Source organism: Oryx dammah, unplaced genomic scaffold (genome assembly GCF_014754425.2).
Source record: "Oryx dammah isolate SB20612 unplaced genomic scaffold, SCBI_Odam_1.1 HiC_scaffold_3, whole genome shotgun sequence".
NCBI lineage: Eukaryota > Metazoa > Chordata > Mammalia > Artiodactyla > Bovidae > Oryx > Oryx dammah.
In genome coordinates, this window is record NW_024070187.1 from 20,346,684 (window position 1) to 20,418,772 (window position 72,089).

General features: G+C 38.4%; 1 protein-coding gene across 1 annotated transcript; it reads left to right on the forward strand.

The window, feature by feature from the left end:
- Positions 1-5,705: 5,705 nt before the first annotated feature.
- On the forward strand, positions 5,706-30,358 carry CXXC4 (CXXC finger protein 4). The gene is made up of 2 exons (XM_040238362.1): positions 5,706-6,849; positions 26,244-30,358. Exons 1-2 carry the CDS (start codon positions 5,776-5,778, stop codon positions 26,286-26,288), a joined length of 1,119 nt encoding a protein of 372 aa, XP_040094296.1. The 5' UTR covers positions 5,706-5,775; the 3' UTR covers positions 26,289-30,358.
- The last annotated feature ends 41,731 nt before the right edge of the window (positions 30,359-72,089 follow it).

Consider the following 72,089-nt stretch of genomic DNA (forward strand, 5'->3'; position numbering starts at 1 on the left):
GGGTACCAATTTCAGCCTTGTTGTTGTTGTTCAGTCACTAAGTCGTGTCCAACTCTTAGTGACTGCATGGACATACTAACCTTTTGACCTGAGTTATCTGATATCTACAGGCTTATTATTTCCACTGAAAATAATAATAACTACCTCATAGGGTTATTTCAAGGACAAAGTAAACTGCAAATTGCTCCCTACAGTGTCTGACACAGATGGGTCATTAATAGTCACTTTTACTAATGATTAAAGCTAAGCGTTCTGAGTTTTCCCATTATAGTCTAGAAAGTAAAATTCTTTGGAATTTAGACCTTATTTTCTCTCATTTGTTTTCATTTTGAAAGAGAGCTTGAAGCATTCTGGAAAGGAAAGCAAGTTTGGCATAAGAAAGCATGATATCTTTATTTGATTTTTTATTTTTAATTTTTATAATGTTGTGTTGGTTTCTGCCATACAGCAATGGAATCAGCCATAATTATACATATATCCCCTGCCTCTGGAGCCTCCCTCCCCACCCCATATCTCTCCAGGTCATCACAGAGCACCAGACGGGGCTCCCTGTACTATACAGCAACTTCTCACCAGGTACCCATCTTAAACACGTGACACTGTATGTATATTGACGCTACTTTCTCCATTCATCCCACTCTCCCACTGTGTCCAAAAGTCCACTCTTTGTATCTTGTCTCCATTCCTTCCCTGCAAATAGGTTCATCAATACCATTGTTCTAGATTCCATATACATGCAAATATAGGATATTAGTGCATATATATGGAATCTTTGATTTTAAAAATTGTTTATTTACAAACTTCAAAACATCGATATTTTAAATATTTTGAAAAGATGTTTAAGAATCTATCATCTTTCCAGTAAAATGAGTATAGGCACTCATTAAAAAGGGCCTACATTTTGCTGATATACTTACCATGATGTTGAATTTAAAAAAAAAAAAAAGCAAAAGCAAAATTCTCTTCTTTGCTTTCACAAATCATCAATAAAAGTATAAAAATGTCAATGAACTTAAATAATAATTACCAATAACCATCTAGTTATTTTGTCTATAAATACCAAGTCACTGGTTTGATTGATTTTATAGCCAAATTTATTCTATCTTTTTAAATTACAAAACATACTTGTCAATGAGTCAGAAAACAAGCTGCCCCCTACTTCAATAGTTGTCCATTCTTGGTACAGCACTTTTATTTATGTACACCACAGTTGTTAACAACTTATCAATAATCAGTTTTCCAGAGTTGGCAGAATCTTTATATGGTCAAGGTCAATCTTGAAAATTCAAACACAAAGTGCTTTAAAATATCTTTTCAGCATTTTGTTATTATAGAAGAAACAGTTCATTATCATACGTTTCATCTTTCTCTGAAACTATATTATTGTATTCTAGAATACAGTTTTAACAGAGAACTTTATAAGATCAATTTAAATAATCTTTTTTCTTTCTTACTTTTGTGGCTTATTATTAACCATTTTTCTTTAAAACTATCCAAAAGATTCATATTTTATATGTTTCATATAAATATGAACATACTTCAATACTGGGATAGCATGTAGCCAGGGATATCTCATGTGCTTTAAGGCAGCAGTGAAAAAGTTAATTCATAGCTGCATTTATGAGTGAGTTTTATTTATTTTTGACCTATGGTAAAAAGATTTATCTTTCAATTACTAAACTATTTTTCCCAAGTGTCAAGAAGTCATACTAGTATAAAATAGATTAATGTAGCTATAAAAGTAGTTTTTGTTTAAGTTTGGAATTACAAATAGGGTAAGTTACAAATCAGATTTAATCATTGGAACAGTCAGATGGAACAGTAAAAGAATGTAAGGGGATGAGGAGAGAGAGACTGATTTTGAGCTCGGTCAAGCTCACTTTTTTTTTTTTTTTTAACATTCTAGAAGAGCTGGACAACCTGAACACCAATCCGTTTTCCCTTAAAGATTTAAATGATCATTTTTAAAGTCGTCTTGGGTACATCAGTAGTATTTAAAAGCCATGCGGCAGAGTGTGAAATAAGAGTATTTTTCAAACAAACACGACCTTTTCTGTTTCTTGTACTGCTTTCTCTACCCAGCCAGAAAACCCAGACAAGTTTATTTACACACACACCCGCACATGCACACACACACACACACCCACACACACGCAGAGTGAGAGAGTGGCGGAAACGCCCTCTTTCCATTCCTTCCAAACAATTATCTCCGAGAGTAAAAGAAAATAATCAACAGCCCTCTGTGCTGGGCGGCTGAGCCGGAGAGCCAGGCGCGAGGAGGAAGGGCGAGCAGCAGGCGAGCCGGGAAACGTGGCTCCTCCGGCGAGGAGAGGATTTGTGAAGGGGAGCGCCGGCCCGCGTGCGCCTCTTGTTCCCCGTGTAATTTGCAGCCAATCATCAGTAGGTGTCCGCGTCCCTGCGTCCTCCTCACCTCGGCGCCGACCACCCCCCGCCCCCGCCCCCGCCCCCGCCCCCAGCCTCCCACCTCCTCCCTCGCCTTTCTCTCCCGCTCCCCTCCCCCAGCAGCCGCACACAGGCACACACACAAACAGAGAGGGAGAGAAGGGGGGGCAGACGGAGAGAGGAGAGAGAAGAGACTGAGAGGAGAGAGAGAGAGGGGAGAGAGAGGGAGAGAGAGGGGGAGAGAGAGGAGAGACTCCCCGGCTCCCTCCCTCCCTCGCACACAGCGACTGGAGACGGACGGAGAGCAACGCGCTGGGAGAGGAGAGACCACCGAGAACAGCCCCGCGCTCTCACACATACACTCACACTCGGCTCTTTCCTCCCCCCCCACCTCCTCCTCCTTCCACCCCCACCACTAACACCATCTCCTCCTCCTTCTCTCTTCAACAAGAAAAAAAAAAGCCATTTACAGGTATATATTTTTTTTGATCCGCATATTTATTTATCCCCCCCTCCCCAACAGTTTGTTTACAAGTATTAAAGTTGTAATTGGGAGCTGCCAAGACACATCTGGATTTGTGTTTCTTTGTGTTAGGGGGTGATGTGCAACTAATTAAAGGCAGACTGGCAGCGTCTGCAAATTCTAAGGCTCCCCAAATAAAAAGAGACTGGTAAGTGATTGTTCTTTCTCTTTCTCTGGCTTTTTGCTCTTAAATGTTTGCTGTCCGTTGGGATTGTAAAAGTAGATTATTAATGCTGGACTCCAGCGATGAAAGGCGTCGCTGTATTAATTTATTAATTAATCTGCACCCGCCCCTCCTCCTGAATGTTAAATATGACCTTTGATCTCTGTGTCTCTGGTAGACCAGACATACAATATTAGGCATGTACAGTCACATTGTTTAAAGGCAAAACAGGATCATGAAGTATGATGTCTAATTTAGCTTTGGAATACGACTGTAGTTATTTGTGTGTGTTTTATTTTGTTTTTTAAAGAAAATCCAAACAATAGCTGTGGCTTAGATACCTTTTTCATGCTCCAGAGATGCATTGATTAAACAATAATGACCTGGATACTGGGCACAATCATTTTCTACAGTTTCTGGTGGCATTAAACCTTGAGGGAGAAGGGGGAGGTGATGGTAATAAGGAAAGCTTCTGTTTGGAGACACCACTCTAATACTCTGAAAAAGGGACATTAAATTATTTCTTTATTTGGAACAAGGTCAAAAGACTAAAATGTTGAAATTTTTCCCTCCACTCAATGCGCTGGTAGCTAATGCATGGTTGGCATAACTAGTTTTTACTGAGTAGCAGTTATTATGGTCTTGCAGTTACAATGTGATTCGCAGAAACTGAAGCTATATGCATATTCTTGCTGTGTCTTCCCCCATCGCCTTCCCAGCATCAAGAATATTTAGCCAGGAGCATTTTGGGGGCACCCTTTGTATTGCCTTCAGACCTCTGAAGGGAGCAGTTTTCCCTAATGCGAAACCACAGAGGTGGCTCCTGAGTGATTAGGGACTTGCTGTGATTGAAAGATGCCTGCTAGCTTCTAATCCAGCCTGGGGTGAGGTTCCTTATCTTGATTTACTTTGCCTAATAGGGATTTGTTTACATAAACCTCTCTTTTTTTTAGGGCGCCTTCTCATCAGGACTTGAAGTTTTTGCACTTGGAGTTTGGGCATAAATGGCTCATTAATCTAATTATAAGCATAATTGCTATAATTGATATCCATTTTGAACTGAATATTTGAGACTGAGACGGCTGGGCCCCCATTTGAAATTCCCTGAACTCCACATTCTAGACCAGTATGTGGGTTTCAGAAGATGTCACAAAAAGATATCTGTCCCCCCCCCAAAAAAAATCTGGAAACAAAGAAACTGGTTTTTTAGGTTAATATACACTTTACATTTTTGCTTTACTTCTTAAAAGGCTCTGATGCACCTCTCCCCCTGTAATAAACAACTAAAATACCTCTGCCTAAGCATAATAATGCCCTGTAAGCAAAGAGATAAATGCAAATACCCAGTTAATATTAAACTTTGCTCTTAAAGAGAGCTAAAGAAAAAAATCATCTTAATGACTATTTGTTCATGGAACACCTTAAATGATGTCCCCCTACTTTTACTCAATGTAAAAATCAGTGACTGGAGAAAGCCTCAAAGTCCATGCTTTCCTCTTGTCTTGGGAAGAGGCTGGAGACTCCATTAGGAATTATTGGGAATATTCTTAAAGTGACTACAGGCACTTGGTTTGAAAGCTATGACACGGTTTGCATTATTAAAAAAATGTTTTTTAAAAATCTCTAGTCCATCTTTCTTTTCTTTCTTTCTTTTAAACAAGTAGAACACCACCCTCTTACCCCCTCCAAGCCCCACCACCAAATGGCTTGTACAATTGAGACCTGTCCTTGGTCCATTGAATTAAGACCCTAACAGAGCCAGCTGTGCTGGGATTCAAACTAATGACCGCAGACACAGAAGGACACTGTGGCAGCTGGTAGTTCTTTTTTCCCTGCCTCTTTAGTTCAGATTGTATGTGGGCAGTCTCTTAGCTCTCAGTTGTATTGTGTTTGCTTACAGTTTATACTCGGATGTATTGTAGACTTTCTCAGTACTTCATTTGCTAATTTCCTGTTCATTTTCCTCATAGGGCCATAGCTGTTTTCTACTTTAGAGCATTTGCATGCCCAGGCAGCACTTGTTCACACATTTCATAGTGTTTAAATGCCCTCTGCTTATAGGTAGTATCGCCCTCCCACCCCTGATTTGCATGTCTTTAGCACTCCAATTGCCCTTTTCCCTCGGCATTTGTCACCCCCGTCTTTCCTCTACCCTGGGTATCCTGGCTATTAATACATTTTCTCAGGAGGGTTATAAGAATAGGGGGGAGGAGCCGTGGTGTGCTCTGGGGAGGGAGGGATCGGGGTTGGGAGCGTGGGGGAAGGATGGGAATGAGGGGGGGGGGTGTCACGTCTTGATGATTGTTATGCAAACGACCTGACGAAGACTGTGGGAGCTTTCTGTGTCTGCGGTGGGGTAGTGAGGGAGGCTGTTTATTTTTTCATCTTTTTCCTCGTGCATCTCGTTGGAATGACTTTCTTTATTTTAGTTGTAACAGTTGGAGGATAATGCAAAGGAAGACGCTGCCTGGGAATTCACCGTCTGTGGAAATGCGCCCCAGAGAGGAATAAAGCAGTCCTCACCTTGCTGTCCCCACCCGGACCCACTTTCCCCTCCCGCCTCGGCCCCCACCCCAACATCACCATCACCCCCTTCCCTCCCCCCCACCTCCCCCCCTTCCCCACCCAGGTGTCGGACCAAACGGTCCCCACTTCCACCCTGCACCCCTTCTTTCCCCCTTGCACCATGAACACCAATGTCTGCGTGGAGCCCGGGCCGAGCCCGGAGGCCCCGGGCTTGCCCAAGGAAAGCCACCTGCCCGAGGGGTCCCTGAACAGCCTTGTGGATTACAACTCGGAGATGGAGCGCTACCGCTCCTTTGCCACCTCCTTCTACAAGACCAACGGGGGCGCCTTCCCGCAGGCCGCCAAGATCGCGCGCATCACCACCCCCATCTTCCCCAGCAGCGCCGCCGCCGCCGCGGCCGCCGCGCGCATCGGCATGTCCCCCTGGAACTGCGACAACGCGGCCACCGCCGCCGCCGCCACCGCCATGCTCTGGGGCAGCGGCGGGGGCGGGGGCGGCGGCGGGGGAGGCGGCGGCGGCGGTGGGGGCGGCGGCGGGGGCGGTGGGGGCGGCAGGAAATCCTCCTCCGCCGCCGCCTCCTCCTCCGCCTCCTCCTCGGCGATCCTCCCCGCCGGCGGTGGCGGTGGTGGCGGCGGCGGTGGCGGCGGCGGCGGCGGCGGCGGTGGCGGCGGCAGGACCAGCATGCACCACCGAAACGACTCCCAGAGGCTGGGGAAAGCTGGCTGCCCGCCAGAGCCATCGTTGCAAATGGCAAATACTAATTTCCTCTCCACCTTATCCCCTGAACACTGCAGACCTTTGGCGGGGGAATGCATGAACAAGCTCAAATGCGGCGCTGCTGAAGCAGAGATAATGAATCTCCCCGAGCGCGTGGGGACTTTTTCCGCTATCCCGGCTTTAGGGGGCATCTCATTACCTCCAGGGGTCATCGTCATGACAGCCCTTCACTCCCCCGCAGCAGCCTCAGCAGCCGTCACAGACAGTGCGTTTCAAATTGCCAACCTGGCAGACTGCCCGCAGAACCATTCCTCCTCCTCCTCGTCCTCCTCAGGGGGAGCTGGCGGAGCTAACCCGGCCAAGAAGAAGAGGAAAAGGTGTGGGGTCTGCGTGCCCTGCAAGAGGCTCATCAACTGTGGCGTCTGCAGCAGTTGCAGGAACCGCAAAACGGGACACCAGATCTGCAAATTTAGGAAATGTGAAGAGCTAAAGAAAAAACCTGGCACTTCGCTAGAGGTCAGAGGAGATGATTTCTTGTTTCCCAGTCTACCCCCTTCCCTCCTCACTCCCCTCTCCTCTCCCCTCCAGGGCTTCTTGTCTGGCTTCAAGATGCAGTCCCCTTTTCCTGAAGCTTCATTCAGGTTGTAAGATACAGTTGGTGGTGGTTTGCGGAGGGCATGGCCTCTCCTCGTCCCCTCCCCACCTGCACTTCGCCTGGAACCGCCCTCCTGATGGGAGGGCGCCCCTCCTTTTTTTTTTTTTTTTTTAGCTCTAGGAGGAAAACTAATGTAATTGGTTTGAAAAATCAGAAGTTTCACATTCAGTATGGTCAAAAAATTCCCTAGGTGGTTTAAAATGACCTCTTCCCTCTTATTATTTTTAAAAGCATCTCTGCCCAAACGGTGGGATACATCACATTCTATATACTTATACTGGGCAAGAGAGACCTATTACTGACCCAGTTGTAACTGTGAGGACACAGTTTGTGGCACACAAGCCTACATTCCCTTTTACACACACACACACACACACACACACACACACACATACAGAGTGATCATTGAAACTAACATGCATGGATTCAAAAGGGGATATTCTAAACTCTAATTTTTTTTTCCTTACCATGACAAAATTTTTCTGTTTTCCATTTTATTTTCTGCATAGTTGGTATTTTTTCAGAAAGGGGAAATCGTAGAGAAAACTGAACACCACTTGCAGTTTTTTTAAGGAGAGATGACAATTTGTAGCAGGGGAGATGGTAATTTTATTTAAGAATTATTTTATTTATATAGTTTAGAAACTAAGGGTTCCTAAAACTCAGTTACAAAAAATATAAACTTGGGGTTCTGTGTTTAACAAAGTAACCACTATGTGGTCACAAAATCGTTCTATACATCAAGCACTGTTTTGGTTGATACACTATATGGTCAATGACAGTTTCTTTTCCTATGTGTGCTTAAAACAGTGTACAGATTATCACTAAAGTACTTGTTAAATTAGGCTTTCGGTTATGTTAAACAAAAAGATTGATGTGTTTGGTGGAAATTTCATACAGTGACCTGATCACAACAAAAGGGGGAAAATGGAAAATCAGAAGTAAATGCCTTTGGTGATATACTTAGTAATGAAATATGGACAGATAATCATATTTAGCCTCTTGATATAATGTACAGAGTAGATGGCTAAATGATCATATATAGGTGATAGATTTAGCATTAGGGAATATTCTATGGGCTGGACTGTAGGCTGAGAGTGGTTCTCACAAGTTCTCATCAGAGGGAAACCTGCATAGGAGTTTTCTCCAACGACTGGCCTTTGAAAGAAGAGTTAAAAATCTTTGCAGGTTTGGACGTAAATAAGATACAGATTTTTTTAAGTTTTATTAATATAAATCAAAGCAAATAGCACTTTGTAATTCTCCTCAAACAAATATTATGTTGATATCATCATTGATTATGATCAATTCCATAAAAATATTGCATTTATTCCTCCTTATAAGAGAACCCATGTCTGCTGAAAGTTTGACTTTATTCTAGAGTGGTTTATTACATTCCCTTTGGCAACTCTCCTTAAGCAAAGATAATAGCAATCATAAAGGCATGGATCATGTGTTTTCTTAGGTGGAAAAAATTTGTTTTTAGCTTTGAAATATCTTCTCTGGATTAATTTATTATAACTTCTTAAGGTCTCTAAGGCCCATGGGAAATTAAAATTCAGTTCATACTTAAATCTTCTGTTAATGCTTAGTCGATGAGCACTACCTGGCTTTAATTATTTTACCCTTGAACTATAGCATCTAGAATTAGAGAACCTAGAATTATAGATTTGCTGTGGTTAAGTGGACTTCATCTTTAGCTAGACCTATGTACTGCCTGCATTCCAATTTATTGTATGTAGTAGGTAGGACCACTGAATAATTCTGATTTATCTAGTAAACAACCTCTCTGAACAAGTTTAATGTGAATACCAGTAGGTTTTCTGCACAAGTTTCTATGCTGGTTTATTAGTCTAAACAAACTTCATAAGTTTCTTTTTTCTTCCTTTTGATAGTTTTCCCAACTTCTTGTGATCTTTACGTTCCTTAGCTTTTTTTTTTAAATCACAAAATTCTATAGTATTACCTTTTCTTCTTTTTAAAAATTCACATGCAAAAAGTTCTGTTGATCTTCGGAAAGTGGGATGTAGATGAGAGGGGAAACATATTTCTCTCTTTGTAGAGCTCTCTGAAGATGTTCTCCTAACTATATACCCTTTCCTACCAGAGGGCTGTTCTTGGTTCAAGGCTAAGATTATTAGTGGAATGCAATTTGGCAGAAAGAAAGAAAAAAAAATTAATTGGCTAAGATTCTATCTAGGTCACTTTTAAAGGAAAGGCAGCATGATTGCCTTAAGCACATGTGTAACCACACAGTTATGGTTGTAGGAAACCAGCTGGATGCATGTCAGAGTGACAGGGTTTACAGGACTGAACCAGAGCTGAAACAGTGGTTGCAGAATGGTGCAAAGTCCCCCTGCTGACCTGCCTCGCGCTCTAATTTGGTTTCTGTAACTTATCATCATCTGTGGAGATGTTTTAGATGTCAGATAGACTCCGGAGCTGAGGATAGTAATTTGGAGATTCATTATGGATATTACTTGTGGATTTCAGGTGTAAGTTCAGTAGCTAATATTTATTGGCTTTAAGTTAATATCTGGACTATAGTCATTGCTGATACTAGTATTTATCACTTCAAGTCCCACGTGCTCTTCTTTCCTTTGACTTATTCTCATGCCAAGGACTGGAGGCATAATCAGATTTTCAGGGTGAGTAAACTGAAATTAAGACAGACTCACATGGGTGTGTTGGGCCTCTTGCCCACATTTTTTAAAGCCTCCCCTCTGGCATTCCTTTTAAAATTGCTTTACTTATTTCCACATTTTCCTGATAAGTCTCATGTGAAGGGCATCTTAATTCCTTAAAAATTTATTTACAAAATCACCACTTAATAGTATTTCATATGATAAAAATGCACATAAAATAAATTTAGCTTTTTGGTGTTATTCTGTACTATATAGTTGCATATAACACTATTCGTTCAATCAATCGCTGTACTAAAAAATTATCACTGATTAGTCAAAGCAGTCATGCTGTATGCCCTGTGTGACAAAACTTACCTTAAAAACTTGTATCCTAAATGGTTACTATTAAGTTCTCAGATATTTTAAAAAACTTATCATATATCATAAGTTCTATGATAGACCTTTGTCTCATACAAAAGTAATCTCATACAAAGGTATTCCTTTAGTTTTCATATTCACAGCAGTTACATTTCTTATACCAAGATCTAACTTTTAAAAATCTCTCAACCTAATCTTACTCAAGGGAGAGTCGTCCCATGGGCCACGCCAGCCTCTCTTAGTCCCTGAACACTGTTCAGGTGACATGATTGATCTCTGTGGGACAGCATTAGAGACCACACAGATCTGGTTTCTCTCCCATTAGCTGATTTATGGAATTACATTAGTCAGCAGTGCCTCAGGAGTGTTCCCTGCCCCCACTCCTGGCTCTCTGCTGCTGGGTACACAACGCCACCGCCACCGATGCTTCCCCTGAGCTGGACAAGGGACTTAGGAGAGGCATGTGAGAGTGGAGAGGCTGAGAAACTGGAAAGTCAGGAGAAAGACAGTCTTTTTTCCCCTCTCTTTTCTTTTCTCTATTTTCAATTATCTGCTGAATGTACAGGCCCTAAATTATTTCCCACAAGTTAGGTCAAGCTCCCAAGGGGTCTGGTGGAAAACATCCAGGTATTGTCCTGCACTTGATAACTGGATTTAGAAGAGTATTTTAAAGGGGGATGTTAAGTTCTCAGAGCCCCAACCACACAAATGGCAGTTGTAAGAGTCTGGACAGAGCGGTGACTGCAGTTTGTGCAGGAAGGTGACACATGCTACCCAAAGAAATGCATTTGTTTATTTCAGTTCAGTTCAGTCACTCAGTCGTGTCCGACTCTTTGCGACCCCATGAACCGCAACACACCAGGCCTGTAGACACACACACAAAATAGTTGTGTCACTCAGATTCAGAATCTGTATGGTTAAATAGTGAAACTGGTCACCAGTTAAACATGTCATATAAGTTCTTGAAGTTGATGACCAAAAAAAACCTAGAGGTAAAATATGAACATTTCATATCTTAAATTGTGATACATAGTGGTTTATCTTTTTACATAGTAATTCAAAAATGGGTTTTCAGATTGAAGAGTCAGAACCGTGCCCGTATAAAAACAAAAATATTTTTGATTGGAAAATGTAAATATATAACTATTAAAAGGAAAGAGGAAATTTTTCAATAAATTCAAACAAAATGATAATATCTTAACACTGGAATGTAGTATAGAAACAACATAGAGAAAAGTTGTAGAATTTCATAAATGTTAAGAAAAAAGCACAGAAAAGTTCAGCTTTGGCTGAAGTCAGAAAATAGCCAAGGCAGCAAAGTATTATACAAGTCCAGTGAGATTCTCTTTCCATCACTAGGTTTAGTACAAGGTAGTCAAAGTTATTTTGAAAGAATCACACATTTAAAAATAATTCCTAAATGAAAATAATTTCCTTTCCTATCCAAACATCACGTAAATTCTAAGCAATCTTTTGGATGGCAATTAGGAATAGTAAAATGAAAAAAATTAAAAGCATTTGTAAATTATTTTATAAGAATGTTTGAAATTCAGTCAGCACCAAGGAAAATTTTTTAAAACAAATCAGAAGCCAATAAGAACAAAAACAAACTTTAGACTTTAATCATATAAAAATATATGGATATTTTAAACAAGAATGGAAAGTGTATCCAGTGATGAAGTAGATAAAAATTACTTGATTTTTAAACTTTTTAATTAATTGATTACTGAAGCATTGTTGCATATTTTTGTTAGTCAGCTGTTTTTGGGTGAATAGTTAAGATTTTGGCACAGTTCAGACTTACAGATTAACAAATACAGGACAATTTATAAAAGTAGCCTGTAAGACTGAAAATTGAAAGGTATATCAAAAGTGATGGGTGTTTCATCCGTATTTGTTCTAGAGTACATAGTTGGAGATTGAAGATCTATGTCGGGGTGACTGTGAAGACGCTGGTAGAATATTCCTTCTGGATATAAACATAAACATTATTGGAGTTTTCCCCAGGAATAGGTTTTAGTGTGTCTTTTAAAAATCTCTTCTGAAGTAGTTGGTGCTCCTAGAACTTACTGTTCAATCTGAGTTGGTCAGATTGGTCTTGTATTCGTTTACTTTTACTAGAAAACAATTCAGTTTTGATTTTTGCTTTGGAAAAACATAACAAAATGTCCTGCTATCCAAACATTTCACAAGCATGGATATGCTCAATTTCTTATGTTTATTTTTATTCAAATTATACAAAATGTTTAACATAAATTCATTCATCATATATAAAAATCACTACTTAAATCAATAGGTTAAATTCAAGATTTATTGAAAGGCCCATGTAAATATGCAAGTTGGAGAAAGGACTACTTCTCTTTTAGTTTTCCTCTTATTTTTAGACTAGTTTTTAAAAAGTAATAATGAACCCAAAGTAATGGTAAATTCATTTTATAAGTGTGATTTGTTTAGTCACTGATTAGAATATCAGATGATCTTGGTTGGGGAAGCAGAGCACTCTAGAAAAAGTTTTTTTTTTTGTTTTTTTTTTTTACAAAACTTGTTTTTAAGAAAGTACTTGTACTTTTCTGGTGGGATTGGTATAAGTTGTGAGGATTTTTGTGCATATATAATTTAATTTCTTTATTTGTCCTGCAGTGCTTCTGTTCATTCTTAATATACTTTTTTCATTGAGCATTTATGCTGTTATCCTTAGCAGTTTCAAATAATTGGAGGAGGGGCACACGGGTGGTTTTATCCCTCAGTCACATCTTGTTCCATCACATGCAAACACCTGTCCTGAAATTGAATTATTCTGCGGGGTAATCGAAAAGCCTGCCTCCATCCGGCATCATATGTTTTCTGTTGTTTATTGAGTTACGTTGCACCATACTTCAGATGCGACAGCCATTTAATAATGTTGAAGACTTAGCTCTGCAGGGGCTAAAAGGATCCCAGCAGGCTTGTTAACTTCTACTCTAAAACATTAGGAAAAATATTTTTTCCTCTGTGAAACTTTAGGGCTTTCCCTTAATTTATTTTAAGAACATGAGAATCCAAAGCCAGATATGAGAGTGAGCCTGTGAAAATCTCTGTTTCTGTTTTTTGATATTGAACCCCTTTATTTCATGGTATGTTTCTTACTCAAAAGACAGTGGCAAAGCAAACAACTGCTTTTTCAGAGAACTAATGACTAAAGATAAATTTCTTTGACTGATACAAAACCAAATATAAATCCTATTTAGAAAATATACTACTAGTTTCTTGGCTTTTCATTTCTTTTATAATTAACTTTGTATTTGGGCCACGTCACATTTAGGTGATAGGTGGTGGGGGAAGCTACCAGTTTCAGGTAACTTACCAGTGGAACTATGTTAGCTCCATCAGCATAACTTCTCTGAACATTTCCTCAACTGTGAAATGGACATAACAATATCAACCTTCGTTACAGCTCTTTGATACTGTATGTAGATTCATATTCTCTGCATCCTGAAAGATGCTATATGATTTCTCATTCCTAATGTAAAGTCATCAATAAAAAGTAGAGAAGATGATTATATTTACACCAGCAAGTACACCAGCAAGTTATTTGTTGTTTTCAGGAATTAAAGCCTAGATAGATTATTTTGTGATTTTGAGTTTTCTGAATATTTGTTTTAATCATACAGTTCACTAAAGCTCTGGCTTGATTTCACTTGAAAGGGGATAAACCTGATAAACAAGTTTCCCTTGTTCTTATACCTGTATTGTCAAAAGCCTGGGAAATCTGCGCAGGTTACCTAGTGACCTTTGTCACCACGGTGAGCCAATTTGGATAATTTAGTGCTCTTCCTCCTTCCTCACCAAAGGCACACTACTGCCATTACGTTCTATATCTTTTAATAAGATTGTGTGTGTGTGGGGGGGGTGTGTTTCACTTTACCAACTCAGTACCTTTGTTTACCTATTTGTCTTTATTGGGGCAGACACAGGGAGTTGTTCTAAATGTGCATTAGTGAGTTTAGGAAAATCATTGTAAGAAATGGTTAAATGCTTATCACAAATTCTGATTAGAGAATGTATTTAACAAAAACTGAAAAATTGTAGAATTACTCTTGTTTCAGAAGATAGGGTTGTGTGTGTACGTATGTGTGTGTGTAGGAAATTAAACAGGTAGATAAACATTTTGAGATTAAAAAGTGAACTGACTGTGTAGAGCTTTTTCTCTTATTAAGAAGAGAGCATTTATGAAATGAAGAAAGTGAGCAATAATAGAAAAGGCTGGTGGTTTTCTGGGAGAAAATAATGTTAAGTCTTAAAATATTTGAAATACTAACCAAGAAAGCTTTAAAAACAAGGGAGAAAGGAATATGCAAGCAGGCTGCAATGCAGTATCTAGAAGGAGTTTTGTAAAGACAGGATATGGATGTCTGCTTTGCTTCAGCAGTTATAGAAGTTTTGCCGAGAATGCAAACTATAAAGAGGGGAAGATAATGTTTTCATACTTGACTTAGTACATTTGGTTTGGAAGTCAGAGCTAAGTCTCAAGTTCACTGGAGTGGCAGCTGACTCCGAGACAAGGAAAAACAGATTGTGTTTTAGATGATGTTATTATATTTACTTATGCCTTTGAAACATTTGGTAGGATAATTTCAGAGTGTAAGTGAAAGGAGACATCCAACATGGGTGGAAAACGGGATCCTACTTGGGTCTCATTTTCATCTAAGTTCATGTTTCAGAGGACATTCTGGAGCAAATGAACAAAAGTGTCAAAAGTATCGGGGAAACTGGGCTGAAAGTGCTGTTTCTTGCTCAAGGACTTAAAAAAAAAACAAAACAAAAAACCTCTGAATGATTGATTGTATCAAAAGGATAGAGATCAAGTAGGATGAGAGAAGAAAGGGATAAATTTATAGATCAGGAAGAGTCATGGGCATTTCTGTATAGTTCAGCAAATCTGGCAAATTGCAGAGAAGATACATTTTCTCTAAAACTTTACAGAGTGAAAGGAGATGAAATGAATTTTTTAAAGAATAATAGACTCGAGTTTAATTGTGTGGAAATGATGATTTATGAGTGACAGTGAATCGGTGGCAGATAAATAACTGTGCTGGGGGAAGACTTCTCTATGGTAAATGTCTTATTTATAGGTTAAATGAGGTCAAGGTTGGTTTTAATGGAGTCAAGAACAAGTAAAAGAGATAAAATTCTCAGTTCTACGTAGATGGATGTGAAGTGAGCTGTGGAATCTTCTAACAAACCCTAAATATGTTGTATGCTCTAATTTTCACTCCTGAAAAGCAAAATAGAGAACACCAGCCTTTAAAATTCCAAAGCCTATAAATGTTGGATCTTCTATATAAGGCTGCTATCTATCTGTTGTTAAATGCGTTTTGATGTGGAGTGGTTTTCGGTTTTCCTCATGGGGTGCTCTTCACATGTATATGTTATTTGTATGGCCTGCACTGCTAGATAACGCATTGGTAGCCTATGAGACCAGTGTGTTGGCTTATGGCCAGCATTTTTAGAAAGTAGAATAGAGTGGAGGAGAAAATATATGAGTGCATCACATGTAGTAAGAGCACATGTTAAGCTTCTGTTTTAATTATGTATGTACACATAAATGTGTGTGCATGTTCCAGGGTGCTGTGTGAAATGTATTTCTAACTTGGTTGCAGTCAAAAAAGTTTGAAAAACTCTAATAACAGCAACAACTCTACTGAACAGATATGTAGTGAGGAAAGAAATTATATTTGTAAATGGAATGATGTTAACAAGATAAAGGGTAACATTTAAATGTGTTTCTGTAAGTAGTGTGTTTTCTCTCAGGCAGGTCTGTACATAAGAGGTAGATTTATAAATTCATGGTGTATGCTTAACATATGGTAAACCCTTGATAAGTTCCATTCAGAATATCTTTAGGTAGGATTAGATGGTTGGATGGCATCACCAACTCGATGGACATGAGTTTGAGCAAGCTCTAGGAATTGGTGATGGACAGGGAAGCCTGGCGTGCTACAGTCCATGGGGTCACAGAGTCAGACATGACTGAGTGACTGAACTGAACCGAGGAACTATTATTTTTCTAAGATTTGTAAGCAAGCGCTGTGAAACACGTATACACATATATACACCTTGGCTTAAAGAACTCAAACTTTTCTTTGTTTCTAATTACCTTCTTAAAATACCCAGGTAACTCCATAACTCTACATCTTACTCTTTCATCCAAGACACTTAGCTTCCTAATTACATTCTTTATTCTCAGTCCACAAAATGGACACATTTCAAAGATATGATTGTAATTTTAGAAAACTCTGAATGCAGTCTCACACCTATTTAAAAGCCTTGAATTCCTTGATTCATCCTTGGCTTAGTTCTTCCCAGATCTAGATAAGAAACACATTGTGCACTTGTGATTTCTACTTAGCTACCTCATGTGGTTATGTGGTTATGTGGTATAGTAGATATAGTATTATCTTCTATTAATACTCTAGAATTTTTCAAGGAATAAGAAAAGACAAGAAATACTTGCCTTGAATATTTGAACACAGTGAGAATCTACAGTATGACTTGTTACTTCAAGTGTATTTTATAGAATACTGGAAACCTTTGTATGACCTGAATAAGGGAAAGGGCCATATTGAAAGGAAGAAGTAAAGGAAAGAAGAGAAGGAAGGGAGGGAGGCAGGCAGACTGTAGTGTTACAGATTAAAGGGAACTAAGAAAGGAGCATTTTGGCAGAAAGGACTGTCATGTTCAAGGTCATCTTCTTGAGTCTGGTTTAAATAAGAAATTAGTAGAAATGGTTAATGCCTCAAACTTTTTTGAAAGATGCCACGAGTTTGGCTTAGATTCACTAGAAACACTCAGCATCATTTCTTTTCATTTACCTTAGTGGAAAAACTAGTTTTCTGTAAACTGCCGAGATTTTTTTTTTCCTTCTGATTTCTCTTTAAGAGTAACTCGTTCAAGTCTGCAGTTGGAAACATTGAAATGACAGGACGGGAAAACTAATGCTCAAATTGATGAAGGAGTTTAGGGACATAGAGGCCATTCAGCATCTATAAACAACTAACTGTTCAAATTGGCAGGGTAATTTTTAAGTGGTAATTCAGAGAACTTCCTGGAAAATACAGAATTGCGCATATAGAAAAGACTCCAGAAAATTGATGAAAGAATATTAATTATGTCTTATGAATCCTATGCCTGAAAAATGTTAGGCTTGTCAATTTACACTGCTAGTTAGTTAACTCTGCAATTGTGACTCTGTGTGCATGAAGGTGGAGCATACGTGATACACGTAGAAAAAGAAGTACATGGAAAATCCCTGAGGAGAAATTTGACTTTTAAGGACTTGCTCAGCACACGATATGCTGGTACCCTGTTAGTAGAGGATGCTTAAGAGTGTGTGTCCTCTTAATGATGGAGATGAACTAAAATGCATTTCCAAAGAGGTAACATGTAATAAATTGATTAAATTAAAATTGTTGGCTATGTACCTCTTAATTTTATTATTTAAAAAAAAAATTAAGGAAAGAAACCAAAAAAATCAAAGTAACTGTGAAATTTAAATTTCTGATACAACGTCAACTGCAGTTATTAAAAAAACTTTTTTTTAAAAGAAAAACTCTAAAAGCAACATGTGATTCTCAGAAGTATAGTTTTAACCAAGTACATTTTTTTTAATGATAACATCTAATAACTATGAAATGTTTAGCATTTTCCCTAAATTCCTCTAAGTAATTAATGGACATAAAACCTGCTTTGATTTCTAGGCTGGGTCTATCTCAGGAGTTGGGTTTCTGTCATAGAAGATTCTGAACCAAGTGAAGTGGCTACATTCAAAACACTATAGAACTTTTAGTCTAAAATTTCTATTAAACTTCTTTTTGGATTTTATGTAATATAGAAAAAATAATATTTCTCAAATTCTGAGATCTATAATAATCAAAGAGAGGAACTATAATTTGAATTCTTTATAGAGATTAGGTATAACTGTTGTATTTTACTTGAATGTAAGTTAGAGGCTGTCCAAATCATAACTTTTTAATTTTAAAAATCACCTCTTAATTTTTTAAGTGACCTCCCATTTCTTCACATTTCACATGAATATTTCTTCTTTTCGGTATTCAGTATTCATATGAATATTTCTTCTTTTCTTTCTTTTCAGCAGACCTTCAGCAGACAGTTCACTGCCTGCTTTAAAAAGAAAAACACAATTTTTGAAAATTGGCCAACAACTTGATCATGAAGAGAATATTGGTGGTTTTTCAATAATTAATTAGCAGTGATCTCACCTAAATGTATTGTTGCAGTCAACAGTAATCAGTAGAGTGATTTTGAGGGCAGATAGACTCATTTAACTGGCTTTGCCATATATATGAATTCATATATTCATATGTATATTCAGATTCATTTATTATATAACCATATCTATTTGGATATATATTTTCATAAAGATGTGTCATTCTTGACAATATTGATTTTATTAACCTAATTTCTACTTTTTAAATATCATTTTTATTTTCATTTCCTTTCATACTTCCTCTATACATAAGTGAAAAATAATATCTAAAATAAATTTTTGAGAACATCTTTAAAATTTTTGGATTGTTGAAAACGTTGCCTATTTCTGCTTATCCTTATATCATCCTATTATATTTTATTTTTATAAATCCAAGGATATTTTAATCACTAAACTACCTATGTGTAATACAGTAATTTACTTATTGGAAGGATGTGGTTTGAAGTGTTTTTATCAGAAGTAATTGAAATATGATCCTTTACAGCTTTAATCAAGACACTTGCCTGAAGTAGTTACGTTAGATACTAGGACCAAAAGTGGGTGCATTTTTTGACCACTTGTAGGCCAGTTTGAATCTTGGTGTCAAACTGTTACTATTCTTCCTACCAACCCACTCTTTCCCCATACACACATCTCCCTTTGGACAGTTATCTTTCTTACTGGTTTAACTACCAGGTTGATTTGATTTAGCACTTTTCCAACCTAGTATACAATTTCATCTTTCTATTTACAAAAGTTAGCTAAACTTAAAGTCACACCATTGCAGTGGAGATGGGGAAGGTGGTGGTGGTCTTGTGGAAGGAGGGAAAGGAGGGGCCCTCACATTGGCCAGGCATAGGGAGGAGCAGGGGCAACAGACCACACAGAACCAATACTGATGGAAAAGCCATCTCTGGGCTCCACCATTAACCAGGGAAACCCTAGCACAGGTGTCAGTGTGGAAACCAGAAATGGGGAATGCTCCTTATAATCAAGACTAAGACCTCCAAAATCTCAGGTCAGAAAAGTTATGCAGTTACTTATTTGGTGCATTTCTCCCTTTTAAAGAGGGTCTAATATTCCAGTTAGTGGCATTTGATAGGTGTTTTTAATTTATATCTGGATCATGGCCAAGATAAGGTGTGAGTATACCAAAGATTTATACAGTTATAAGTGAATCTGAATTATAAGAAAAATTAATCTGATAGATATCACATACATTTTATAACAGGAGAAAAAGAGAAAGTGAGGAAGGTATACTTTAAAATATGGAAACGTGTACGTATATTAATCCATATATCTTAAAACATTAGAATTATTATTGAAATATTGGTATTATTATTAAAATATAAAGTTTTTTTCTTACAGTAACAGTGAATTACTGGACTGTGAGCTTATCATTTATCATAAATTACTTGTTCTCTCAAACTAACTGACCTATGCTATACTTGTGCTTGCTAATAATTCTTATAGTTATTGGATTATGATTTTTAAAATATACTATTTATAAATAGGATATAGAATAATATTTTTGCCTAAGATGTTTGAAAGTCTCTAACATTTACTGGGTTTAATTTTAGACCATTTTTACTGGTCATACAAATTTGTAATTACATGCATATGCGTGTGTTTTCACATTCACAATATTGTACAGTATATATAAAATGATTTTCCATTTCTCCAATTAGGTTTTGAAATTTCGTCAGCACAAAAATTAAGAACCTATATAATTTGATATTTTAGCATTCTCTGTGAATCAAATCAGAAAAAATAGTGGTTTTTCTTCTTCTTTTTTTTTTACCATCAGGATTTCTTTTCCTTTTTTTCATCTACAACGCTCCAAAGTTTGTTTCATACGAAGCCAAAACAAAATATAATCAAATATCTAAAGGCAAACAATGAGCCTTAGTATTCTTTATCATGTTTAGTTATGTATTTCCTGTTGCAAAATTTCAGTGATTCATTAAGGTTTTCAAGTTCTACTGCAGAGAGACAAATCGAATGCAGTAAGAGGTTCCAGTTTCAAGGACTTAGATGCTCAGAAGTTTAATAAACATATAGTGGGGCTTCTCACAGTAAAAACGACACTTCGAAAGAGTTTAGAAGAGGCTCTGTTGACTAACTGCAGTTTGAAATTGCTTTGTTTTTGGGTGGAAAAAGCATACTTCCCATTATTATATGGGGATCAGAAAATGGATGATTTATGCTTCTTCAATTAATAATAAATGGGGAAAAAGGAAATTTTTGATGAATATAAGAGTAATGGTACCCCCAAAATACTGACTTCAGCTTAGAATGTATTGTATTAAAGCCATCCTGTTTCACAGCAGAGTTTTGAAGGCCTGGGTGAACCACTGAGTCTTTGGATCAGAAACTACATGAATACATACTGGAAAGATATATTTAACTTTAGTTATAGAATTTGCTAATGTCTTAATTATATCTCCACTTATAACTTTCATGCATTCTGAAGCAAATTTCAACATCGAGTTGTCTTTTATATGGTCTTTGAAAACGTGTGTCTAGCTTTATTAAAAATGATTTGTTTTGTTTGGTGTCCTGAATAGTGCAACAGATTTTACATACGTATCTGGCTAGACATGAATAGCCAATCCCATATAAACTCATATGTATGAAGATACAGATACTCAATTTCAGCTTTTAGGAGATGAGTTTTTATTGGACTGAACATATTTTAAACAAGAATATATAGATGTGTGGGGCTTCCCAGGTGGCGCTAGTGGTAAAGAACCCACCTGCCAATGCAGGTAGATGCCAGAGACAAAGGTTCAATCCCTGGGTGGGGAAGATAGCCTTGAGGGCATGGCAACCCACTTCAGTATTCTTGCCTGGAGAATTCCGTGGACAGAGGAGCCTGGAGGGCTACAGTCCATAGGGCCGCACGGAGTCAGACATACCTGAAGCGACCTCACACGCTTGCTTGTACATAGATGTGTGTCTAACCTAAAGACACCACAGTTCATGTGACTGCCTCGCAAGCACCAAAAGAGAAAAGTATGCTCAAATTCTTAAGGTAGCAGATTTGGGGATGTCTATTGGTTTTTAGGTCATTTAATAGTTTCTTCATTGCTGATTTAATAAGAATCAAACTGAAATACACTTTTGCCAGAGACATATTGATAATTTTTTGTGTTCAGTTTTTTAAAAGAAGTAAATGTAAAATGTATTTAGGCGTGGATTACACAGTTATGTTATTCAACAATTTGCTTTTTAAAGTTACTTAGAACAGAAGGCATTCCTTTTTTTTTTTTTTCATTTCCCTGATGGATCAGTGAGGAGCATCTTTCTTTTTTTAAAAAAAATTAATTTATTTTAATTGGAGGCTAATTACTTTACAATATTGTAGTGGTTTTTGCCACACATTGACATGAATCAGCCACAGGTGCACATGTGTTCCCCATCCTGACCCCCCCTCCCACGTCCCTCCCCATCCCATCCCTCAGGGTCATCCCAGTGCACTAGCCCTGAGCACCCTGTCTCATGCATCGAACCTGGACCGGCGATCCGCTTTACATATGATAATATACACGATTCAACGCTACCGTCTCAAATCATCCCACTCTCGCCTTCTCCCACAGAGTCCAAAAGTCTGTTCTTTACATCTGTGTCTCTTTTGCTGTCTCACATATAGGGTCATCGTTACCATCTTTCCTTTAAACCTGAAGGTCGTTCTGGTCTGGAGCTTGTAGGGATGAATTCCCCTGACATACTTCACAGCAGTCCCGGAAGAACTAGGGGCTGCAGGTTTCTCCCCAGGCCTCCTGGGAGCAAGGCTGCTGTTTGTCAGTGTTGGCACCCATGTGAGCCATGAAGGCTGCTTTAAACAATGCTGATCAACTCAATTCTATTCGTTAACTCCCTGTTCCTTTCTCTTCCTGGGGAATCTGGCTTCTCTATTACTCCTGATAAGGGATAATGATTTCCTGCAAGCATCACTGAGATCCAGAAAGTCACTGTAATCTCATCAACAGTGTGACTCCCCAACTAGGACTCTTGAATTTATATAACCCTATGGGAGCTGGTCAGGGTGCTTAATCCCCCACATTGCTGTGCTGAGGCCCTCAGTCATTTAAAATAGAAGTCCTCTTACAAAAAGATGACCTCATTATGGCCCCAAATTAGGACAGACTTCATAAGAACCCATAGTTAAACCCAATATTTTACCTGTGAAAACAGTTTACTAACCCGTCCTAGTTGAAAAAAATCCAGCCAGGCCATAAGGAATTTTCCAGTGATCCCAGTGAAGATTGGGTAGGAGGCTAGATATACATCCAGTCTTTTTGCATGGCTTGTGTGACACTGAAGAGTTTTGTTACCTTTTTTCACTCTGAAATAAAACAGAGAAGCCTCACCTCGAGTTTCTGGTGAATGCCTTGAAGATTTATTCCAATTAATGCACCTGTGGTTTTCCTAAATTTTCTCAAACATTTTAGGTGATTTCCCAACTAATCATTTTAGGGTTCAACCTCAAAGATTTTGATATAAGGGAGAAATAACTTTTAAAAGAAGCATCTCTGCTTACCTTCTCCCTTCCTCTTTAGCAATGAATTGTTTGGAGATACATACCAGTCTCAAAATTGTATACATACTAACATATACACATCAGTGTGCAATTTTGTGACTGGTAATGATAGTAAAGAGAACAATCTCTCCGCTTTTCTCCCAGTTGCCTGTCAGGCAGCATGTGTGCGTGCTCAGTCGTGTCCAATTCTTTGAGACCCTATGGACTGTAACCCTCCAGGCTCCTCTGACCATGGAATTTTCCAAACAAGAATACTGGAGTGAGTTGCAATTTCTTACTCCAGGGGATCTTCCTGACCCAGGGATAGAAGCCACATCTCTTGAGTCTCCTGCATTGGCAGGCAGATTCTTTACCACTGTGCCACCTGGAAAGCCCTTCTCACATTTGCATTATCTAATTTTTAGTGCTAACAAGCATTGAGAAGTGATTATCTTTTTCTTTACAACCATGACCTTTGATTGCAGGTGGCATCTTATAAAGCTTGCTTTTTCTAAATATTGCAAATAAAATTGAGTGGTGGAGAGTGGCATAGGAAGAGCCAAGAGTTGGAAGAAGGATTTAAAAATGAAACTAAGGCATAAGGAGTTCATCTTATTTAAAAAATGTGATCCATATATATTTCTTCTGTTTATCTTCATGAACATATATGTTTATCAGGATACAAGATATATAAGTATATACTTAGAGTCTTGTTTCCAGTTGGCATCTGAGAACAAGTTGGCATCTCTATGTCATATACTGTACACATAAATGTGAATATATATGAATATATATGCACATGTTTATTTTTCATATGTGATTCTGCAATGCATGGATATGCTTGGATCTAACTTATCTTGTTAAAAATGACTACATTTATATAAGTATGCATACTTATATAAAATGTATTCTTAGTTGGCATCGGGCAGCAAGTTAGCATCTGGTGTAAACTAAGTTTTCATTTACTGCTTATATATGTGTGTTGTAAATTATGAATATTAGGATGAATAAATATGTTTTCTTATAATTTCATAAGTACCTTTAATAATGATTAAATATGTGTCATGAGAACATATAATTACATGTATCATTTAAAAGGTAATTGTAAAAAGTAGTAAAGAGGTTTTTCTCCTCAGCCAAGTCAAATGATGGGATCCAGGTATGCATAGTGAACTGGAAAGAGGAAGACATATTAAACTATGAGGACTAAGGATTACAATATTAATAAGTACTATTTTTATGGGACCAATGGACCTTTTTAAAAATTTATTTATTTTAATTGGAGGCTAATTACTTTACAATATTGTAGTGGTTTGTGCCATACACTGACATGAATCAGCCATGGGTGTACATGTATTACCCCATCCTGAACCGTGCTCCCACCTACCTGCCCATCCCATCCCTCTGGGTCATCCCAGTGCACCAGCCCTGAGCACCCTGTCTCATGCATCGAACCTGGACTGGTGATCTGTTTCACATATGATAGTATACGTGTTTCAATGCTATTCTCTTAAATCATCCCACCCTCACCTTCTCCCACAGAGTCCAAATGTCTGTTCTTTACATCTGTGTCTCTTTTGCTGTCTTGCATACAGGGTCATTGTTATGATCTTTCTAAATTCCATATATATGCATTAGTATACAGTATTGGTGTTTTTCTTTCTGATTTACTTCACTCTGTATAATAGGCTTCAGTATCACCCACCTCATTAGAACTGATTCAAATGTATTCTTTTTAACAGCTGAGTAATACTCCATTGTGTATATGTACCACAGCTTTCTTATCCATTCATCTGCTGATGGACATCTAGGTTGTTTCCATGTCCTGGCTATTATAAACAGTGCTGCGATGAACATTGGGGTACACGTGTCTCTTTCAATTCTGGTTTCCTCAGTGTGTATGCCAAGCAGTGGGATTGCTGGGTCATAAGGCAGTTCTATTTCCAGTTTTTTAAGAAATCTCCACACTGTTCTCCATAATGGCTGTACCAGTTTGCATTCCCACCAACAGTGTAAGAAGTTTCCCTTTTCTCCACACCTGGACCTTTTTGTTTGTGCTTTTAGAAAATACTTCACAAGCTAAGTATTTTCTGTATACTTATATGCAAATTTGAATTAGATAGTGTTAGTTCTTAACACATTCATTGTGACGTATATGGTATTGATTATGAGAACAGTTTTTAAAAATCCTTTTTAGTGCCGATAGCCAGCATGGTTATTTTATTCATTTAAAATCTCATTTGAATCTTAATCAATTAATAACAGTTTAATTTTTAGATGATATTTCTATGGCAGGATTGTGTCAACCTAATGAGTCATATATGAAAAAGTAAATAAAAGCTAACCTCGATTATTAAGGAGTATTTGTAGTAGAATTTTTATATATTTTCTGAAAATTCAGGTACTGTTAACACTGTCTTAAGATGTGTTTATGACGAGTGTGTGTGTGTGTGTGTGTGAGTGCATTCTTTTATACCTTGTAGATATTTTGGTAATATTCAGTTTTCCAATTTATATACTTATTCATCTTGAGCAGCTATCTTATAGGCTCCATAGGTTTGTTGGGCAGGTCTAAGGAAGAAAAGGAAGTTTTTCATTTGCCCCGTATCAAGATTTACTCTTAGCTAGTTGTTCCTCATGTACCTTCAACGTATACTCATGTCATTCTGTTTTATAAAGAAGGGTATGGAATGATGAACTGCTGTAATGTTACTATATAAAGGAAAATTCGACAGCTTAACTACTGTTTGTCTAGCAAAATCCCCATAGTAACTGTAAACTTCTCGTTAAAAGAATTGCTCATATGTTTAGTGTCGCCTCGTACTCCGTTGGAAAACTATAGTATTTTTCTGGTGCAAAAAAGATACTTTTGCTCTATTGAGTATCATTGGTTAGTTGTAAGTTTGTTTTGTGTATATGACATTGATTTGTTGCAAATGTAGACATTTTAAAATAGAGGTATATTTTTCAGTCTAGCTCATATCAGATTATATGTAGGAATGTTTAGCATTAGTAGTTAAATATAGAAGTAGTATTGATGTGACATTTGTTGTCGTCCTGTCATAAAAGAAATTCTCCAAAATGAAGAAATTATTACACTAAATTTGAAATATCAGCTTTACATAGGCTGCGTATATGGCAGATACAAATTTTAAGTACACTTGCTGGCTGATCTTCCGACTATTGGTTAGTAGTTTGTACATTCCCCTTTCTTCTGATTGCCATCCATGTTCTAAACTGTGTTTCTTCTATTTTTTAGATCAGTGTGTTTTAATCATTATATTTAGTAAATTAGCATTAAATTCAATATTCTAATTTTTGTAATGTTCTAAGATTAAACATTTATTTTTTATTAAATGTTGAAATATGCAAGTCATTATTTGTGTATTGCTGACTAGAAATATTGTTGAAGTGTAAAGGAGAAAATCTAATTTTATATTGGCATAGAAAGAAAGCTTAACTTGTTTTCTTGCTCTTTTTTTATAGAGAACACCTGTTCCCAGCGCTGAAGCATTCCGATGGTTCTTTTAAAGCAGTAGTATATCTTATTTTCAAGGCATTTGGAAGTGAAGGGCAAACTAATGTCTTGTTTTAAGAAACTGCTTAGTCCACCACTGAAGAAAATATCCAGATATTATTTTCATTTTATGTATAGGGGTTTCTTCAAAAAAAAAAAAAAAGAGGGGGGATTAAAAAAAAAGACATATAAAAATAATCTGGGAGTTTGGGGAATTGGCCAGTCTATTTACTTTCAATACACTGATTCTTTCTTTGATGTAATTTAGCTATCCTAGTGAAGTTGTTGTCTATTTTGAAAGTGGCTGTAAAAAATAAGTTTGGGTAAACCCCTGCTGTAAAATCATGTATCTTTGCAAAGTACATATCTATACTTCATTTTCAAATATATGTGTTTCAGTACTGTAAACTGTACAGATAGCAGCTTGTATTTTGTGTGTTTAGACACAAGAAGACAATCATGTCTGAGCATCTATGGAGATTAACAGTTTGTTCACAACACTCCGGTTCTGCGAGTTAAATCTGGAGCAATAAATTTTAGCTTTAAATATTTTTTTGCCAGTTGTTTCTAGGAGCAGCAACAACAGTGGCGTGTTTTGCCATGCATCTTTCCGTAGAGACTTGATGCCAAGTTTTACAAGGCTAAAAGATGATGATGCATCCAGCAGTTACCTTCAGTTGTATTGTTCTAAGAGGGGAAGATATTAGGAAAGTTTCAATTAATCTTTTGAGCACTATATTAGAGTAGTGGTTATGCACTTGCATTGCTTACAAACGAGCTGTACAGAAGGGTATACCTCCCAAATCCTTAGTGTAGTTGACTTGTCTTGGGTGGCACTGTAACACGGAGTACTCAGAGTAGTTGAAACATGCAGAATCTGTTGTATAACTTTTTTGTTCTTTCTTTAAACAGTATTTTCTAGGATACAGGCTAGAGTATCATATCTTAGGGGTGAAATTCACGACTGACTTTTTTTTCCCCCCCAGCCCAACATGGGCTTTTTTTGTTTGTATGTATTTTTTTGTTTGCCTGTTTTTCTGCTTCTTTTTTGGTAGAAAAAAATAAACACTTAATAAAAATATCCAATTGTTTAAATTCCATGTATGATATTAAAAGTGTAGTTTTGTTTTAAAATTTGATTACATACAGGCCTCCTACATCGAGACTTGGCTGGGTACATTTTTAAGTTCAAAAGAGTGAAACACATTTGTGGAAGTGAGGCTGTTAAATCTCTTTTGATCTTCCTTTCTCACAGCCTCCCAGTTAAAACTGTGGCCTCCTCCTAGGCCCTCCATGAAATGCTCCATGGTTTCCATTCCCATTCTTGTTGCCATCACCGGATGCTTCCATTCCTGAGAAGGCAGGGCCACAATCTATGGAATTCCGTAAATGCAAACAGCCCCCAAACAAAAGGAGCTAATGCTTCATAGGACCTGATCTACCTTTTCTCATAATGTTTGGTTTTCTTCTGCAGTCAGTATTCTTTAGGCTGGCCCATTAGGACAAATGTTTATGATGGCATGATCCCTAAGAGTTTTAGTTCTCCTCTCTCTCTCTTCCCGCCCCCCCGCCCCAAATTATAAAGCCTGTTTTCAGCTTCAGAAATAAGACAGAGTTTAGCAAAATACATAGAGTATGCAAGTTGCCATATTACTGTATCTTTTTGTTCTCTAGTCACTAGCCAGCTGTTTTAGCCTGTGACATTCATTGACCTGCTGACAACTTAGCAACATGGATCAGGTGAAGAAAAATAACTTGAGAGGAGAGAGGGTGATGAAAGGAACTGTAAAGTTTTAGAAAGACTAGCAGATGAATAATTTTAAAAGGCTAGTTATAGTTTTGAATGGGAAAAAATACAGACAGAGGAGGTTTTTTTAAAAGCAGAAGGAGCTCTTCATTGCTAAAGCGCTGGCAAGGGGGCCACAGGGAGAAGGTACTTGCAAATGCCAATGTGAAAAACAGTGTGACTTAATTTGCCTAGAGTATGGATACAAGGTCTACAGTTACTGTCAAATAGCCTTTTTGAAGAAAATTCACTGTGTATTACACTTATCCATGTTTAGAGAAGAAAATTATATGATCGCAAATTAAAACGTGCTGTATATTAATTTTGAGATAGCTTTCTACTTGATGTATATTCCTTTGAAGGTTCTAGTTAGAATTTCTATTTCTGCTGTGGGACCAATAAGAGCTATATGAGTTCTTTCTTGTTCCATTTTTAATTTTATTTGACCTTTTTTTAAACCAATTTGCTAATGAATTACGAGTAAGTGAAAACTTACTTTCACACTTGAATTGGTAAGCTTGCCTTGCTTTTTGGAACGTGATCATTGTTATTACAGAATTGAAACAAACTTTATTCAGGCTGCATTAGGCATACGATAACATATGAAGATCTCATCGCAATGTACTGTGAGTCTAAAATACATGCTAGTATTGCATGTCTTGATGTGTTTTTATTTGTTTTCTTAAAGAATTAATGAGTTTGTATATTGTGAAATGTGATTTTTTACATGTGAATTCAATTTTTTAATGAAATAATCTGTTAATTATTGATATGGAGAAGCGCAGCTTTTCTTGAATTCCTTATGTGTTTTTATTCCTGATGATGTTCTTTTTTAAACCACCCATTTTTTAATGTTTTGGGTTAAGCTATTTATGTAACGCAGGGCGCATATAAGGTTCCCTTTGGTGATGCTGAAGAAACGTATCACTCCTCTGGCCTCCCCTCAGTTTTCTCCCTTGTAAGTTCATGTATTGAGAACTTGTAAAGCATATCATAGCAGCAATGAGGGAGTGATTGAAAGATTTACACTTTTCTTGATTCTTAAATACCAATGAAGTGTAACTTTAAAAAACTCCTTGGTGTATGTTTCATATTCAGAATCAAGAAAATTCAGAAGATAGCAATCAGCTGTAGATCATGTGAGCTATATTTACAACTTAAAAATTACATCTCAGATAAGCCAAATACAGAACTTTGTGTGAGAGGTCACGTACAGAGGTGGAGGTGGAGGTGAGGAGCTGCCATCATGCGTCAGTGTTTGGGAAGACTATGGAAAGTCCTCGGGCTGTTGCCATGTAGTGCAGGGGACCCATCCCTTTGTCAGCTCTCACTCAGCACCCTAATATCATACGAGCATCAGAGTGCAAATCTCTCTCTTTCCAGGCTTCAACCCAAAGTGGCTTTCTGATGGATTCCGCCTGTCTGTGCACAAGTGGAGGGCATATTTACAAACTAGAAACGTGTCCATTCTTGGGAGGGAGAAGAGTAATAGGCTTCCCCCAGGGTAAGAATATATAAAAGTGTCTCCTGTTGCTTAATTCCCAACACCCAACTTTCTTCTAAACACATTTCATAGGAAGCAAGAGATGGAAGACTTCCTATGAATTAATATTAAGCAGTCACTAAAAGAAAGGAATATTCCCTTCCTTTTATTCAGAACCCCTGGCATGTAAGTTGTACAATTAATACTAAAGCATATAAAGTCTTTAAGCTGATAGTCTCTGTAATCAAATAATGAAAAAAAGAAAGCAGTTAAATGAACACACTATTCAGGGTCAAATATGTTCAGCAAAAAACTGTTGTGGGTCTTTGATCATGGCTAGATTCACAGTGATATCACACAGTTGGTTCTCATGTAACAGCTAAAATGTTTCAAATTTTGTTTTTATTAAATTTGGCAGTTTCACACTGAGATCTGTATTCCTAGTGAATAAAAGACAGTTACTATGTTAGGAGGGATTTCATTTTCACAATTGCAAGGAAGTCAGAGATATTTCAGGAATATGGGCCACAAAATGTACTCCTTTCACAGTGTTCTCCTATTCTGAACTGTGCAGTTATCTATTAAATTTTCTAATAGATATTTGTGTAAGGTGTATGTATGCTTGTGCAATTATTAAAAAAGCAGTTTTGGAAAACAGTGTATTTATTAAAGAAAATTACTTATGGGGCATGTACAAAACTGTAAAAAAAAAAAAAAAAAAAAAAAACTTAAAAAAAACACATTCAATTTGCCCAGTAAAGTTGTTTTTGTGAAATTTCTGTGTTGTTGAATAAAGGACTTTAGTATTCAAAAGATCTCTTTTTCCATGAACAAATTTTTATTCGTGAGATTTTAAATAATCAGCATATGATCCTGAAAGTCTTAATTTTTTTAGGATAAAAACATTTTTCATTCTAAACTTGCTCCTACATCAGCAGAATGAATATGTTTATAAAAGTTTCATAAAATATTCCTGTTTTGTTCATCTTTCTTCTTCATATATTTTTGTCTTTCTTATATATTTAAAGGAAAGAAAGAACATGATGTATTTCTAAAGGATATATTTTTGTTGAAAGTTTTAAAAGTTCCCCAAAATAGAGGAAGAAATGAGTATATCCAAACTTTCTTCCTTCCTCCATTATAAGAGTGCCGCGAGAAAGCTATCCATGAACTCCTTGTGCTGTGAATGAGGTCTTGGTGATGACACTTAAAAGCATTAAGGTACAGGAAGAAATGCACAGCACTGGAATTCTGTCTTCAGCCACCCCCAGCAATACTCTGAGATTCCCTTTTTATTGTGTTACTTTTCTATTGTAGAATACTGTGGTCCACCCTGCTATTATTTGGCGGTGAGGGCACTATTACTTCGCTGCTTCCCAGAACAAAGATCTAATTTTTTTTTTTGCTGCTTCATAAACTACAAGAAATGTAGAACACAGTATTATATCTTGGAAATCATTAATATGGTTCCAAACATGGAGCGTTAGACAATTGAAAGAGTTCATGTTCACAGAAAAAAAGACCACATGAGAAGATTTTTGTCAGTGTTATAAATTTCAAGATGTGTTCTGTTAGAATAATATCACTAGTATAAAATATCTTGGCCATGGCAACAGAATTGGATTATATAGTGTGAGAAAGATGAATTAGGTAACTGGAATCATGAGAGTTTCTGGGTATTCAGCAATTTTGCAGGTGAGTTGCTATGCTTCTTTATTATATTTTGGTGTAAGCAACAATATGGCAAAACTGGATTTTCATGATAATACTTTCCTTACTTGACATCTTCAAGGATACAAATGCTTTGAGGTTTATATGTAATGATAAGAGAATAATTCTTCAAAATAGCTTGAATTAACCAAAAAGGGAAAGACAGGGGAACTCTATAACTTATTTAGACATTGAACCAGATAATTTCATATGGTTTCTGGAAAATAATACACACTTTTAAGTGTCTTTATTGGTTATCAGTTGTTTTAGTTGACATGTTTTAGCAGAAGTTATTCCCCATTTTATTTTTACTCTTTTTTTGATGGAGAAAAAAAATGTTATTTGAAATAAACACAGTGAACACAAATTTGAGATTTTATTTGCATACATATCTTAAGTATCATAGGTATATAGGACATTTTTGCTTATTTGTAAGTTTTGTTTCTAATCTTAATAACTTGGTTTAAGATCTATCTTTATGTCCTTTGCAATTCAGATTTTTTTGGCCATTTTTAAGTCAATATTTCTTATTTTCCATGTATTTATGTAAAATGGAATGTCAAATGAACTGTCTTTTCATTCTAAGTCTGTGCTTTGTTTACAATATGTTTCTTATGACAAAATCATTCTGGTTAGCAGGTGTTGTAATTTCACAAATTGGAAGCAATGTCCATGCCTCTTTCCAAGAACAGTACTTTTAAAAGCCATTCTAATCGTGTACAAAACTACATGTAAAGCATTCTTAATATGGGACTGAATTACTTCTTTAATTATTAGATGTTAGGAGAATCTGGTCACTCGGTTTGAATTATGATCTGCTCACGACTTTTCTGAAAAGTGATCTGTTTTAAAATTATATGGCTTCAGGAAAATTGCACAGTTGGAAGGGAGGTTAGAAAAGAAAAACATTTAAATGGCACTGTTTAACCTTTGATACCATCATGAAACATGTAACTGAAAATTCTTATTCAATATGCCCATCAAAACCTTTTCTCACTTTTCATGACTTACCATGTAATTTCATTCATACTTCTAATTATTTATAAATATTTACAGTTTTATTAATATTGAATTAATGTGGAGGGGATGGAGATAGATTAATCTGTGTGTGCATATGGGTGTGTTGTTTTTAGCTGACACAATTCAATTCATGCTTCCAGTAGCTAAGGGTCAGTGTAGGTTATTAAACATCTTTCGTGTAAAAGATTCTGCCACCATTCAATTACAGTTGCAATTGAACTTAATGATTCAACATCTTATAATACTTCATATGTTCTCTGGGGAGTCAGGGAATTTGGGGAAGTCTACATGAAATCTTTTGAACACTTTAGGGGTGTTTTAATAATTTAACATTTCACTGTGTCCCACTTGCAGTCATTCAGAACTGTTTTGAAAATTATTTACACAAATTGCTCCCCAAATATGTTATTTTCTTCATATAATTTGGACATTTTAAGTATATTTATGTATTATTGAGATGTCTATTTATACATATGTATATTTGAGCTTCAGGTGTACATGCAAACACTAATAGATTATTTAATCTGTAGCTTGTATACTTTGACCATGAGTAAAGACCTCTATCCCTCTAAAATTTGTGATGTCTATGGAGCAGCAGCAAGAAGAACATTGTGAATAATTTTTGTGTTTGCAAACCAGCAATTGATTTAATTTTTCATTTATTCAATAAGAATTATTGTGATCTTCAATGTGCCAACTACTGGAGATATCAAAATAAATAGAATGTCCCTCCTGACACATTTACCATCATCATGAAGTCAACCAAATGATTGAAATAAATGCACAAATAAACAAAATCAGTGGAAAGTGTTTGTGTTGAATGGAACAGGCATCATGTGAGTGCATGGCAAGAGATGGTGGAGTGAAGCTTTTTCATTTAAAATTTTTCCCTGTTGAAAGAAGAGGGCAAGGCTCAAGTAAATACTCTGGGGTTGTAAAACCTGAGGTTAAAGTAGTGAACCAAAGAGACTGGAATGGCAGAAGAAAGAAAGAGGAAGGTTCAAAAGACCTGAGACATGCCACTGTCCTAATCCGAGTTGCTGTCATTTCTCATGGGGGCCACTTGAATCGCTACCATAGTATTCTCTTTCCATTCATTCCTGTCAACTTTCAAACATTTTCTATGTTGCAGCCTAAGCAGTTCTTTTAAAAAACATACACACAAAGTTCTTGGGATTCCATGCTCATTGTCAGCGATCTCCCGTTGCTCTTAGAATAAGATCCTAAATGTGCTTGCAAGGATCTTGCAGTTTAGCTCTGCAGTCTCATCCCATTTCATGTCATCCGTTTCTCAGTGTTCCAGCCATTTAGACTTTCTTCCGTCCTCACAGTTGCAAGATGGGTTTTGCCTCTCACCTCAGGACATTTTGTTCATTTTGTTATTAATATCTAGAATCTTTGTTCCTTCTCTGTTTTCCTGGATAATGCCTCTTTATTCTTCAGAAATTAGCTAATACACTTTTACAAGAAACTTCTCAACTTTTATGACTTCGTTAAATTCACCTATTATAGGCTCTAAAGTAACTCGTACCTCTTCATAGCCCTTATTAATGAATTAATTCATTCAATAAAGAGATATTACACTTTATCATGTTCTCTTCTCTCTTCTAGGCAGCTAGAATATGTTCATGAGCACATAGGACAGAAATTTCTGCCCTCATAGCGTTCATATTCTAGTGGAAAGAAAAAGGTCATAAACAAATAAGTAAATATAAATGTCATGTAGTAATATATAAATTGGATACAAAAAAGGAGAGAAAATGAGATTAGATATGCCAAGTGGGGTGAAAGGATGTGGAAGAGAGTTGGAATTTTAAATGAGTGGTTAGGGAAAGCCTAACAGAGAAGGTAACATTTGAGATACGACCTGAAGGAGGCAAGGGGCTCCCCAGGTGGCGCTAGTGGTAAAGGACCCGCCCACCAGTGTAGGAGATCTGAGACACAGGTTCGATTCCTGGGTTGGGAAGATCCCCTGGAGAAGGAAATGGCAAGCCACTCCAGTATTCTTGCCTGGAGAATCCCATGGACAGAGGAACCTGGCAGGCTACAGTCCACAGGGTTGCAAAGAGTCAGTCAGGCATGAAAAGTGGGTTAGCATGCATGCTGAAGGAGGCAATTAAATAGGTGAGTAAGCAGTCTTGGACACAGCCTACGTTGCAAAGGGAATAGCAAGTAACAAGACTTTGTGACAAGAAAGGGCCTGGAGTTTTCAAAGACCAGCAAAGTTTTCAAGGACCAGAGGTCATGGTGTCTGGGGTGCAATAGGTAAGAGAGAGAATAGTAGGCAATATTAGAGGAGGAAAAGAGACAAGACTGTGCTGTGTCACATGAAGGACTTTGACCTTTACTCAGAGTGAGAAGGGAAATTTTTGGAGGGTTTAATTGGAGAGAGAAACGATCCAACTTATAAAAGGACTACTTTGGCTACTGGGTTGGATTAAGAAAATGACTACAGAAGGTCAGGAATGGAAGAAGGGAGACCAGTCTGGGGAGACCATTGCCATATTCAAGTGAAAGAAAGTGGTGGAACTAGAGTGGCAGCCTTGAAGGTTGTAAAAAGGTTGAATTCAGCACATAGTTGGAAATGAAGGGAATAGAATTTGTATAGAGAGGTAGAGCTTGAGGTATGTAAGAACAAGAGAAATTACTAATAACTCTAAGGCCTTTGATGTGGATAACTGGAAAAGTGAAGTTGCCCTTCCCTTAACTGAGAAGCAAAGGGTTTAAATGTGCTAAATTTGAGCTGCTTCTCAAACATTCAAGATGTCAAGCATACAATTGGATCTATGGACTTATAATTCAAGGTAGATTTATATAGGCTGGTGATATAAATTTTAAACTAATGAGCCTGGATGAGATTATCAAAGTGAGTGTGGATGAATAAAAGAGAGGAAGGGCAGAGACTGAGATCTGGGACTCACCTGCCACAGCTGTATGTTCACCTTCATTCTAACCATTATTTGATTAGCGCCCTTCTTCCATACTGACAAAAGTAAAGAAGAAATGGAAAGTGAAGTCACTCAGTCATGTCCAACTCTTTGCGACCCTGTGGACTGTACCCTACCAGACTCCTCCGTCCATGGGATTTCCCAGGCAAGAATACTGGAGTAGGTTGCCATTTCCTCCTCCAGGGGATCTTCCCAACCCAGGGATGGAACTCAGGTCTCCCGCATTGCAAGCAGACTCCTTACTGTCTGAGCCACCAGGGAAGTCCAGAGAAGAAATGGAAACCCGGGAAAAATTTCTACAGGTGAATTCTTCCATTTTCCCCTCTTCCCAGTGATCCATATTCTTTTGACCTTTTGTTACCTCAATCCTTACCCTTCATCCACAAGTGACTGATTATTCATCCCCCTCAGTTTATCCCATCTCCACTGCATGCAAAAGCTTACATTCATTATTTGTATTTATTCACAAACATTCTAATGCAATAATTATATATGACAATCTTTTCTCCTAACACACATGTATATACATGAAGTTCAACGTTTAATGCTGACCAAAATTAGTATGTTAAAAAAAGTTAAGCATAATTCTGTGCTCAGTATAATTTATCTGTCTGTTTTTATATTCTTTGTTAGAAATTCCATCAAAGGATGTAAAATCATTTCTCTTATTTAACATCTCTGGGAACCTAAATGTGTGAGCAGAAAGAAAGAAAGAAGAAAATCGCTCAGTTGTGTCCGACTCTTTGCAACCCCGTGGCCTGTAGCTTATCAGGCTCCTCTGTCCATGGGATTTTCCAGGCAAGAGTACTGGAGTGGGGTGCCATGAGCAGAAAGTGGATAGATATTAAAACTACAAATTGAGAATGAAGACTGTTTAGTTGACTCCCAGTCATAAGAAAGGAATGAAGTTTTCAAACTTGTCTAAACTTTCCTTCATGAAGAGCAAGCTGGCTCATGACTATAAAAATGAGAGTGAAAATTTCTTAGTATTTGTTGTTTTTCTTCTTTGCCCTTGATTCTTTACAGAGATAGTCTATTTTCATTAATAGCCTAAATGTACTTCAGAGAGTGTGACTAGAAGTGTTCCTTCATTATTGCATACAAGAGAAAGCATTTTGTACCAGAATTTCCTTAGACCCGAGTTTCCATTTCAAACCTACCATTTGACAGAAATCTCTGTCTATCACAAGTTTCCCACTGAATCCTCATCACCAGAGTTCTGAGGATTAAACAATCAGTTCACTTCAGTCACTCAGTCGTGTCTGACTCTTTGAGAGTCCATGGGCTGTAGCATACCAGGCCTCCATCACCAACTCCCAGAGTTTACTCAAACTCATGTCCATTGAAAGCTCATAACCCCTGGTGGCTCAGAGGTTTAAGCATCTGCCCACAATGCGGGAGACCTGGGTTTGATCCCGAGTCGGGAAGATCCCCTGGAGAAGGAAATGGCAACCCACTCCAGTATTCTTGCCTGGAGAATCCCGTGGATGGAGGAGCCAAGAGGGCTACAGTCCACCGGGTCGCAAAGAGTCGGACAAGACTGAACGACTTCACTTCACTTCATTTCACTTCATGTCCATTGAATTAGTGATGCCACCCAACCATCACATCCTCTGTCATCCCCTTCTCCTCCCACCTTCAATCTTTCCAGCATCAGGGTCTTTTCAAATGAGTCAGTTCTTCCTATCCAGTGGCTAAAGTATTGGAGCTTCAGCTTCAGGACTGATCTCCTTTAGGATGAACTGGTTGGATCTCCTTGCAGTCCAAGGGACTCTCAAGAGTCTTCTCCAACACCATGGTTCAAAAGCATCAATTCTTCAATGCTCAGCTTTCTTCACAGTCCAACTCTCACATCCATACCTGACTACTGGAAATACCATAGCTTTGACTAGATGGAACTTTGTTGGCTAAGTAATGTCTCTGCTTTTTAACATGCTGTCTAAGTTGGTCGTACCTTTCCTTCCAAGGAGCAAGAGTCTTTTAATTTCATGGCTGCAATCACCATCTGCAGTGATTTTGGAGCCCCCCAAAATAAGTCTGCCACTGTTTCCATTGTTTCCCCATCTATTTCCCATGAAGTGACGGGACCAGATGCCATGATCTTTGTTTTCTGAATGTTGAGCTTTAAGTCAACTTTTTCACTCTCCTCTTTCACTTTCATCAAGAGGCTCTTTAGTTCTTCTTCACTTTCTGCCATAAGGGTAGTGTCATCTGCATATCTGAGGTTATTGATATTTCTCCTGGCAATCTTGATTCCAGCTTGTGCTTCTTCCAGCTTGGCATTTGGGATGATGTAGTTCTGCATATAAGCTAAATAAGTGGGGTGACATTATGCAGCCTTGATGTACTCCTTTTCCTATTTGGAACCAGTCTGTTGTTCCATGTTCAGTTCTAACTGTTGCTTCCTGACCTGCATACAGATTTCTCAGGAGGCAGGTCAGGTGGTCTGGGATTCCCATCTCTTGAAGAATTTTCCTCAGTTTGTTGTGATTCACACAGTCAAAGCCTTTGGCATAGTCAATAAAGCAGAAGTAGATGCTTTTCTGGAACTCTCTTGCTTTTTCAATGATCCAGCAGATGTTGGCAATTTGATCTCTCATTCCTCTGCCTTTTCTAAATCCAGCTTGAACATCTGGAAGTTCTTGTTTCACATACTGTTGAGGCCTGACTTGGAGAATTTTGAGCATTACTTTACTAGCGTGTGAGATGAGTGCAATTGTGCAGTAGTCTGAACGTCCTTTGGCATTGCCTTTCTTTGGGATTGTAATGAAAACTGACCTTTTCCAGTCCTGTGACCACTGTTGAGTTTTCCAAATTTGCTGGCATATTGAGTGAAGCACTTTCACAGCATCATCTTTTACGATTTGAAACAGCTCAACTGGAATTCCATCACCTCCATTAGCTTTGTTTGTAGTGATGCTTCCTAAGGCCCTCTTGACTTCACATTTCAGGATGTCTGGGTCTAGGTGAGTGATCACACCATTGTGGTTATCTGGGTCATGAAGATCTTCTTTGTATAGTTCTGTGTGTTCTTGCCACCTCTTCTTAATATCTTCTGCTTCTGTTAGGTCCATGCCATTTCTGTCCTTTATTGTGCCCATTTGTGCATGAAATGTTCCCTTGATATCTCTAATTTTCTTGAAGATATCTCTAGTCTTTCCATTTCTATTGTTTTCCTCTATTTCTTTGCACTGATCACTGAGAAAGTCTTACTTATCTTTCCTTACTATTCTTTGGAACTCTGCATTCAAATGGGTATATCTTTCCTTTTCTTCTTTTCATAGCTATTTGTAAGGTCTCCTCAGACAACCATTCTGCCTTTTTTCATTTCTTTTAAACAATGATTAAACAATGAGTAGTTCCAAATCTGAAAGAAACAAATGGTAATTATTTCAGTCCTTTAAAATCTCAAAGACCCTCAATATATTCAAAACAAGAAAACAAGGAATGACTACAACAAAAACTGAAATGCTTGATTTCACAGTTTGATGGAAAATGTTGAGACACACACAAAACGAGAAGAATAAAAAAACTGAAAATAATTTAGTGGTAAAACTACAATTGACACATTCTTTGTCAATTTGAGCAACTTTGTCCCCATGGATAGCTGTAGAACTTCTGAGGGTTATCGACAGATTCATCACTAAGAAAAACATTACATAAGTTTCCACTCTATCTGTTGCATCAAGTAAGGGTTAACTTACACCCTGAATTATTAAATGCACTCCCATACTAGGACAAAGTTGTAAACCTGAGAAAACGCAGTACTTTCGAGTTTTATAAAGTCTGTCAGAGATTTTCTTAAGTGGCTAATTTAGAGGAAGCTGGCACACAATTTGAAGATGTAATTTGAGTCATGGCTGATGATATACTTTTACTTGTTTAGCCTTTTATGCAGCTTGTTTGCATTACTTGAACAGATTTGCTGTTTCTATTCTAACTGCATTGTGTATGGCATGAGGAATGCTGATTAATTCTTGTCCGTAATCATCACAACTCTGCCAATGTTGAACATTTATAGCCTTCATTACATAATCTATGTATGCATTCCTTATGTTATTAGTGGGAGTAGCATGTAATAGGTAAACAAACCTGTTCTTGATTTAAATTAAAAATCACTGTTGATCCTTTTCCATCTTTAACAGAAACTGCCTTAGATGGAGGAATCTGGCATAGGTTTTATCTGTTTCAAGTAGCTTTAATTAGAATTCTTTAATTGTCCCTACAGCTGCCACCAATAGTAAACTCTAAAATATCAATTGTAATTGGAAGATAAATTTGCATTTTATTCATGACATAAAGTTAATATGTCTTACTTTGTGAATTTTGAGACAGTGAGGCTATTCACTGCCGTTGGAGTGTCTCTGAATAGCCCTTTTCAATCATTTTGATACTTACATTGTAGGTGACTGTCTCGTCTACTTACCTTTAAAAAGAGAATTAAGTAAACAATGACTCCTAGGTGAGCCTTATTTAATAAGTTACTTACTGGTTTATTCAGAGACTCCTGAGGAAATAGGTTCTTAAACGATGGGTTTTAGTTTGAAAAAGGCATTTCACTAGAAGTCCTAAAGCATTTAAAAGGAAGTAAAGTATGTCACTCTTTGTGTGTGCATGCTAAGTCCCTTCAGTCGTGTTTGACTCTTTGCAACCCCATGGACTGTAGCCGCCATGCTCCTCTGTCCATGAGATTCTCCAGGCAAGAGTACTGGAGTGGGTTGCCATGCCCTCCTCCAGGCAGTCTTCCCGGCCCAGGGATCAAATCCACATCCCTTAAGTCTCCTGCATTGGCAGGCAGGTTCTTTACCACTAGCGCCACCTGGGAAGCCCACTCTTTATGCTCCTAGTCAAATTACAACTGCAGAGTTGTATAAAGGATGAAAAAATAAATAGCAGATAACAAAAAATCTAGTGTATCCATATCTTCATAAGCATATTTCCAAACTTCTCAGACTTTTCTTGAGTTGCTAAGTTGGAACCACAAATCAGATGGTTAGATTCAATATAATTAGCTTCCTGTTTTCTAGAAGAGTAAATGAAGTACTGGTTTGTAGGAAAATCATTCTGTTGAGAATTTTTTTATTTCAGCAAGTCACTTTAAGGTAAAAACTGTAACTATGCACAATGGTAGGAATGAAAGGAGACAATGAAAGGAATTTATTGTGTCAGGTAATTGAAAAGTCCTCAGGAAAGACTTGGACCTCTCTGCCTGTAGTACTGTAAGTTGGTTTTAAGGCCTTATTGATTTATGTTTTGGCCACTACTGCCTGTAAATGTTTACCTTCCATTGCTAGGAATTTGTGTAAAGGGAAAACTTTTCTTTCCTGACAAATTTAGCAAAAATCCTGGAGCTAATTCTTGGTGGATCCAATTGGCCTATACTGGATTTTGTGCCCAACACTTAGCTAGTCCCTGTAAAGAGTGAAGCGCTGGTTTATCTTATACAAATGTAATATGAAAAATTTTGTTTAATCTTAGCCTGTCCTTAAGATCTAGGTGGAGATCAGCCTCTCCCTACCACATTTACTGAGAAGGAATTAATAGTAATCTCCAGGGAAAATCAGGGTAATGACAGAAACAAAAAGGGAAATAGGTACTGAGGGCAGAAAAAAAAAAAAAAAGAATGAAAGGGAGGAAGAAAGGAAAGATTGGAGAAGAAAAAAAAGAAGAAGGAGAGAAAGTAAGAGAGAGAAAAGAGAGAGAAGAGAAGGAAAGAGGAAAGGAAGGGAGGAAGAGAAGGGGGAAGGAGGGAAGAAAGAAGGAAGTGGATATGATGATAAATACCTACTGTATCATGTTTTATTGAAGGGTTAATGGACAAGGAAGCAGCAGGAGGGAGGAGGCAGAGAAACATCTTCACTGGAATTCTAATAGGATAATTAATTTCTGTATAATTGTATGATAACTCTACTTAGTTAACTTGAAAGATCCATTTTTATTAATTAGTCATGTATATGCATAAACACACACAACACACAGGTGCACACAATACCATTATGTCTCTGATTGGATCTACATGAGCACAACACTATTTCTGGGATAAAGAAGACAATTTACAATGAATTTGTTAGACTTACCAGCAAAATTCCATTCCTTACAGTTAACCCATTACTTTATAGAAATGTGTACAAATGTTGATTATGAGGAAGATTAGCTGTAGGATTATACACGAGAGGATTTGTTTCAGGGAACTAAGGTCATAAAATCTCAAAATACAGACTAGGTTTTCGCCACCAACTTTAATGCATTTCACACAGATTGTTCAGTTGTATTTGCTACCTCACGGTTGAACCTTCATTTCACTGGATTCAGCCCAATGAGTATGATGGAAGCCAAGGGTTTATCCAGTTTCAGCACACTTAATTTTTTTCATCTTGATCTCAATTACTTTATGCTCATTAGAAAATTCTTATTCGCTATTCTTAGGGATAGCAAAGTCACAGTTCCCATTTATTATCAAATGATAAAACTGTGTATATAATAAAAGACTTAAATGATTACCCTGAAGACAAATATGGCACAGTTGAAGAAGCTGAACTGTGGGTAGAAGTGATAGCTTAATATATTTGTTCTTTGGTGGAAAGGAAAGTCTAAATCCTGTACACCAGGCTTTCACTTAGGAATATAGGGAGCTCAAAAGTGTACCACCCTCAACTCTACTGAAAGGAGGGGAGAATCAGTGTCGGAGGAAAAGCGGAGTCAAGCCGTAGTAAGGGGGAGTGGATGCAGTGCGGGTAAATGCAGTCATTTTCCACTGCATGGGAAATGGACACTCTCATCGTTGCCAGCACTTACATCTCTTACTAGACAAGGAAGAAGTGGAGCCTGTTATACTGTTGGAGAAACAAGGCAGTAAGTAATTGAATCCATACTCTTTCTGTGGCCAACGTGAGAGAGACCACCCTCTTCTCTCTGTCCCTGTAGTTCAGGTGGATTGATTTCACATCCTTCACATTGAAGAGGAGGAGCAAACCCATTTTGATTAAAAAATGTATAGACCAGTGATTCAGGGATGAGTACAAAATCTTGAGAAGCCAAATCAGATTAAAATACATTTGTATAAAAATAAAACACCTAAAATAGGTAATGCTAAGAAAGAATAATTTGTAAACTCCTGAATTAAGATTCTCATTATATTTGAATAGTTAAAGGCAACTTTTTTTAAATTAAAATAGATCTTTACTACAGATATCAACATGAAAAGTTTGATCCAGGGACACTGCTGTGAAATCTAAGTATGACATTTAAATATGCTTATCAGAAATGTAATTATGCTTGCTTTTATTTATGACAATGAATGCTTTCAGTCTATATGGAATACCTAATTTATAATAAATGGTTAGACTTAATAATGACTCTCTATCCATATTTATGAATTTTCAACTTATTTGTCATTCCTGAGTCATTAATAGAATTTATACACATACATGTTAACACTAGATTTTTTTTTTTAAAAAAGAGATGATTGTCATCCTAAAAACGCATTTATGTTTACAACATTGATAATATTGATAAATTCACTGTAAATTCAATGTAAAAGCCTAAATGACAGTTGACATAAAGAATTCTTATGTAATTTGATATTAGATAATTCAAATATAATTACTGCTACTTTTTCTGTAACATTTCACAAAAGTAAATGTTATTTATTTGCGTGTCTCTTCTTCAGGATAAGGAGGTCACCTAAGTGGATCCAATACTCTGTTCATTCCTAAAAAGACAACTCTTCAGCATTAATATCACAAATAGCTCACAAACTTAAATAATACATGAATATTATATATTTCTCAAAAGCTTCCACTAAAACATGCATGTGTGCTAAGACTTCAGTCATGTGTGACTGTGCAAAGCCATGGACAGTAGCCTCCAGGCTCCCCTGCCCACGGGCTTCTCTAGGCAAGAATACCAGAGTGGGTTGCCATGCCTCCTCCAGGGGCTCCTCCTGACCCAGGGATCAGACTCACCTCCCTTCAGTCTCCTGCATTGGCAGGCAGATTCTTTACCACTTTGCACCACCTGGAAAGCCCTTCTACTGAAACAAGTGTACAAATAATGTTATGCTAAGTTACTTCAGTCGTGCCTGACTCTTTTTGACCCCATGGACAGAGGAGCCTGGTGGGCTACAGTCCATGGGGATTCTCCAGGCCAGAATACTGGAGTGCATAGCCTTTGCCTTCTCCAGGGGATCTTCCCAACTCAGGGATCAAAGCCAGGTCTCCCGCATTGCAGACAGATACTTTACCAGCTGAGCTATCAAGGAAGCCCTTTAAAGTAGACTCCAAACAAACACATTTTAATAAGCTTCATGTATATTCAATGTCTGTGGCAGCATGACATTAATTTTCATTTATATTGCTTTTTTAAAGGAATGATTGATATTCTTCCATATTTGTATTATTTTGGAAGCAAAAACATATGTAAAGCAATGGACATAACTGAAAAGCAATCACCAAACAAAGGCAACTTTGAAAGAACCTGCACTGTTGAGGTCTCTTCTCTTACCCTGCCTTCAGCTGTGGAAGCGCTCTTTCATCCAATGAAAAATAGTTCCTTCTTAATTATTAGTTAATGACTTTTATCGGACAGCAACACTGTGGTGTTTCATTTTTTAATGAACTAATTCATTTGTAAATGTATTAACCCTTCATATCTGATCAGGTAACACTTTCTTAACTTCCGTGAATGCCTGGTTCCTCTCTTACTTCACCAAAGCTCTGCTCCTGGTAAATGAAGGACTTCCTAACTGGGCTTTGGAGTTCTGGAGACTTCTACAAGGCAAGTTGAAAAAGAGATTGCTGACCTCCTCTTATTTGCCCTTGTTTCAGTTCAGTTCAGCGCTCAGTCGTGTCCGACTCCTTGCGACCCCGTGAATCACAGCACTCCAGGCCTCCCTGTCCATCACCAACTCCAGGAGTTCACTCAGATTCACGTCCATTGAGTCAGTGATGCCATCCAAACATCTCATCCTCTGTCGTCCCCTTCTCATCCTGCTCCCAATCCCTCCCAGCATCAAAGTCTTTTCCAATGAGTTAACTCTTCGCATGAGGTGGCCAAAGTACTGGAGTTTCAGCTTTAGCATCATTCCTTCCAAAGAAATCCCAGGGCTGATCTCCTTCAGAATGGACTCGTTGGATCTCCTTGAAGTCCAAGGGACTCTCAAGAGTCTTCTCCAACACCACAGTTCAAAAGCATCAATTCTTGGCACTCAGCCCTCTTCACAGTCCAACTCTCACATCCAAACATGACCACTGGAAAAACCATAGTCTTGACTAGACAGACCTTAGTGAGCAAAGTAATGTCTCTGCTTTTCAATATGCTATCTAGGTTGGTCATAACTTTTCTTCCAAGGAGTAAGCGTCTTTTAATTTCATGGCTGAAATCACCATCTGCAGTGATTTTGGAGCCCCCCAAAATAAAGTCTGACACTGTTTCCATTGTTTCCCCATCTATTTCCCATGAAGTAATGGGATCCGATGCCATGATCTTCATTTTCTGAATGTTGAGCTTTAAGCCAACTTTTTCACTCTCCTCTTTCACTTTCATCAAGAGGCTTTTTAGTTCCTCTTCACTTTCTGCCATAAGGGTGGTGTCATCTGCATATCTGAGGTCATTGATATTTCTCCTGGCAATCTTGATTCCAGCTTGTGTTTCTTCCAGTCCAGCATTTCTCATGATGTACTCTGCATATAAGTTAAATAAGCAGGGTGACAATATACAGCCTTGATGCACTCCTTTTCCTATTTGGAACCAGTCTGTTGTTCCATGTCCAGTTCTAACTGTTGCTTCCTGACCTGCATACGGATTTCTCAAGAGGCAGGTCAGGTGGTCTGGTATTCCCATCTCTTTCAGAATTTTCCACAGTTGATTGTGATCCATACAGTCAAAGGCTTTGGCATAGTCAACAGAGCAGAAGTAGATATTTTTCTGGAACTCTCTTGCTTTTTCGATGATCCAGCAGATGTTGGCAATTTGATCTCTGGTTCCTCTGCCTTTTCTAAATCCAGCTTGAACATCAGGAATTTCACAGTTCACGTATTGCTGAAGCCTGGCTTGGAGAATTTTGAGCATTACTTTACTAACATGTGAGATGAGTTCAATTGTGCGGTAGTTTGAGCATTCTTTGGCATTGCCTTTCTTTGGGATTGGAATGAAAACTGACCTTTTCCAGCCCTGTGGCCACTGCTGAGTTTTCCAAATTTGCTGGCATATTGAGTGCAGCACTTTCACAGCATCATCTTTCAGGATTTGAAACAGCTCCACTGGAATTCCATCGCCTCCACTAGCTTTGCTCATAGTGGTGCTTTCTGAGGCCCACTTGACTTCACATTCCAGGATGTCTGGCTCTAGATGAGTGATCACACCATTGTGATTATCTGGGTTGTGAAGAATTTTTTTGTAAAGTTCTTCTGTGTATTCTTGCACCTCTTCTTAATATCTTCTGCTTGCTTCTGTTAGGTCCAGACCATTTCTGTCCTTTATTGAGCCCATCTTTGCATGAAATGTTCCCTTGGTATCTCTAATTTTCTTGAAGAGATCTCTAGTCTTTCCCATTCTGCTCTTTTCCTCTATTTCTTTGCATTGATCACTGAAGAAGGCTTTCTTATCTCTCCTTGCTATTCTTTGGAATTCTGCATTCAGATGCTTATATCTTTCCTTTTCTCCTTTGCTTTTCGCCTCTCTTCTCTTCACAGTTATTTGTAAGGGCTCCCCAGACAGCCATCTTGCTTTTTTGCATTTCTTTTCCATGGGATGGTCTTGATCCCTGTCTCCTGTACAATGTCATGAACCTCATTCCATAGTTCATCAGGCACTCTATCTATCAGATCTAGGCCCTTAAATCTATTTCTCACTCCACTGTATAATCATAAGGGATTTGATTTAGGTCATACCTGAATGGTCTAGTGGTTTTCCCTACTTTCTTCAATTTAAGTCTGAATTTGGCAATAAGGAGCTCATGATCTGAGCCACAGTCAGCTCCCAGTCTTGTTTTTGCTGTCTGTATAGAGCTTCTCCATCTTTGGCTGCAAAGAATAGAATCAATCTGATTTCAGTGTTGACCATCTGGTGATGTCCATGTGTAGAGTCTTCTCTTGTGTTGTTGGAAGGCGGTGTTTGCTATGACCAGTGCATTTTCTTGGCAAAACTCTATTAGTCTTTGCCCTGCTTCATTCCACATTCCAAGGCCAAATTTACCTGTTACTCCAGGTGTTTCTTGACTTCCTACTTTTGCATTCCAGTCCCCTAGAATGAAAAGGACATCTTTTTTGGATGTTAGTTCTAAAAGTCTTGTAGGTCTTTATAGAACCATTCAACTTCAGCTTCTTCAGCGTTACTGGTTGGGGCATAGACTCAGATTACTGTGATATTGAATGGTTTGCCTTGGAGACGAACAGAGATCATTCTGTCGTTTTTGAGACTGCATCCAAGTACTGCATTTCGGACTCTTTTGTTGACCATGATGGCTCCTCCATTTCTTCTGAGAGATTCCTGCCGTCAGTAGTAGATAGAATGGTCATCTGAGTTAAATTCACCCATTCCAGTCCATTTTAGTTCGCTGATTCCTAGAATGTCGACGTTCACTCTTGCCATCTCCTGTTTGACCACTTCCAATTTGCCTTGATTCATGGACCTGACGTTCCAGGTTCCTATGCAATATTGCTCTTTACAGCATTGGACCTTGCTTCTATCACCAGTCACATCCACAGCTGGGTATTGTTTTTGCTTTGACTCCATCCCTTCATTCTTTCTAGAGTTATTTCTCCACTGATGTCCAGTAGCATGTTGGGCACCTACTGACCTGGGGAGTTCCTCTTTCAGTATCCTATCATTTTGCCTTTTCATACTGTTCATGGGGTTCTCAAGGCAAGAATACTGAAGTGGTTTGCCATTCCCTTCTCCAGTGGCCACAATCTGTCAGATGCCCTTGTTTAGTCATTTTAATAAAACTGTATCACCTACCCACATAAAGGATATATCCATTACTATCTCAAGATTTTAAAAAGTTAAAGTGATTTTCAATTATTTGATTCCTAATCCCCTTTTTCTCACCCTGAATCCCCAACTATGATACTCCCAGCATCCTTTGTTTATGTTAATTACTTGCTATAAATAACCAGTTATCTCACTATAAAACCTCACCAAGCAGGTGGAGATATGATTTTAAGGTGTTTTATCATATCTAGACCTTAGTTTCCAATCTCTTTTTGCTTCTATGAAATCTTTGATTGGGTGTGTTTACTGCTTGTGCCAGTATAGAACAATCCACATCAATATTTCTGTCTGGGAAACCCTGTGGACAGATGAGCCTGGTGGCGACACGACTGAGCTACTAAACAACAACAACATAGGTCCACCTAGAAGCAGAAAATAAAACAGGATTAGAGGTGAAAGAAATTTATTCTGGGAAGAATTAGGAGAAGGAAGGGAGGACTTGTAGAACAGAAAAGTTGTGTGGAAGGAGCATGCAGGATTGAAGTTTGGGTCGCATGCATGTTGTCATGTAGAATCCTTTCAAAAAAGATCTTAGGCTGATAAATCAAGTTGTGAATTTGCCCACTCCCTGAGGGCTTTTGTCAGGAAGCTAAATTTGGAGAAATTGCCCCTTTCATCCAAGTCAATGAATTTTTCCTTACCTAATCTTATATTCCAACCCTCTTGATTAAGCACTTTCTAAATGCAAACCCTGGGCTACTTTCCAGGCTCTTGCTGGTACAGGTGAGCTAATTCTCACAAGTACATTCACATGCAGTCTCCGTCCTCCCTTATCAAGCCCAACAACAACCAGCTGGGTTTTCCCGGGATTTAGCTTTAGTTAGGTCCTGGAAGCCCGCAGAAGGCAATGGCACCCCACTCCAGTACTCTTGCCTGGAAAATCCCATGGACAGAGGAGCCTGGTGGGCTGCAGTCCATGGGGTTGCTCAGAGTCAGACACGACTGAGCGACTTCACTTTCACTTTTCACTTTCATGCATTGGAGAAGGAAATGGCAACCCACTCCAGTGTTCTTGCCTGGAGAATCCCAGGGATGGGGAAGCCTCACGGGCTGCTGTCTATGGGGTCACACAGAGTCAGACACGACTGAAGTGACTTAGCAGCAGCAGCAGCAGCAGGTCCTGGAAACCAGGAGAGGAGATGGAGGTTGGTCCTTTAAGGCAGAAGTCCCCAGCCTCTGGGGTCTAATGACTAATGATCTGAAGGGGAGCTGATGCAGTAGTAATAGAAATAAAGTACCCAATAAATGTGATGTGCTTGAACCCTCCCCAAAGCATTCCCCCTTCCCAGGTCCATGGGAAACATTTCTTCCTTGAAATTGGACCCTGATGCCAAAAAGTTTGGGGACCACTGATTTACCGGATATCAGTTGCCATGCAGAATAGTAACTTTTCAGCATCTTCTAACCCACAGGGGTGAAGTTATAGGCCGCCTCTGAGTGGTCAGTGCAAGTTCTGAGGGGTCAGTGCAGAGCAAACAGCTTCAGGGGCAACTGTCTGCATGTCCCCACCTTTATATTTTAAGATCTCAGGTTTTCCCAAACAAACCCCTGCATTTTGTGTAATAGATCTTCCTCTTCTGAGTATTGTCAGGTCTCTGGAACTCTGTGACTTATTGGATCTTTGGTCTGCTGCTTAGCTGATCTGTTCTTCATTCAAGGAGATAGGGGCTTTTTGTAGCTTACTAAGAATCTCTCTGGGCTTCCCAGTTGGCACAGTGGTAAAGAGTCCACCTTCTAATACAGGAGATGCAAGAGTTGTGGGTTCCGTCTCTGGGTTGGGACAATCCACTGGAGTAGGAACCCACTTTGGTATTCTTGCCTGGAATATTCCATGGACAGAGGAGCCTGGTGGGCTACAATTAACAGGGTCACAAAAAGTTGGACAAGACTGAGCGAGCCTTTAGCTCTTATGCTAACTATTTATAATTCTCCTTAGTGTCCCAGTCTCAGTAGGATGTCAATATCAGTACAATATAGCAGTAACCAGCCAACACAACCCTATTTTAAATGTCTGAACCATTATGCCTGAAAGGCAAATCATCACCCAGAATGAAATCTTTAGCAATTGGGCTTTGTGCCAGGGCATTTCTGTGACCCATCTTTCACTCAGAGTGGATGGTTGGTGAGATATAATTAAATATCCACTTTGCCACTGTTTTCTCTGTTCACTGTTAGTACCACGTGCAAGAGTTGGGGTTCACAGAGAAGCAGATGCCAAAAGAGGGCTAGACAACATACAAGAGATATATCGAAGGAAGAAATAGCAGAAGGTGAGGGCAAGCTTCAGATCATGGTATAGGTTTGACAGCTGTGTTAGGAGAGAAGCAAGCAAGGGGAATAAAGTAGAATCACTGACTGCAACACAGTGCCCATAAGATTTGGTGAGGACGATGGGAGTCCTTGAGCCAAAATCCCCACTGGAGGAGTCCCATATGTATATCCTCCTCAGGGTCTGTCAGTGAGTGGGAGCAACTAGCAGGAGGTGTAGTATTAGAATAAATGTAGAGGTGGGCCTAAAGGGACAGGGGTCATGTTGGGGCATCAATCAAGTTGCCCGTTGGAGGAGATGTAAGCAGTGCATTTGTGTGGACACCACAGTTGCTTTCCTGAAAAACGATGGCATAGAGACTGGGAACGTAGACTTGGGAGTCAGATTGCCTGAGTTCAAATACTGCTGGACCACCCACTAACTATGATGACTTGGCCAAGTTAATATATGTGACCTTTCATTTTTTTCACATTTAAATTGATAATAATATACTCAGAGAGCCATTGGAGGATTTAAAATGGATCATTCATGTAAAAGCTATGATTATTATGATGACTATGCCCACAGTTCAGTCATGTAAAAAAGAGAGTAATTTTCTTTTTCTATACCTGAACTTGTTTTTCATGTTGATCCCTAAACCTAGCCAGTGTTAGAAGCTAAATCTTAGGTAGCACAATGTATCTTTCTTAGATTGCACAAAAAGATTGTGAGCCCTATTTACAATCAGATGATGGGGATCCAAAGACCAAGGCTGCCATTTCTAATGGAATGACTTTGGATATATTATTTAACCTCTCTGTGACATAGTTGTGCGTGTGCCTGCTCAGTTGTGTCAAACTCTTTGCGACCCCATGGACTGTAGCCCACCAGGCTCCACTGTCCATGGCATTTCCCAGGCACAAAACTGGAGTGGGTTGCCATTTCTTCCTCCAGGGGATCTTCCTAACTCAGGGATTGAACCTACAATTCCTATGTCTCCTGCACTGGCAGGTTGATTCTTTACCACTGAGTCACCAGGGAGGCTCTTAGTTGTATGGCCTATAAAATGGGGTTACTATAATGGTTAGAGCCTCATAATCTGGTTATGACTCAAGATTTGGTCAGAATAATGCCTGATCCTGTTCAGTGTTTGATCACAACTGGCCCTTATTGTTCTCATTCTGGGGTTTGACGTGGCCCTATCCCAGTTTTGGTATCTCAATCCTAACGGTTTAATTATGCTTACCGAAGTTAACGGAGGGCACAGGACAGGGTCCTTTTCAGGACTCTAACAACATCTAAGCCCTAGCTTCCTCCTGAGTTATCTCCCATTTTTCTTAGTCTGTGCAATCTTCATGTAGGGAGGTATAGTTCTTTATTCCCTGTTTGTGGCATAAACATTATACCTTGAATGGTTCAGGGCTTAGCTTCTTTCAATGTAAAAGCCTTGCCTTTTGAGGTTTAAAAGCTTTAGTTTTTGAAAATCAAAAGATTTTTCTTGTGTAGTCTATCTTTCCCACAACGTGAGAGGAGGAATACAGTACAAAGAGTTAAAGGAAAAACAAGAGGCAAATCTCAGTTAATATCTCAAAATATTATTCCTCTACAATGTTTATGTTTAGGCTCTTCTCTGTTCCTGAAATTCCTTTTTGCTACCAATTAGAATTTTATATATTCAAGCCACAATTTGAGTGCCTCCTCTTCTTGGAAGCACTCTTTCATCACTCCAGTCCAAAGTGCTTTCTTTTTCTAACTTTATTAATGCAGTCATTACCACATGCATTTGAAATGGCCTGGTACATAATCTATTTTCTCCCACTACACTACATGTGACTTGGGAATAAACTCTATACATTATTTTATACCTATATTCTCTCTAGTACCTAACATAGGACTTGACAAATGGAGGTAGTTAAAAATGGTGAACATAGTGGGTTGGCCAAAAAGTTCATTTGGGGTTTTCCTTACCATCATGCAGAAAAGCTCGAAGGAACTGTTTGGCCAACCGAATAATTAAACAAATCTCTTCCTTAGTTGCTCAGTCACATCCGACTCTTTGAGATCCTTTGGGATTTTTCAGGCAAGAATACGTGAGTGGGTTGCCATTTCATCCTCCAGGGGATCTTCCCGGACCCAGAGATCCAACCCCAGTTTCCAATGTCTCCTGCACTGTAGGATTCTTTGTCTGCCTAGCCATCAGGGAAACCCAATTAAACAAATTACAAGAAGATTTTATGCAAGGGCCTATATTTCTTTCTGAATCTCTACCTGTCTTGTCTTGGTATTTTGAACAGGCCTGTGTGTTCCTATGGATCCTTGTTTGATACATATATATATATAACTGTTGCAGGAAGGGGGACCCCTTCCAGGGCCTGAGAGTGGACTCTTGTCTAATGTGTGGATATTAATCATTGGAGGAGAAATGCATACTAACAAAGCAGAAGACTTTCTTGGGAAAGGGCAACCGGGCAGAGAGCAGAGGAGTGAGGGAAGGCAGGAGAACTGCTCTACCAGAAGGCTCACTGTGCTGTGCCAGGCGAAGTTGCTTCAGTCGTATCCTACTCTTTGCGACCCTATAGACTATAGCCTGCCAGGCCCCTCTGACTATGGGATTCTCCTGGCAAGAACATTGGAGTGGGTTGCCATGCCCTCCTCCAGGGATCAAACCCGTGTCTCCTATGGCTCCTGTGTTGTAGGCCTATTCTTTACCTCTGAGCCACCAGGTTAGCCCAAATGGCTCACAGTCTCAGGTTCTATGGTAATGGGGTTAGTTTCTGGGGTGTCTCTGGCCAGTCATCTTGCTTGCCCCACGTTTGGTCTGACTCGGGGTCCTTTCTGGCAGTGTACGCATCTCTCAGTCAAAACAGATTTCAGCGTGAGGGTTTCTGGAAGATTGACAGGAGGGATTGGCTGGTGTCTCCTTCTCCTTCTCCTTCTGGTCCCTCCAGAATTCTTCCAGGTTAATTTTATGAGACACTGCATGGGTGGGCCATCCAAGTTAGAGGTTCTTGAAACAAGCAATTTAAATGATACATATCCCAAGTGGCTCAGCGGTAAAGAATCGCCTGCTGAAGCAGGAGACGCAGGTTGGATCCCTGGGTTGGAAAGATTCCCCTGGAGGAGGAAATGGCAACCCACTCCAGTATTCTTGCCTGGAAAAATCCCATGAACAGAAAGAAACCTACCGGACTACAGCCCATGGGGTCACAAGAATGAGACACGACTTAGCAACTGAGCAAACATGCATACCTAGTACAATATCTGACTCATGGTAGCCCTGAGAACGTTATTAGAGAGGCAATAAATTACCAAACTGATGGAGTTAGTCATGGGTTTACTTTAGAGCACAGAGCAGATAACTTTTGTTTACTCCAAGGAAGTCTTGAAGGGGACTGTTACCAAGCTGAGTCTTAAAGGATGAACAACAGCAAAGAAAGCAAAAGTCGAGAGACAAACTTGACAGCCTAAGCAAGAACATGGTGGTGTAAAGCAACAAAATTATGTCCTTTATGTTAAAAAAAAAAAGCAGTTTTGTTTATATTTTAGTAAAAATACACTTTCTGTGCAACATAAGATTATGGTTTAGAGAGTAGACTGTGGAGCCAGACCGCCTAGGTCTAAGTCTTCGTTCTATCACTTATCACTTGCTCTTTACTCTTAGTGAAATATTTTACCCTCTCTTGCCTGGGTAGCCCACTTGTTTGGAAATCACACTTTTTAATGTTATCATGAACTTCAAATGAAGCAATACATTTAAAACCTTCAAAAGTGTCTAAAAAGCGTGTGATACATTTTAGTTTATGAAGATTAAATATCGTTTTCTTTTTTTTTTTTTTTTGCAAGATTTCATTAGAAGTAGTTCCTATTTACCATTACTGTGATCCTTGTTTTCTGCCCAGAGATTCTCAATAGAGAGACAGTAGGAAGAATGGTCCACACTCTTAGGAAACTCAGTAGAATAATTTGAGGTTGGGGTCATTTAAAATCACATATCTATTTGGCTTCACTCCTTCCACCCAATTTCAGAAGTACTCTCACCTCTAGTTAATCACTGTTATGGGAAGGGGAAGAGTGCACTGTGACTTCTATTCAGGGATGTTGGGACAGAAGAATGACTTTGAATTTAATTTTATAGGCATTCTAGATACAGAATCAAGATAGTTCTAGATTAAAATAGTTGAAATATCTGACCTCAAGTCTCTTCATGTTTTACTGATTTGTGTTGGTCCCAGAACTAGGAAAATACCAAGAAGGTACACTTGTTCTGGATATACCAAAGCCTCAGTGGCTTCTGGTAAGCACACCACAAGCAACCCACTTCATTGTTTTCTTCTGATTAAAAACTATTTTTGAACAATTTTCTACAATGAGTCAAGATAAAATAGAATGAACAGAAAACTTTTCAATGTTTTGACTCAAAAATCATAATTTTTAAGTTATGGCAAAGAAGTTCTATATGATAAATATTACTTTGTGCAAGGGTGGATTTTGGCTTACCTGTAGTTTTCATTTGCTGGAGGAAGTAGTTGGAAAGTGTGATGTGGGAATGTGGAGCGTGTTGCAATGTCTTCTTGGCTCCAAGGTATTTAAAACCTGTTCATTTTTTCAGTTAGATTCATCAGTCACATTTACAAAGACTTTTATTTAGCTAAAAGTGATTAATCATTAAGATTTTTTTCCATGTGTTTTATTCCTGACTTATAACACAATTTTAATCAAAACAAGTCTTATCTATTTGGTCAGAAAAATCCACTATGTGTTAAACACAGGTTGTTGCTTTACTTGTAAAGTGAAATAACTCTTGAAACTAAGATTTAGGTGATAAAAATACAGGATGCTATGCTCTATTTTGTTTTTTAAAACCATGTAACTCAATAGAAATTGTAATTTAAAACCTGGGACAGCTTATGACATTGTAGTTTAGTGACTAGGGAAGGGAAAGGGAAAGGGAGGTTGCTCAGTCATGTCTGACTCTTCGCGACACCATGGACTGCAGCCCACCAGGCTCCTCTGTCCATGGGATTTTCCAGGCAAGAGTACTGGAGTAGGGTGCCATTGCCTTCTCCAAGTTTAGTGACTAACATACAGTCAATTCATAAAATAATATTCTGCATTCATCCATCACTATAATTACGGTTGACCCTTGAACAACATGAGTTTTAATTTTGCGGGTCCATTTATACTTGAGGATTTTTTTTTTCCAATAAATATACAGTAGTACACAGTCTGTGGTTGGTTAAATCTGTTCCTGCTGAACTGTGGATCTTGAGGCCCAACTATGGGACTTGAGCATCCTTGGGTTTTGGTACCTGCAACAAGTTCTGGAACCAAGTCCCCGCGGATACCAAGGGATATTATAATGCAGTATATGGTGTTGGAGAAGACTCTTGAGAGTCCCTTGGACTGCAAGGAGATCCAACCAGTCCATTCTGAAGGAGATCAGCCCTGGGATTTCTTTGGAAGGACTGATGCTAAAGCTGAAACTCCAGTACTTTGGCCACCTGATGCGAAGAGTTGACTCATTGGAAAAGACTCTGATGCTGGGAGGGATTGGGGGCAGGAGGAGAAGGGGACGACAGAGGATGAGATGGCTGGATGGCATCACTGACTCGATGGACGTGAGACTGAATGAACTCTGGGAGTTGGTAATGGACAGGGAGGCCTGGCGCGCTGCGATTCATGGGGTCACAAAGAGTCGGACACGACTGAGCGACTGAACTGAACGGATGCTGATGCAACAATTCAATATAGATGTGGCATTTTGATGAGCTACAAATTGCTACTTTCAAACTACTTTTTAGATCTAGTTCCCTATACCAGATAAATAATTATAATAAATAATATATGTAATAATGATAAACAAATAATATATGTAATAAATAATTATTTATAAATAATTATATGTACTTATAATTACATAAATAATTATATGTAATAATAATGATATAAATTTGTGCAATATTTTGCATTCTTCAAAATATAACAGTTTTTAAAGTTTTCTTTCAACTTCATGCAAATCAAGTAAAAAAGTAGCCTCCATTAGAAGGAATAGTAGTTTAGGATTAGAGCACATAATATATGTGAGACATTGTGTTAACATGCATTGACTATGTAAAATTTAAAATGTCTTAACTCTTCTAATCCCATAGACAGAGGAACCTTGTGAGCCAAAGTCCAGAGGGTCTCTAAGAGTTGGACATGAATGAAGTGACTTAGCATGCACTCTTCTAATCCTCATAAGAAACCTCTGATGAGGGACTAACATTATCCTCATTTTACATAAAAAGGAACTAAGATGGAAACCAAGTTAATGTAACTACTTCCTAGTAGAAGAACAACTGACAGAAACATATGTTTGATGTGGAGTCTGCATTCTTAAGGATAATGTCACACGGCCTCCTATAATTTTTCCTTGCTATCCTTGATGAAGTCACTCATTTCAAAAAAAAATCTGGTTAGGCTATTTTGACACCACATGATTCCAACATTAATTAACTATATGATTCATTTGAAAGTAGTTCCTTATACACAGAGTGTAAAAGTTATCAGCTTAGCAAAGAATTAATTTTTACATGTACAGTTAGTGAAAGCTATCTCTCATTGTTGGGAAAGCATTTATTTCTATACAGATGGGCCTGGGTCCCGGTCATCTCATCTTTTGGTCTTATTTCCTTGTCTTCCTTAAGAACCTACATTGTCCTTGCAGATCCTGCTGAGCAGCCTGTCGTTTCTTGGACAATCTTTCCAAGCTGGCAGACATGCTATTCCAAGGCTCTCACATTTGTTATGAGTTTCATGGGAGATTTACAGATTCCTTCCACAGATATCTCATTTTCCTTCTGATACTACTGCTTACTTTCCTTGCTGTAAATCCTTATTATCTCACTTTACTTCTCCATTTTCTCCTTTCCTTCTAGTCATACTGCTGCTGCTTCTCTCCACTCACTTCTCTTTATCCCTGTGCTGTTGGCATTCTCATTTAGACATCCGTCTTGTTATGTCTAGTTGCTTATTTGTATATGCAGTCCTTCCTATTTTTTCTTTTTTCATCGATCCTCCATAAGCATCACTGTTTTGTCAGAAAGGACCACCTTCTGGGTAACACCATCAGGAATACATTTCTCCCCCAGGAAATATGACAAAAGCCTTTCTCTCCAGTGCTTTCTGTTCTTTCCCTTTAAAGCATTTCTCTGCTGAAGCAGCTAAGTGGCTGCACAACATAATCCTGTATAAAGCTGGCAGAAATGCTATTTCAGAGAATTTGTGTAACTCTTTACTGTCCATTCTGTATAAGAGGCAAACCTATGTGAATAATCCTTCAATGAATTTTCACTCAAAATACACTTTTTACGCAATTAGGATCTGTCAGCCCTTTCAGACCCCTCATTATGTATTTTCCTTTGTGGTTCCAATGTATTCTGTCCTCAAACACCACCCTTCAAAGCTAACCATATAGGCTGCATCACTGGGCTTCATTTCCCTCTGGCTTGTGGTTTGGGCTCAGAATATGGGAAACGCTAACTAGCCAGGGACAGGGGCTTCCCAGGTGGCTCAGTGGGTAAAGAATCTGCCTGGAGATGCAAGAGACACCAGAGAAGCAGGTCTGATCCCCGGGTTGAGAAGATTTCCTGGAGAGGGCATGGCAACCCACCACAGTATTGTTGCCTGGACAATGCCATGGACAGAGGAACCTGGTGGGCTACTGTCCATGGGGTTGCCAGAAAGAGTCAGAAACGACTGAAGCAAATGAGCATGCACACATACAGGAGAGACAGAGGGCGCTGAAGAAGGAATATTTATTATCTTAGTTCTTTCTCTCTATGGAGTCTGCTTCAGGTTGATGGCATCTCTGTTGAAAAGGCCACGATTTTGGGGTCCCAGATAACGACCCTCTCCAGGTTCTGTAATCGCTCCCTTCCCTTGTCCTTCCATATGGATTTTCCTCTCTGTTAGCTCCCAAGTTCTGACTTGTCCATTATCAGTTCCTCAATTCCTGCTATACCTCTTGAAACGAGTCTCCTTCTTCAACAGCCCTCAAATTACAAACTCTGAGCATGGCATCTGTCTTCTAAACTGACTGGCATGGACTTGGAATATTAAGAAATTAGATGTAGCTGTTGCCTTTAAGAAACTTGCAACTGTAGATAAAGGAGGCAATCACGTAAATGCATAAGTGACTTATGGATTATAGAACATGTGATAGAAACAGATATAAGGTCCAGTGAATTCACCCTGGAGAAAGTGACTCGTTACATGCCGGAAGAGCCTATCAGAGAGGCCTTCTTGGAGTAATGTTCAAGTGATGCGTGGAGTGATGAACTTGTGATTAATGGCTTGATGAATGGATTGGGCTGAAACTGGGGCAGAAGGGCCACTGTCAGATGAGGAAACAGAACTGGTGAGGCAGGAAAGCCTGGGGCATCACTCTGTGTGCAGACAACTTCACACTCATGAGAGCCGGAGGTTACCGGGGGAGAAGGGGCATGTACGTTCAGACAAATCTGAAGATCTGAGAGGCTTTAATATCAGAGTGAGGAATTTGGACTTTACTGTGTATGTCGTGGGGGAGCCACAGAAGTTTGTGTGCTAAAATGTAGAAAAATAGGGCTTCCCTGGTGGCTCAGGAGTAAAGAATTCACCTGCCAGGGTTGGACCCCTGGTCCAGGAAGATGCACATCCTGCAGAGCAACTAAGCCCATGAGCTCCGATTATTGAGCCTATTGAGCCTGCGCTCTAGAGCCCGGGAGCCCCAACTACTGAGACTGTGCTGCAGCTACTAAAGCCGGGCCACGCTAGCACCTGTGCTCTGCAGCAAGAGAAGCCACCACAGTGAGAAGCCCGCACATGGAGGGAAGAGCACCCCCTGCTCACTGCAACTAGAGAAAAGCCCACCCAGCAACGACGACCCAGCACAGCCAAAACTAATTTTTTTTTTTTTTTTTCAAAAAGTAGAATAGTAAGTTTTGTCTTTAGAGCATTTTGGTGACAGTGAAGCTCATCTGAAGGAGACATAGGGAAGAGCAAAGAAGCTGAGAAGAGGCAAGAGGCTGATTAAAGCAATAATAATAAAAAGAGAGATTAAAAAGCTAAAACAAATAAAACTTGTCCACCTATTAGAAACGGAGTTGAAGGAAAAAGAGCCAACTCTAAGATGATACCCAGGTTTCTGGCTGGGTGGTTGGTAGTATCATTTCATGAGACTTGCAGTGCACAAGAAGGATGTATTTGGGGGGTAAAATAATAAGAAAAGACAGATCACTTTGGGATTGAGTTTTTTGTGGGATACTCACATGTAGCAACTGAACTGCAAAAGAGAACTTTGGAGCAATGATACAGATTTGAGCATCACCATAAAATAGATGTAGATGCCACTTTAGAAGTGGTGGAGATAACCAGGAAAGGTGTTTCTCTTAGTAAGAGAAGGGCAAGGAGAGTACCAGCCAAATTTATGTGATGATTAAAAAAAGAAACAGAGTATTCAGAGCATGCTAAGCATTACAATAGTCAATTTCTCCTGTACCTTATTTGACCTGAACCATATAGCTAGGTTGTCGACATTTTATTTTCCTAATTTCACAAATGAAGAAACTCCAGCTTACAGAGTTAAGCTAAAGTCACAAAACAATGGTAAAAATGAGGCTGGAATTTAAAACTTTTAACTCTTTCTCAGTACATCGTATTGTCTTCTTACTGCTTTATTTTAGCAATACTGGAGAAGGATATGGCAACCCACTCCAGTACTCTTGCCTGGAGAATCCCATGGACAGATGTGCCTGGCAGGCCACAGTCCATGGGGTCGAGAGTTGGACACAACTGAAGCAACTTAGCACGCATGAACAAAATAGGGCTTCCCAGGTGGCACTACTGGTGAAGAATCTGCCTGCCAATGCAGGAAACGCAAGAGGTGTGGGTTCAATCCCGGGGTTGGGAAGGTCCCCTGGAGGAGGAAATGGCAACCCACTCTAGGATTCCTGCCTGTGAAATCCCATGGAGAAGCTTGGCAGGCTCCTGCCCATTGGGTCGCAAAAGAGTCAGGCACAACCGAGCGATTGAGCACTGCACTGATGAACAAAAAGCAAGGAATAAAGAATAGGAAAAAAATATAGACAAAGAACGCTTGGGATTCATCAAAAATAGCTCTAGTGATAAAAATGTTCGCCTATCCTCTGTAACGTGCCATTGTTTAAAACATTTCAATTTGAGGAATGCAACCTTTTTTATTTTACGTATTTGGAAAGTACACTTCAAATTTCACTCGTTCGACTTTTTTATGCTGTTGTTTTCTTAACCTAAACCTACTTTAGCCCTTCTCTGCTCACCCTGACTGTCCTTGTAGCATTTCCTCACTGGCTCACAGTAAGGCACACTGTAGCTTCATTAAAAGAGCCAGGGCTCTCAAGACTGGCATAGCCTTCTTTCAGAACTGCACCAGTTTTCACTTACAATTCAGCATTACAAGGGGTATAGATCTTGAAACTAATTTGGAAGCAGAAAGAGGCATTTGTACCAGGTTTGTGCTTTCCACTTACTTCCGTATTGGTTTCCTGAATCATAATCTAAGGCCATGAATTGGAAGTGCCTTGCGAAGGTAAATGCAAAGATAAGAGCACTTAGATTAACGCTAATGCTCTGCATTATGCAACATGACCCATAAACCAGAATATTCTTATTATTCCATGATGTAATCATTTATAGCTGACTTTCGCAGGATGGAGTCATGATTTACTAAAGGAAAAGAGTTCATCAGAAAAGTCTTTATACACATCCTAGTGCCAATTTCTGGGTATTTTGCTGAAGCCTTACAAGTCAGCTTTAAAGAAACAGATTGAATCAAAGGAAACTCATCATGTGGGCCTGCTTCCCTCTGCAGTTGAAAAGAAATGAATCTGACAGAATGCCTCCATCATCAAATTAGATGCAGATTTATTTGGTAGGGTGAGGATGAGGAACCACTTTTACAAACTGTGAATTGCTTCTGTTCCCTCAGTGACAAAGGAAACAAAGTCAACCTGAGAGTCAGTGAGTGAGGAGGTGTTGGGGATAAGAAAAAGGAGGGGAGATACAGATAAGTTCGAGAGCACAGAAATGCCAGTTGATTAAGTGTTAGTCACTCAGTCGTGCCCGACTCTTTGTGACTCTTTGTGACTGCAGCCCACCAGGCTCCTCCGTCCTCAGTCCATGGGATTTTCCAGGCAAGGATACTGGAGTGAGTTGCCATTTCCTTCTCCAGGGGACCTTCCCAACCCAGGGATCGGAACCCCCAGGTTTCCTGCACTGCAGGCAGATTCTTTACCGACTGAGCTACAAGGGAAGCACGCTGTCAGTTGACTGGAGAAAAGCAGTAGGTTTATCAAGCTGGGCGGGGAGGCAGAGCTCGCTTGAAGTTTGTGGTCATCAACTAAAAGTAAAACCTGTCAGTTTTCCTCCATCCATGAGGAATGTAATCTCATGTAAACAAAGTTAGATTTAGCAAGAAAGAACTCTGAAGAGATAGCAGGACAAGGTAGTTGTGTTTATGTACTGTAGTGATTATACTGATATAACACAGAACCTAAGATAGTTAAGGAGAGAGAATATGAGGGGATCATGGGTAGCAAAAATAAGGCCAATCAATCAATAAAATTGGTGAATGGTGGAAAAAGGTATCCTAGAGGATGACATGGGTTAGGAAATAATTATCTTAGATTTTAAAAATTACTGAGGGAGAAATTATAGAAAAAAAGTAAGAGAATAATAAATAATCTAGATGTTATAAGTTTGAGAATATTGCAGCAAAAATGTATGAGCATAGACATAAGGGACACTTTTTTTCCTTTGGCCAGACATCTGGTTACCTAGCTTAAAGTACATATTTGAACAGTATTCTCTTGATTATCTGCTAAACAAAGAGAGTTTGTTTCATGCATTTAAATGTATGAACATCTCACGGTTAGATTCTAATTGATTTGTACATAGTAAACCTATCACATAAGGTGGGACCAAGCTATGCTAAGTGTCTGTTTAAAATGCCCTGAATTTCAAAGGGCTGTAGTTCAGGAATTATGTTAGCCATATGATCTCATATATCATAATTTCTTGACAAGATTATCCTATTTTTTTAAATATTTTCTCCTAGGAAAGGAGAATTCTGAAAATGACAATGGTGTGAGCTTTCTGGAAAGGTATTTACTTTTCAGTAAGTCAAAATTTTAAGAAAGCAAAGGCTGTCATGAATTTGGCAAAATGATTTTAGGACAGTATATACCAATTAAACTCTTAAGTTAGTGTCTCTGCTTAATATAGCTTCATCTCAGTATTGGGTTTTATTATTGTATTATTCACTAAGTTTTTGATAAAATAGGATCTTATGGATATTTTAATGGGCATTTGTCTGGTTACTAGTATGATTAAAATCTTTCTCTCATTTTAGTCTCATATTTAGTTTGTTGGGTATCAATTTACATCTTTTGTCTATTTTTCTACTTTCAGTTTATTTCTTAACATCTTGTAAAACATTTTTAAATAATATTAATCCTCTAAGTTTGGGGGCAAATACTTTGTTTTTCATTTAATTATTTAGAGTTTCAGACATATGCATTTTATACATAGTTATTCAAATTTCATAACAACTGTGCACAGTAAGCATTATTATTCCCATTTTGCATATAAGAAAATAGTGATCTAGACAAGGTTGAATAATCTGCCCTCAGTCCCACAAAGTGAATTTTTGATGAAGGTTTATCTGGCCCTATAACTCATTTATTTTTCCCAGTTACTCTGTAACTGGACACACAAAGTCTGATGATCAGAGTATTTTAATAGGAAACATTTAAGAGAAGGATAAAGCAAAAAAATATATAGTGAAGAAGGGCCATATTTGGGAAGTATAATTACAGCAAGAGTTGAAGAAAATAGATCTATGGAACAAAGGACAGTGATGAGTTGACAATTACTCCAAGATTTCCTGTGTGGCTGGCTGCTGATATCGTGGCATTACCCAGTGTGACAAAGGAACCAGGCACAGAGCTCTGTCACTGCAAGATGATAAGCTGAATTGTCTTCTCCACATTTCATTTCTGCTAGTGACAGTACATACAGTTTGAAATGCCTTGTACAGAAAACTCTCACCAAGTGGGGTGGAAAGGCCAAGTTCACAGTTAGATGAGTAGATTTGGACAGGTTTATTGTACACATATGGAACGGAATGACATGCCCAATGTTGGGTGTGTGGCAGGAGGAGCAAAGCATGTATTAATTTTCCAGAGGAAACTCCACTGAAACAATTTAAGAAGGTAGAGGAAGATTGGGCAAGCTGGAAGAATTTCTGCTATAACACAGTATACAGGCTTCTGAAAAGTCTTGTGCTCCACAACATTTACAGAAGAGTAGCATTCTGAAGGAGATCAGCCCTGGGATTTCTTTGGAAGGAATGATGCTAAAGCTGAAGCTCCAGTACTTTGGCCACCTCATGCGGAGAGTTGACTCATTGGAAAAGACTCTGATGCTGGGAGGGATTGGGGGCAGGAGGAGAAGGGGATGACAGAGGATGAGATGGCTGGATGGCATCACTGACTCGATGGACGTGGGTCTGAGTGAACTCCAGGAGTTGGTGATGGACAGGGAGGCCTGGCGTGCTGCGATTCATGGGGTCGCAAAGAGTCGGACACGACTAAGTGACTGAACTGAACTGAGCAGGGACACAACTGAAGCGACTTAGCAGTAGCAGTAGCAGCAGCAGCAGCAGCAGCAGGGCATGTAAGAGGATAGGTTTGGGGTTGTTCACTTGAAACTTTTATGGTTTCATGAAACTTTGAAACTCTTTGAAAGTTTGTAATTAATGTACTAACAAAACCTCAAAGCAATCCTAATAAAAATACTAACACAGTTTAAAAGAGAGGTTAAGTTCCTTATACATGGAGAATTACTAGAGTAAACACAGGAAACCTACACTTAAAAAAAAATAAGTGGAGTAGGCTTATAAAGGAATTTTATCAGAAGGCTGAGGTTGCTGTGTTATGGAGACAAGGGGGAAATGCAAAACCACCAGGAAGACTGTGCAATAAGTACTATTTCCAAGATAGAGTGCATGGCCAAAGTGAGCTCAGAGCCAGAGCCTGGGGTGAGTGGGCACCATGGCCAATGTGCTTCCCTTGTGCCCTCCAGATGGGGTCAGCTGTGAGAAAGCTTGGAAGAATATGATCTTCACACCAGCTGGGAAAAACCTGCTCATGAGTCACTGAAACCTCCATGTTATACTGATGTCAGTCTCTTATCTACAAATCATGATTGAGGCAATTTGCCCCCAGAATTAGAGAAAATCAGATTTCAGACTTTAAGTTCATGGAAGGTCTAATTCATAGTCCTAAATATCACTCCCACCCCAGGTACTCTTTTACTTACTATATCATTTTCCTTCATTCATTTTATCACAATGTGTATCTTTCTCTCACTTGATGCTAAGCTCTATGAGGGCAGGGACTTTATTTTATTTATTATTATGTCCACTTTGTCTAGCATATGGTATCAATAAATATTTGTGAATTGATGAATACAAGCAGCATGACCATGTATTGATTCAAAGATAAATGCTTACTATAAGCCAGTCTATGTATAAGCTGCTAACCCTGTAGCAGCGAACAAGGCTGGCATTTTGAGAAGGTAGCAAGCTAGATCTAGTGAGATAGATAAATATGCAATTGTAATACAGTGTGTGTAATACATGCTTTAAAAAGGTAGGCACTAGGTGTTCTGACATCTCTACACTAGAAGAGTACAGATTTGGCTTTGGGGAAGGGAGAACAGTTTTCAGGAGAAGTGAGTTTTCATCTGAAATCTGACAGGTGATCAGCAGTGAGAGAAATTAAAAGAAAAGGGAGGGCAGAGAATTTTAGATATTTAACAGCATGTGTCAAACCTAGAACTGAGTGAACACTTGAAATATTCCAGGAAAAGTAGGTAGCTGGGATCAGACCATAGGATCATGTAGAAACGAAGGGGATGCTAACTGCTATTAGAAGTAAACCACAAGTTCTAATCCTGGGGCGGGGGTAGGGAACATCTTCCATGTCATTATTCAGGAATGTGTGCCTCCTTCGTCTTCTGGGACAATCCTTTCCTAAATACTCACAGTCCTCTTTATTTAGCAGGCAGATGATGCAAAAAACACACCATGGAAAAGATATATCCATTTTAACCAGTTTAACTCACAAGAGACACATTATTCTTTTTTTAAATTTATTTATTTTTAATTGAAGGATAATTGCTTTACAGTATTGTGTTGGAATTTGCTGAATGACTCAGGAAATGTCGATGGTTGGCAGAACCATCAACACAAATCAGCCATAGGTGTACATATGTCCCCTCCCTCTTGAACCTCCAACCCAGTTCCCTCCCCATCCCACACCTCTAAGTTGTTACAGAGGTTTCCTGAGTCATACAGCAAATTCCCATTGGCAATCAATTTTACATATGGTAATGTATATTGCCGTGTTACTCTACTCTCTCCATACATCCCACCTCTATTCTTCTCCTCCCCCTGCCCAATTGTCCATAAGTCTGTTCTCCATGTCTGGAGAACATTATTCTTGTTCACGTTCCATTGGTCAGATTTTTGTCACATGGGTACAACAAATGGCAAAGAATACTGGAAAATGTAGTCTAGCTCTGAGAACAGCTGAAAAACAATTGTTTAAAAATATTTTGTTTTGCGATTTTTATACAGTTTTTAAATGTTACTTTCCATTTATAGGTATTACAAAATATTGACCAAATCCCCAGAGTTGTACAGTATATCCTTGAGCCCATCTTACATTCAATAGTTTGTGCCTCCCACTCTCCCACCCCTCTGTCACTCCTTTCCCTCTTGCTGGTAACCACTAGTTTGTTCTCAAAGTCTGTGTCTGCTTCTTTTTTTTTTTCCCCCCAGATTTTATTTATTTATTTATTTATTTTTTACTTTACAATATTGTATCAGTTTGGCCATACATCAACATAATTATGCCACAGGTGTACACATGTTCCCAATCCTGAACCCCCCTCCCACTCCCTCCCCATACCATCTCTCTGGGTCATCCCAGGGCACCAGCCCCAAGCATCCTGTATCCTGCATGGAACCTAGACTGGCGATTCGTTTCTTATATGATATTATACATGTTTCAATGCCATTCTCCCAAATCATCCCATCCTCTCCCTCTCCCACAGAGTTCAAAGGACTGTTCTATATATCTGTGTCTCTTTTGCTGTCTCGCATACAGGGTTATTGTTACCATCTTTCTAAATTCCATATATATGTGTTAGCATACTGTATTGGTGTTTTTCTTTCTGGTTTACTTCACTCTGTATAATTGGCTCCAGTTTCATCCACCTCATTAGAACTGATTCAATGTATTCTGTGTCTGCTTCTTCTTTGTGATGTTTGCTAGTGTGTTGTAGTTTTAGATTGTGCACATATATAATATCATACAATATTTGTCTTTGTTTGCCTTATTTCACTTAGCTTAATGCCCTATGAGTCCATTCATGTTGCTGCAAATGGCAAGATTTCATTTTTTGAGAAGTATTCCTTTGTGTGTATATATATATGTGTGGGTATATATATATATATATATATATACACACACACACATGAATATGGATATATATATGTAACACACATTTGTCCACTCATCTGTTGGTAGACACTTAGGTTGCTTCCATGTCTTGGCAATTATTCATACTGCTGCTATGAACATTGGGGTACATGAATCTTTTCAAATGAGTGTTTCTTTTTTTCAGATATATACCCAGGAGTGGAATTTCTGGGTATATATTTGAAAAAAAATGCAATTGTGATCTGGCCATTTCAACTTAATAATTTTAGAAAAAAAAAAAAACCCTGTAACTCTTATGGAATAAATTCTTGGTCTGAAAAAAAAATGTGTTTTAATGAACATACAGCAGCCTCTGCCATGGATGAAAGTAATACTTAAAAATAGTAAAGTTGGAGAATCAGACTAGAACTAGTTTATAAAGGATATTTTCATCTTTAGACTTTACCCTGAAGAGAATTAAGTGCTACAGAAAAATTCTTAACTGAAGTATAGTAATATCATATTTGGACTTTAGCAGAAAAACATCTATTTCTGCTTTATTGACTATGCCAAAGCCTTTGGCCATGTGGATCACAATAAACAGTGGAAAATTCTGAAAGAGCTGGGAATACCAGACCACCTGACCAGCCTCTTGAGAAACCTATATGCAGGTCAGGAAGCAACAGAACTGGACATGGAACAACAGACTGGTTCTGAATCAGGAAAGGAGTACGTCAAGGCTGTATATTGTCACCCTGCTTATCTAACTTTTATACAGAGCACATCATGAGAAATGCTAGGCTGGAAGAAGCACAAGCTGGAATCAAGATTGCCGGGAGAAATATCAATAACCTTAGATATGCAGATGACACCACCCTTATGGCAGAAAGTGAAGAAGAACTAGAGAGCTTCTTGATGAAAGTGAAAGAAGAGAGTGAAAAAGTTGGCTTAAAGCTCAACATTCAGAAAACGAAGATCATGGTATCCGGTCCCATCACTTTATGGCAAATAGATGGGGAAACAGTGTCTGACTTTATTTTTTGGGCTCCAAAATCACTGCAGATGGTGATTGCAGCCATGAAATTAAAAGACACTTATTTCTTGGAAAGAAAGTTATAACCAACCTAGACAGCATATTAAAAAGCAGAGACATTACTTTGCCAACAAAGGTCCATCTAGTCAAGGCTATGGTTTTTCCAGTAGTCATGTATGGACATGAATGTTGGACTATAAAGAAAGCTGAGCACCGAAGAATTGATACTTTTGAACTGTGGTGTTGGAGAAGACTCTTGAGAGTCCCTTGGACTACAAGGAGACCCAACCAGTCCATCCTAAAGGAGATCAGTCCTGGGTATTCATTGGAAGGACTGATGTTGAAGCTGAAACTCCAAGGCTTTGACCACCTGATGCGAAGAGCTGACTCATTTGAAAAGACCCTGATGCTGGGAAAGATTGAGGGCGGGAGGAGAAGGGGATGACAGAGGATGAGAGGGTTGGATGGCATCATCAACTCAATGGACAAAGGTTTGGGTAGACTCTAGCAGTTGGTGATGGACAAGGAGGCCTGGCATGCTCCGGTTCACGGAGTCTCAAAGAGTCAGACATGACTGAGCGACTGAACTGAACTGAACTGAGACAACATATGCAACTGTTTTAATAGATTGGATAGAGCCAACTTAAAAATAAGTAATAATGCAGACTCTAGTCTAGACAATGGTGGCCTGGATGGGAGTAGTGTCAATTACATTGATTATAAAAGAGGCGTTACAAAAATAGAGCTTTTTTCGGTAGGTGAGGGACCATGAGGAAGAGGAGAGGAGTCATTAGTTTCTCACTTGAGACAAGTGGCTAGATAGTGGTGATGATATTTGTTGAGACAAGGGACAAATAGAGGTAGGCTGAGGAGTGGAGATATAGATGATAATCTCAGAAAGAATGAGACTCTTTGATGACTGTGGTGTATCACCTCCCTCAATTTCTAATTCCTGTGTTGTATTTATTGTAGAACTCAATTGATACACTTTCATTGTTAATCCAATTGTGGTATTCACTGACTCAGATCTGATTGGCTATTTTGAATCAAAATTTCAGTAGAATGGAAAGAAAAACGTATACAAGAGAGTATCTAGGAAAGGTTTTGCTTCAGGGAGGTTAATATACATGCTGCAGGAATTTGGTTAAAGCCCATTACCTCCATTTTATAGTTGTGTCAAAGCCAATATTCTAATAATATGGTTCATAACCTGAGAAAGTAAGCTCAGAAACATCTATTATATCTTTTTGGAGGTCTGTTTGTGATTCTTCCTTAAAATATGTTTCCAATGTTTTCCATATTTTTTATATACAAACCTCTAGAAAAATAATGCTGTATGTATATGTATACAGTATTTCTGAATTTACAGAAAGTTATTTCCTAATATTGACTTCGATCATGGAGCAAAGAGGCTTGCTGAAGTATAAAAATTAATTATAAATGAAAATATATCTAAAAAGTTTAGGTTTATCCAACAGAAGTCATCCCAGGGACTGAACAGTTATCTGGCAAATTAATATAGGTAAACAGCCAGTTTGGATAACATTTATCTGTTGCTACTGCTCTCAATTTATTTCGTGCAAAGACTTGGTGATAAAGAATCCACTTGCCAATGCAAGAGTTGCAGGTTCGATCTCTGGGTCGGGAAGATCCCCTGAAGAAGGAAATGGCAACCCACTCCAGTAATCTTGCCTGGAGAATCCCATGGACAGAGGAGCCTGGAGGGCTACAGTCCATGGAGTCACAAAAGATGTCACAGAAGATTAGGGCATAACTGGGCAACTAAACAACAACAAATCCAGAGCAACTAGTTAATTAAAATTACTTTTGCTGGAATTAATTATTCAGAAGGATGGTACATACACTAACATCATTCTTAGATAATTAATCCACTTTCTTTTAATTTTAACTGTCCATAACACATTGTTATAAAGACTATGGACTCATTAACAATGAAAATGACACACAATTCTCTGTTTATGAACTCAATTGTATAAATGGCACTTGTGTGTTTGCTGTATTACTTGACATTTGACAACCTGTTCCTGGGTCTTGTATGGGTTTCCTGTCTTCAGCTACCTCACATTGCCCTTCATGGAGTTAATGAGGTAGTATGCATAAAGCTCTCTGAACCAAAATGAGAAAAGAATTATCTAGCTACAAGGAGACACGATAAAGTAGCCCACCGTGATGAATGAGATTTTGCTGGAGGAATTCTGGTGGGATTCGTCTTGACACTTTAACCGCTATCAAACTCATTTTTATGAAGGAAAAGAAATAAGAAAAAAAGGCTGTTCCACATTTTGTAAGTCAACCCCTTTTCTCCAGGTATTATTTAGAGGCAGACTGGAAAGATGATAAGAGGGATTTTTTTTTTAGAGTTGTGACATTTTCAGTCCATATGTGAAGAGAGTTCTTCAACCATAGGGCAGCTGCCATTGTCTTATGGCTCCTGGAAAAATAGGGAAATTCTAACTGCAAAACTAAATGAGTGTTTTGTTTGGATGTAACTGGGTTTGTATTACTCACACTCAATCCTACATTGCCTTTTGTGAGTATAAGGCAGTAAAGGTTCATATCACTCTTCCCCACTGATCATATTAATATTTAGTTATAGCTTCATTTGATGAAGTCTTATTTTTATATGACATTTAAAGTAGAGCTGATCACATCATCATTTGCAAGAATGGACAACTGTGTGTGTGTGACTTTCACACAAAAAGAATTCTGCAACAGTTTTTCTCTGTTACCTTTTAGACACATGGAAAACAATTTCAAATTGCAGAATAACTCAGAGGTAGAAAAGGAGGGGCAGAAGAGAATTTACCAGCATTTTGAATGGGGTTGTATTTGACTGCGATCCTCAGGAGATTTATGTCAGGAATTTCATCAAACACAATCTATAGAAACCAAATATTCAGTAAGGGGAACAAGTTTACCATATTGTTTTAGCCTCTACTGACCACACTCATTGGTGTGGTTATGTTGTAGCAAAGAAGCAGAATACCCTGGAACTACAGCTTTCTGATTCTGCATGGATTATGCCATTTTATTATTTTAATATTTTCTAAAATTTAATTTGATTTAATTCATTTTTATTGAAGTATTGTTGATTTACAATGTTTCAGGTACACAGCAAAGTGATTCAGTCATATACATATATATATATATTCTTTTTCAGATTCTTTAGCATTATAGAGATTTCATCATTTTAAGCAAATATTTATTTATCATCTAGTTTGTGTAGAGTCCTGCATAGGCTGGGGTGATATATTTTGTCCCTGGCTTCAACAGGAATTGTAGTCCAGTTGGTGGGCAAAATGTTAAATTAACACTAAATGTTAAATGAAAACACTAATTACCATATTCTAAAGACCAATTTAGTTTCTATAATAGATACCAAGTAACTATCTCCTGTCCCATTTTGATGATGAAAATTGGCAGCTCAGAGCACTGTGTTTAGAAGGATTATGGAAGTAGCCCTGAGTTCTGAAAAAATAAAAAGTACCTCAGTTAGTTTTTGATGTCTGTCCATGGTGATGGAGAGAGAGGTTCAGCCTTATCTATGTACAGAAATTTACAAGTTACAAATTTCAGATGTCTGGAAGTTAATAATATTTTAAAATTTTATGTATTCAAATACTGAGTACTAAGCTATCTAATAGTCTCTTATGAGTAAAGTATATGTCATATTTCTCTTTACGACCTCATTGGTTTGTCATTTCTTGTGTTGTCTTGTGTATTTTTTTTAAGTTGGTTTGTATTTGAATTTTGATAAAGGGTACTCTTGAATTAACTTGAACATCTTTCAAAACATTTGCACACTCACACTGGATGACAGATTGCAGTGAAGGCCACCACAGTACATTTAGGTGTGGAGACTTGGGGGTGTTCTGAGGTAGAATGATGAGAACAATTTGATAAAAAGAATGACTTGATGAAAGGTGAAAAGACAGACAAATGTTCACAATGTCCAGGGCCCAATGAATTGGAGCAGAGGATTCTTGTAAATAAAATGTAAAGATAGGGTTGCAATATTAGTTATATTTCAGATAGTAGAAGTTCTTGAATTGTAGACCAGCTGGGCATTTATTATCTTGTGTGCTGTGGAGACATGTTGAAATTATTTAACATTTCAGCAGAGGAGTGAATTGGGCAAAGCTGAACTGAAAGATTTTATGAAATCTTATAAGGGAAGATGAAATATCTAAATGTTGTAGATAAATAGAATTTTTTGACTGCCTATTTTGAGGCTTTGCATTTCAAAGCTTTTATTGCATGCAGTCATTAAGTTTTGATAAACTGAATGCCACTTGGTATGTGTGATGACTTTTATTGAAATTAAGATTTACTATAGTTAAATACTTTTATTGTTATGGGCCCTTATAATTTTGGGAATATCTATCAAATGTATTTTGATTAGAACAGAAATTTTAAAATGTTTCTTGAAAATCTAGCCTCCTGCGTAAGTAAGTACTTCAGGAAATCGCTTCAGACTCAGTTGGAATTTTACCAAACCTGACTTGCAAGTATCATCCAGAATCTCTAATATGAAAGGCTTTCATTTACCAAAGCAGCTTTATTTATTCTCAGCAACTTTTTAGTAACTTGTTACTTGCATGATAATACATGTGAACTTACACTTACATGCCTGCTTTGGTCATTTACTGTGTACAGTACTTCTACTTCCAATTTCATTGGGAAAAATATTGGTTTTGCTGCCCAGACCATTAGGAAATTGCCAGAGTTAAGCATGATTCTAGTCTGGGTTGCCAATCCTTTCTCTACCTACTACGTTTATACATTTTATGTACCTCCTTTGTTCATTCAACAAGTGCTATTTGAAAAGCTACTTGTGCACCTTTTGTCTTTCAGCTCTGTTTCCAGCCTTTATTGTTCTTTTTCTAGACTCCCTAGTCAGCTGGCTTTTCCTTTGGTTCTGCCAATGGGAGGCATTAGTAGGAGTTTGGAAGACAAAAGGAAAAGAGAAGCCAGTCCCCGTCCCAGATGCAGGAGATGCGTCCTGCAGTAGCCAGTGGCAGGAAGACA

Excerpts from the sequence above, each read along its gene's own strand:
- CXXC4 (XM_040238362.1), top strand. The coding sequence starts at position 5,776 with ATGAACACCAATGTCTGCGTGGAGCCCGGGCCGAGCCCGGAGGCCCCG. Across the intron at positions 6,850-26,243 it reads AACCTGGCACTTCGCTAGAG|AGAACACCTGTTCCCAGCGC; the intron begins GTCAGAGGAGAT and ends CTTTTTTTATAG.